At 40.5% G+C, this 66,451-nt stretch overlaps 1 protein-coding gene across 1 annotated transcript; it reads left to right on the top strand.

The window, feature by feature from the left end:
• Nucleotides 1-6,231: 6,231 nt before the first annotated feature.
• COL4A5 (collagen type IV alpha 5 chain) lies at nucleotides 6,232-60,508 on the top strand (the record flags this gene model as incomplete). Its single annotated transcript, XM_082289746.1, has 51 exons — nucleotides 6,232-6,252; nucleotides 7,322-7,381; nucleotides 14,280-14,369; nucleotides 15,662-15,706; nucleotides 16,452-16,496; nucleotides 16,603-16,665; nucleotides 17,442-17,495; nucleotides 18,192-18,218; nucleotides 19,411-19,491; nucleotides 20,530-20,592; nucleotides 21,115-21,150; nucleotides 21,249-21,290; nucleotides 21,398-21,490; nucleotides 23,635-23,688; nucleotides 23,793-23,849; nucleotides 26,037-26,081; nucleotides 26,182-26,235; nucleotides 26,414-26,455; nucleotides 26,921-27,053; nucleotides 27,660-27,833; nucleotides 29,028-29,111; nucleotides 30,325-30,417; nucleotides 30,985-31,055; nucleotides 31,284-31,475; nucleotides 31,917-32,085; nucleotides 32,748-32,840; nucleotides 32,926-33,030; nucleotides 33,601-33,698; nucleotides 33,996-34,146; nucleotides 34,794-34,907; nucleotides 38,139-38,306; nucleotides 39,180-39,269; nucleotides 40,069-40,218; nucleotides 41,412-41,510; nucleotides 42,504-42,593; nucleotides 42,919-43,058; nucleotides 43,944-44,070; nucleotides 45,345-45,425; nucleotides 45,972-46,070; nucleotides 46,630-46,680; nucleotides 47,199-47,384; nucleotides 53,648-53,781; nucleotides 54,132-54,204; nucleotides 54,354-54,425; nucleotides 54,796-54,924; nucleotides 55,243-55,341; nucleotides 56,603-56,815; nucleotides 57,158-57,335; nucleotides 57,919-58,033; nucleotides 58,332-58,504; nucleotides 59,990-60,508. The coding sequence occupies 51 exons, from the start codon at nucleotides 6,232-6,234 to the stop codon at nucleotides 60,069-60,071; spliced, it is 4,998 nt and encodes a 1,665-aa protein (XP_082145872.1). The 3' UTR covers nucleotides 60,072-60,508.
• Nucleotides 60,509-66,451: the final 5,943 nt, after the last annotated feature.

The raw sequence follows: 66,451 nt of genomic DNA, 5'->3' as shown, positions 1-66,451 counted from the left end.
CATGGATGTGAAATCATAATTAGAACTCATAATAGCAGCTTTAACTCTGCTTGTCAAATCCCCACAAAACCTTTTGTTTGTTGGTTGTACTTCTGTCCAGGCAAGTGAAGGGAAACTCAGCTTGCTGAAGATAAATGATGAAATCTTTGACCTGGATGAGTAGTAAATCCTTAGCTAGAAAACTGCACAGGTGTTTTGTTCACAGATCTTGGCAAGCTAATGAATATGAGGATACTCTTCAGGACCACCACCAAAATAAAGCTTAGTCTTTGTCTGCTTGGAACTGAAAGGCTGAATTTATTTGCATTATAAATAGAGGTATGAATAATAGAGTTTGACTTTTGCATGGTTGCAGCAGAAAGATTACTTAAGCCATCCTCCTAGAGCAAAGGCATTTGTAACTGGTGCTTTGCTCTATGTTGAATTTGTTGATTTTAATCAGAGTGAATTTCTAACAACAGAGTCAGTTTTTATAATTGATAGAATTGTCCAATATTTATGCTGCTTTTTTTTCTGCTGTTGAATTTATGCTGATAACTGGTAAGCTGTCATATATGAATGCAGAGGGTGATGTTAGTAGCCTTTAGGGAACTCCTGTAACATCAGGATAACTATGAGAGGTGCAGGATTTGTTCACTGTGTATAAACTATTCTAGGAATATCTTTCACAGTTGTCTAACAGGTAATTGCAGTCCCTACTGTGAAAATTCTCTTCTGCCAACCTTAAATCATGAACAAGAGCAGCTTGAAAATCTGCAATTTCCACAGTGAGCTTTCATGAGCTACAAAACACTGTTAAACTGTTTCTCAGCAGTAAAGTTGTGTGTATTTGAGTTAATTTAGATACTGTAAGAATTCCAAGATATAAGTTTATTTTATGAAATATGTGGTCTAGAGTCAGACTTGGTGAATTGGGAAGTCCTGTTTCATTGTTTTCTGGACTAGAAGACTTCAAAACTATGGATTTTAGCCTAATTAACACTTCCATTGTTTCTTACCCCTCTCACCCTTCTCCTTTGGCAGTACAAACCTGCTGGGGCTGATGCATGCTGTGCTAGAAGAAGGGTTTGATGTACCTGCAGTTCTTTTGACATTGCTTTGTGGCTTGATGTGATTCTATCTGAATGTACAACTCTGTGTTTCATTCAGCTTTCTTTTTAGTACTCAGGTAACTTCATTACCTGATTAACTAGCTAAGAAGAATATCTGGTTATATGTTGCTCATAAATACACAAGGGAGAGACCCGAGGTGCTTGATGATCTATAACTAATAGGACCAAGTGCTCTTTCTATTAGCTTTTTAAAACACTGGGAAGGAAAGGATAATATAAAACTACTATGTGTCCATTTTCAAGTTGAGACTGTATCTTTGAATCACAGCAATTCATTTCCTGAGTGGCAGTGCAGTCAGACCTGCTGCAGGTAGTGGAAGGACTCATAACCACATCAGCGTTGCAGAAGTCCTTCTGTTACTTTTATCTGTGAAAAACCTGAGTTGCAAGTCTCAGGTTTAAGAGCTGTTAGGGGAAACAGACTGTGCTGTATGGAAGCCCTCAGAGATTAATTGCTTTTGAATGGATTTTATGGATGGTTCTTCCTTTGACTATTCTAGTGAATGGAAGGCTTAGTAAAACCAAATGATCAAAGGGCTTCATTATATGTATGCAAATAAATCCTAAGGAAATCATTAGGAAAAAGTTATGGGAAAATACACAAACAGTAATTGCTACACAGTGTGACTTGAGTGTATATTAATATTTTTTTTCTGGCCTTTACTGCTTGCTCTCTGCTTATCACTCACATTGTTCCACAGTTCAGTTAAGCTCCTGTCATCAGTGTCTGTTGCAGTTTTCAATTTGTTTTAAAAGTCTGGCAAACTGCTTGGGCAGACTTTTTCAGTGATTTCAGTGCATCTTTTTCCTGCCGGAGGGAACCATCCTCACCTGGTGAGGCAGCTGACAATGTTGTGGTGTCACGTAACTGTCTGGTTCCCTTCAGGACAATATCTGTTTATGAAGCTAGTGTGTGAAAGTTAAACCTCACTGAAGATTCATCATTTAAATCTCTGAGGAGGTCTTAATGCATTACAGGCGACACCAGCATTTAAAATCAGTGGCTGTCCACAATCAGGTTTTTGATTCTTTCTTGACCTCCTGCTGCCATCAGAATGGAGCTGTCAAGAAAAGCTTGTGGTCTGTTAGTACAAACTGCATCACTGGGTTCGGTAATGTCACTTTGCTCCTCTAGAAATGAGAGGAGTTATCAAACAGGAAATTCTGGATTTGTGCTAAGAGGATGTCAGAATAAAGAAATTGTGCTGTGTTCAAACTATTTCTTTTTTCTTTTTCTTATCCAGTTGTCTGATCCCTGAATTGAGAATTCATTTGTAAGCAACTTGGATCATGTCAGAACACTCATTGAGTCACCTACTGTGCTTCTGTAAGAAGCCTCACCTCCTCCTCTTGATTGGTAATTTGTACGTGTCAAGCTTGTAAATGATTGGCTTCCCTCTGAAATCTTGCCCTTGGAAAGAGTATTAAAATACTGTTAAACTCCTATATGTTTTAACACTAATACATTATTGAAGTACTCTAGTGTACGGGTTTAGGTGCTCCGTTATATCCCTCCCTATATGCACACTGTCAGCTGTTAAGTTTCCCTGCAGCTGTGTGTATGTAGTGGTAAATCACTTCTTTTTCATTTCACAGTTTTGCAAAGTCCCAAGCTGCTGTTTCCTCTCCAGTAACAGCATTCATCTGCTGGTAGTTTTTACAAATATTTTGTCCAATACTGTTGTTTGTGGCAGCTGGGAGGTGGGGTAGGAATGGAATATGCTGGAACTGCCTTGTAACAAACGTCTTTGGGCCTGATGAGAAAGGAGTGGAATGTGCCCTGCATAAGGCAGGCTTCTAACACAACACGTTTTGAGGATGACTTAGGCTATTCATTTCACTGAGCTGACTGTAACAAACCTATGTCCAAGAGTAGGAATGTGTACTTTTTTTCTTCAAACTGAAAAACAACAAACAAACAAAACTGCATTCTGTTGGTGGCATAAAGCAGTTTTCCTCAGTCCGTGTAAGACACAAAAGACCAAGCTTGTTCTGGAAGAATTATCCTTTGACCAGTAAACCAATACCATCCCTCCTTTTATATACTAATGAAAAGAACTTGCTCTCCACACACAGATTCAATGGGGTAGAAGCTGTCAGGAAAATCCAGTGAAAGGATTAGCTAAACTTGAATAGATTAATTAGAGCCTTTTGATTGTGTCTTGCTATGGAAAAGTCACAGCATAGGAAATAGCAGTGATAGTGCGTTCATCTTTACAGGTACGTGAGGGGGTAGGCAACAGGAATACAGTGAGAAGCAAATCTCAGCAGTTTGTCTTGAGTTCTTAAAAGCTGCTTTGATTCCTTATTCATCTTTGTGTACTTGAAAACAGAAAGGTTTTGATAGATATGGAGATTGTGACCAGCTCTTATGATCAAGCTACAGCTCGCTATTATATCAAATATTTTTTACCATCTTCTGTCACCTAAGACAATGTGTCCTACTGGCCAGGGCCAGGAGCTGAACTGCTACTGAAGGCATCTAGCTGCAAAATAATAATACAAGGCAGGAGTCTTGCTTGGTTTTCCAACTGCATTGCGTACTGAGTGTAACTTGGAGTTTCCCTGAGGTTTGGAGTCATTCAGTTTTCCGTATCTGGAAACCCAGAAGGTCACATAATTTTCAGAACCTAGTGATGGTTAACCTGTTACTAAGGGTAAACTACTGATGGTAGCCATCTAAATCTTGCTCTTAATGTAGATTTTTCTACATTTGGAATGTCATCGCATCCATTTTCGTTCTTTGATTGAAGTGTAGATTACTTACTGTTCATATGCAGGAGAAATTCCAAATATTCTATGCATAGTATGGAGCCTAGATTTTCATGGCAATCGTGTGAGATGCACAACTGATTCAGTGACATCAAAAAACTCTAGCCTCTGGCTGCGGAGTGGCTTTCAAACTTGTGCTAACTTGTTATGCAGTATGCAGTCTCCTGTAGTGCAATTTTTGTGCCTGCTTTGCCAAGTTAAAAAAAAAAAAAAAGGCCTTGAGATTACTGAAAAGTCTAAACAAGAAGAAAGCTTTCACTCAGAGTAGGTCATTACGCTTTTTTTGGTTTTTTCTCTGTGCCATCATATTTTACTTTAGGGGTTTTTTTTAAGCTATACAGCAATAAGATCTCTAAGTAGCATGAATTGATCTTGATATAATACAGATTCTCAGGGCTTTTTTTTCTTCAAACTGTTTAATTAAGAATACTTATAATTTGGTGCGGATACAAGTTAATGCAAATAAGAAACACAATCTGCCAAATACAGCTTTTGTACAGGAAGATAAGTGGCTCTGCCGGGGGAATACTTCTTGATAAGCTTGTGGGTGAATAGGTCTTCCCAGGATTTATGCCAAAAACTTATTACCATTTGATTACAGTGGGTATTTGAAGAGTTTTCTGATTACAGACCTTTAGCTTCCCTTTGCTGCTGTCTGGGAAAGACCATGTTTCCTTCCTGCAAGTAATGCATCTGAACTGGATATCCAAACCCATTTGTCAAAAGGCGTTCAGCAAGTACTCCTGACTCTCCAAGACAGGCTGATTATGCAGGTTAAGAGGCTACTCAAAGCATAAGAAATCCAGTCTGAATATATAAATCGCTTTGGAAGATAGTCACAGGTTTAAAAAGAACGCCTACATTGATTAAATGAAAGTACTTTGGTTCAAACAGAATAAGGAAGAGAAGCACATTTTTCAGAAACATTACACATGAAACTTTTAGTGGATACAAGTTGCAACATAAGGAATTCTGGTGAGAGATTTTGTGGAGGAACAGCTTCAATGTGAAGGCAAGCAGACGCCAAATCCAGGGCCTAAAGCAGCTGTGGGATCTCCACCACTGTAGTTATTCAACGTGCAACTGGACAAGGACCTGTGCAAACTGCCTAAGTTGCCCTGCTTTGAGTGGTTCCTTCCATACCAAATTATTTCATGATTTCATTTGTTTTATGAATTGGATCTATTTCATGTGGTCTTGATGCTGACCCTCTGTTAAAGATGTGTAAGTGCTAACAAAGTAGTCTTCTGCATTTTTCCTGTGTAGTTACAGTAGCAAAGGGCAGAGACTCCTGAGCTTAACTGTCTGAAAACTCACCTTCACAATATTGTGCACCTCTAACTTGTTTTGTGAAGGAGCAGTGTAATCTCGTACCATCTTTTTCCCTCCCAACTTCACTTGCTCCCTGTTCACCCCAACAGTTCCCTTGTACCTGAAAAATGAGAAAATTTCTATTAGAAACATTCTTTGGAAGCTGTAAGGAAGACTAAATGAGTCTCTTCTGTTCCATGGGCTGAATAAATCCTCCTCTGTGTAGGATCTTGATCATGCTCTTCATGTGTGTGTGTTATTTTAGCCCGTGTATGTTCTACCACAGTTTTTGGTGGGTTTTGATGAGTAGTGATGTAGTTTATTTTTTTCCCCCACCTCTTGGAGGCAGCAGATGTTTTCCATGTTTTGCTCCATGTTTTGCTCTCACTGTTCTATCCTTGTAATACAGAATCAGCACTGTGGCACAGTGAGCCAGGTTTGTACTGTGAGGGAAGGGAATATTGCATGTAACTACGGTTAATCCCTTTGAAACGAAGCTTTGTTAAAGAGATTAATCTTGAAACTGGTTCACAAGGAATTTGCTTTTTTAAAACTCGTTTTTAAAAGTGAAAGAGATCAGATACCAAATTCCTAGGATAACTGGGATTGAAGGGGGACATCAGAAGGACATCTAGCCAAACACCCTGTTCCAAACAAGGACAGCCATGAGGTCAGGGCAGGTTATTCAGGCCTTTGTCTAGCCTGATCTTTGAAAGCCTGGCTAGGAAGGTTCCATTTCATTTTAGGAAATGGTTCAGTAAATCCCTCTTAACTAAGAATTTTGAGTTTTCATATACATAAAATCAAGAAACTGGTTACAAAAGCCACATGGAAGATCGGGAGAGACACCCTAGTCATGTCATGTAACACTACTGCTGGACTTAAAGCTCTGCCTCTTGCTGCAAGATGCTTTAATTGATCCTGGGATTTTGTAGCTCCAGGTGAATTAAGCCACTTCTGTGTTTTCAGTCTGATGCTTGGTAGTATGTTTAGGCTAAGAGCCAGGACATTCCTAAAGCCAGGTAGGGGATGGGTCATGTCTCTAAATGCTTCTGTGGTAATGAAGACTAGAATTCAAGTGTGGGTGTATTTCAGATCTGACATAGCGACTGGTTTCTTGCTCGATTGAAACTTTGTACATAATGTTCTCTGACGATTACTGAAGGGGAGTACCTCAGATGCTCAGCTTTTCAAACTTTTAAAGCGTATGCTTTGTGTTTTTAATACAATGCCGCACCTGTTCTCAGAGCAAGTTGAACCCTGAAGTATTTCAGGTAGTCTATCTTCTAATATGGCTCATAGTTTTTAACTATAAAGAGGTCTGAAAGATGTATTATGTAGAAACCTTCTACCAAGAAATATTTCTTCTAGAAATCTCACTTCTGTAACCCTGAGATCAACACAGGGCTGTAATGAATATGCTGTGTTAGAATGGGGGTGGAAGAATACAAACTAAGCAAATGTGGTATGGAAGGGTTACTTAACTTGGATCTTCTCTGTAAACCAACCTTCTATATCTCTCTCCTCTGAACCCTTTGAAATCCAACTGTCATTCAGTTACCTGACTGTTACCTTATGCTAGAGGCTGTTATAGCTGGTTTGTCGTGCTTTGCACTGGTGTGTGGATGCAGCTACATGAAATCTAGAGTTTTTAAAATGGTTTTCTCAGTAACTGAGCTGTGGGGGGAAAAATTAATCAGGTAGTATTTGTCTAATAACTATCACAGATATGCTCAGAAGCTTCAGGCTTGTTTAAACTCTTGTGTAAAACCTGACATCTACTGGTGGGAAGCATAACTGGGCTGTTCTCAGCGGGAGATGTGCTGAAGAGCCTGTTTGATAAAGTGCTGGTGCTTTTGGCTATAGATGTTGCATTGTACTCCTTAAGCATAAATTTGGAAGTCTAAAACTAACTGTAAAATACTTACAAACAAACATAAGTATTATCAAAGGTGATTGAACTCCCAGTTAATTGTGTCTGCTTTGAACACTTGTATAATGGTTCGAGGACGAACTTTGTAGGTTTATATTGTAGACCAATTTTTAAACTTTTTGTGACAATATTAAAGCTTTTGTATAGTCTTCTGCCAATTAAAAACATTTATTTTTCCCTTATGTCTTTAAAGGCTTGCCATGGATGTACATCTTTATCCAAATGTGATTGCAGTGGAGTAAAAGGTGAAAAGGTAAATAATCCTTTTTTTTTTTTTTACCTGTCAGACCAGTGCACAAACCACTGAGTCGTATGTCAGCTAAAGATAACTGAAGCTTATGGATGATAGTTCTTTGCTTCTTGCTCATATCTCTTTTTCTTTGATGGTAGTGTGGGCATCAGAGCTGTATTAACAGTCTCAGATATTGAGTCAGACTGACTGGTCCATCTGACAGTGTAAGATTTTCATATCATTATTTTCTCAAGAATGTGGGGAATTAATGCACAGATTTTTTCCATCTATCTGACAATTTTAAAAAATGCAAAAAAACAGAGAAGAGACAAATCCTAGTAAAATAAAAAGAATTCCTAATTACAGCCAAGGCCTGCCTACACTACCTACTTAGTGTTAACAAGCTAAGGTGTGGAATGTATAATAATAGTTATGCTAGTAATGCTTCAGTGGGATTTTAAAATTGAGTGTGGGTTGTTTTCCCTCTTTTCTTGCACTGCCAGTTCATAAGTAGTTGATGCTCACTAAGGTGTTCTGAACTTGTACTGCTTTTCACCTCGTAACTTGCACAGTTGGATGCAAAGATGATGGTTGCTATTACTAGATGTGAGCTGGAGCATGGAAGTGACAAAATTCAGATACAGCTTTCCCAACACAGTTAGCTGCTACCCAAGTAAGCAGCTAGTTAATGGCCAAACATGTATTCTTGGATCAAACAGAGTAAAAACCATCCCCCCTCCAAAAAGCATCTCTGTGTCCCTCATTCAGGTGCAACAAGTTGTTTTGGTCTGCCCAGCTGGTGTCCTAAGGCCAAGAGATGCATGTTGACATCTTGGAGCTTTCCTGCTTCCTTGCAGCTTTGACTTCCAGTCTCACTGCCTGTTCTCAGTGTATCTGTACAGTACTTCACGTTTGTCACCATTATTTCTTATTGTTTTACAATATTTTTCTTCGAGGATACAGCAGGTGCTCAGCATTTATTTTAGTTACAGTGCACTGTAGATACACAGCTCAGTACTTGCCTGAATGAAGCCTTTTCTCAAGTGTGAGGAGCCTGGTTATAAGTGAATTGTGGTTAAATAGTTCCCATGTCACTGCTGTTGTCACAGGGAATGAATGGGATGTGATCACTGCAAGGGGCAGAGGCTGCCAGAAATGCTTCCACTCTCAGTCTTGTAAACAGTTTGCTTGAGATACAGTGGAGTCATCTTAAAGATGTGAACTGATAACAGTTTGATAAGCATGTCTTATCAAACCACTTACCCTATCTTAGCAAGGTTCTAGGAGGGCTTCAGTGCTCTAGATTAATTTCTGACACATTTCAAGGGTGGTTTTTGAGTTGCATAAACAAATGTAACCTTAAATGAACAAAAGTAATGCAAAACAATCAGTCACTGCACTGGCACTATAATGTGCTGGTGCAGAGTTTTACTATTGGCTCAGGTTAAACAAGGCAGCTGTCCAAAACTCAAGGTAATGCTTGATGCCACACCTGCCATCCAGATAGCTCCAGACAGGTGAGGTCATTCCTTGGCATTTGCTTGCTTTTAGTTCATTGAGTATATTCCCAATTTACATACCTAGTGAAGAACGGTATTCCCTTGATGGCAAGATTTCCAAGTTAGATTTGGTTATCCAAACATGAACCTGGTTAATGTTCCTAGGGGATCTTCAGATGGAGGTGCCCAAACCAGATGCATCGTAACACTGGTCACAAGTTATTTCTGGTTCAGTTTGAAGGCTCTTAAACATCAGACTTCTATGCCCAATGCATAGAAGGTATTATTGCAGGTACAGCTTTGGAGAACCTTTCTATAATTCTAAGCTGGCTTTTTTCTGGGCTTGTCACAGCTATTTTGTGAATTTACTGAGCAAGCAGCTGTTGTCTGGTTAGTGTGGATATAATGCAATCTGTCCTTAGAATGGACATGAAATTCGGAAACTGTGATTCATTTCCACTGCAGCCAAGGTAAACACAGCATAATCCTGAGGCATGCCAGAGGGTTTTTAAACAGCCCTTCTGAAGCTTGCAGACCCATCATGTACCTTATGTAAAGGAAGGATGAAAAGAAAGCCCATATTCCTAGGTATGATGTGTTGCAAGTGGAACTTGTTTGAGCATACATGCACACACCTCATGTTAGTTGCCCTGTAATTACAAAGCCCTCAGTATTTGTTACATTGCTGGAGTCAGCAGTTCAGCTCTGGGGAACCCCAAGATCTGTCCCTGAAATCCTAATGCTTTATCTTATAAATTCTTTGTTTTGGTTTGTTTAGGTTTTGAATTGTTTGTTTGAATCTTCCTAGATTCTTATATTACTACAAGACATCAAGGCCTGTCTTAAGATGATTAGCTTGAACCCTCACAGTGTATCACTGTGATCTCTACATTTGATCTAAGTTTCCAAATCCAATACTGCTTCCTTCTGCAGTGACCTCTGAACCAGGAGTCACACTCTACAGCTCCTTGCCTAATGGGTGTGGGAAGAGCACTAGACAAAGAGCTGTTTATATAATCTCCCCTCTTCGATTCTCCCACTAGGAGTGTGACAATGTATTTGAAGATGTTCTGGAAGTCAGGTGTATGGAACCTGGTTCTTTACTGGGAAGAGAGGAGGAGCCTTGTTTAATGCACTCTGCTGAGCCCTGCCTTTTTTTCTACTGGGCTTCACTTCTGGCCCTAAACCGGCATCTGCATCCAAGTCGCCGCTCACTTGCATTGTCAGCTAAGAAGTGCTGCTTTGTTCAGCTTAGCAGAGCCTAATGCATTCCTTCTGAGACTCACAAGTAGTCTTCTTCCTAAGCATCATAGCATTCCCTTTAGGGTATCCCAATTTTAACAGGTCAGGTACAGGAATACAAATTGAACTGTAACAAATAGGAAGACTATTTTCTTGTCTTGCTTAGGGGAGCCACAGCTCTAATTTAATTGCTCCCATGCTGCCAGTGATTCTTCTTTAACTCAGCCTCTGCCATGTGCCCATGTAGCATAAGTAGCACATTATCTCTAGAAGAATCAAAGCACAGTGAGCTTTTTTAAAACCCACAGTACAACAGCTGACAAAAATCAGTGCACTTTTGTTTTCTTTGTCTTCTCAAACCCACCTTACTAAACCTGAATGTAAAATGAGTAAAGTCCAAGCATGCCTAAAATGAAATAATGAAGAAAAGAGAACTCAGTAAAAATCGATTGCAGCTGGGAGCCAGTTCGCTTTTACCCAAAGTAAGCAGCTCAAAAATGAACTGGATTTGGCAAAGGTATTAAAGTTGAAATGAATGATTAAAATGTTACATACAGGTGATTATAGGAATTGCTCTTACTCTTCAACTATAGGAAGTGTATACTTTTCACTGAGGCAACTGGGTTTTAAATATTGCTCTGCGCTTTTGAGATGAATCTGCTTTGATGCTTAAAAGCTTGTTCCTGAGTAGCTAGCTAAAGAAATAGGGCAGATGCTGCACACAGAGCAATTTCTAAAACAAACCAGTAAGACTTGTAGATTATTGGGCTGCTTTTACCTCTTCTGAAAAGAAGATCCAAAGTTGCTGATAAGATCAACTTGCTAAAGACTGGGGTAGAAGAGGAGGGGGTGGTACTGAGTCTCAGCTGCTCCAGCTGATAAAGCCTGAGAGCCCAGGGCTGAGGGCACTTAGCCCAGGACTACTTTGGGTTTTGCGTAAGTGCTGCTGCTGAAATGGTTTTCATACCTTCCCCTAGCCAGGTATTCCTAATTTCCTGTGGGGCTTGGGAGGCCCTGCTCAGAGCAGTTGGTGAGCTGATCTCACTGAAAAGAAGTTTCCTTGTAAATTTTACCAGTTTTCAGCCTAATCAATTCCTTCACACAGTTTATGTTGCAGCACAATGCTGTGGCTGTGATAGAAACGCCTAGCTTAAGGTGGGACTCTTGTTTTCCACAGAACCTAAGATGCCAGTTTCCCCTCAAAATAGCTGCTAATTATGCTATTTTTGACAAATATGGGGGACAGTTGATCTGATTTGATCACCTCAAGGTGAGGCCACATATTCTGTGGTATCATACTATTGGTCTCATTGGATGTGTATTCCTGGAAATTCTGAGTCTCAGAAGAAAATTATCCATATTTGTCCTCAAGATGCCTATTTCCTTCTGCCTTTATCATGATAAAATTTAGTCCAGTTGTGATCCAAGCTCAGCTTTTCTTTTCACTGTTGTATACAAATTCCTAAGAAGGAGTTAAAACTCTGATTTTAATCACTTTGTCAAGAATAATTCCATGGTAGGTGTCTGTGCTTCGTAACTGTTGACCTGAACTGTACGAATGTGGCCCTGCAAACTGAAATGTTTACAATCCTGATAAGTGACCACTGAGCATTAATCCTCAACCGTTTCATCTTACAAAAGAAGCCACAGATGACATCCTGAAGAAATTTGATATGTTTTGAAGCATGCAAGTCCTGTCAGAGGGGGTTTCTTTGCTGCATTAAGCTGTCACTTCTAACACTGTGTTTGTTTTGCATATGTCTTCATTAGATACTGTAGTTTGAAATGTGTTAAATTAGTGCTCTTCAAGTTGAGAAGAATTTGTTGGCTAGCATCATCATCTGAGACAGCTGTTATTTTCACCCTACTGTTTAGAAAGGTGGAGAATAATATGGGTGGCTATGGCATGACTTCTTCCATGCTGTGTATCTTAATATTACTGTGGGCATTTGTACATTAATTTAGTTTTGAGCAGCCACCCATAGTTAAGTGTTGTAGACTCTAAAGTTCACTATTTTCATAGCAAGGACAGGAAGCCAGTATGTGCCCCTCTTGTGAAATGGTACAGCCCTGTTCTTGCATGTGTTTAGGCATTAAAATGGGCTGTTCAACTACTGCTTTTCTGATTTCTTTTTCTTTTTTTTTTTGCTCCAATTTTCGTGGGGTTGTTTTTTTTTTTTTTTTTTGCCGTAAGTATACCACATCAATGTAAGTAATTTTTCTGGTTTCTCTCCCCATAGTGTCTATTTATAAATACATAATTTTGGAGAATAAATTCTAGAAATGTGAATGACTTCTGCATGCTTTAAAACTGCATCTATCCCTGCTTGTGTCCTATTATTAGAGTACATGGAACTCTGCCAAATTTTTCTGTATCCCTGTTTAATTGGCTGTATCTTGCTGTGGCAAAGCATAATTTTAGGGTGTTTCCCAACTATATTTTTTTCTTTCTGTCCCCCAAGCAACAGTCATGTTCAAGCTTGTGAGCTGGCAGTTTTGCTGTATTGGTGTAGCTGATTGAGGGCAATTAAGATCAGAATCTGACTCCTCACCCATTCCCTAAGTGAATGGTGGTTCTATAGCTGCTGCATCTTTATTTTGCTATGGAAACAATCTTGTATTTTCAGGATTGGAAGAGGAGATCTGAGTTGACCTAAACCTTTGCTATTTATATTTTAGTTTAGTAGGTTCCAGTCTGAAACAAGAAGTATCCAAACTTCCTCAGTTCTTTCTGTGTAAGCAGAACTGGCTAGTGAGTTTTTGCATTTATAAGAAAATTCATTGCACACTAACCAGGAACTTCAATCTCATTGTGTCTCCAACGATATAATGTCTTTTTTGGCATTGACTTTTTTTTGGAAGACTTGGTATGTTTCTTTTCAGTTTCAGTATGTTTCTGCAGTGAGCAGGCAGTTTTTTCTGCCAAATTTGTAGCATACAAATCTTCATGAAAATCAGTATGGTGTGGGCAATAAGAAAAATCTGGGGGCAGAAGCAACATCTGAAAACTGTTGTCACTTATGGTATCATCTATGGGCTGTTTAAATAGAAAACAATAAAAATAAACCCACTCAGAACTGGATCAGCATGGTTTCTCTTCCCACCCAATTTGCCACATTTCTTTAACCAATTTTTATCAAAAATAGGTATTGTAGTGCAGCTATTTCCACTGTAATTATTTTGAACTTTGATGTAAGTTCCCGTAGAACATGTCTGAGGTACTCCCTCAGCTGTCCCCAAGCACCGTCCTTCAAACAATCTGTTTGCTTTTGGGGGTAATTTGCTGGTAAACTCCACAGGAGTTGCCCTGGCAACAGTTTCCTCATGCAAGGCTCTCATTGTTGCTGCTCACTTTCGAAGTGGGCTTGGAAAATACTCATTTCAGTTTCAATACTACATACAGTTCACTAGCATCTGTTGGTGCCTCTTCTGTTTCTCTTAGCTGTTTGGCTTCATGTTCCCCTTTCTTTCAAGGCCTTGGCTTCCCCATTCCATGATTGTTTAGAGTGGAGACCTTGGCATAGTTGCATTTTAGAGAACAGTTCTTCAGCCTTAGATGACACACAAGGCCAACCCTCTGCTAAAAATCTGTTCTAGCAACCATTTGTAGATGCTACTTTCTCTAACAAAAATGTGAAGAAGAGTGACCAGGTTGAGATTACTAGGCACTGTGTAGCCTGGCTTGCCCCTCACACATCTGATATGCCTCTTGTACAGAGGTGTGTTTTTTTAGTGTGCAAACACAGTTCATGCCAGAGCTTGCTCCAAAATCTGGTTTTGCCTAATGTTTTCCTTATCTGGCACTCCCGAATTCCTCATTCTCTCTCCTTCAGGGACACACTAACCCTTTCATATCCTGGCCTGAGATAGTAACACTCCTCCACAGTCTTGCTTTTCAGATGAGGTAGCAGACCAACTGTATAGCTCCATGCAGAAGTACTTGTATTGGGCTTGCATGGGATAAACACTCTGTGAAATCGGTTTAAGTGCTGTAATTAAAGGTAATGCATGTCTGTGTTCAGGAATTTCTGTAGTTAAGCAGGTGAGATGTTTAGTCACAGTGTTAGTTTGTCGGTGTGATGACTTCCTACAGAAAAGCAGAAAGATAAAATGTGTGTTTTATCACATATTTTGCTTCTGTCATATTTCACCTCCACTACCACCTATTCTTTTTGTAGGGGGAAAGGGGATTCCCAGGCTTGGAAGGACAACCAGGTTTGCCTGGATTCCCAGGACCAGAAGGACCACCTGGTCCAAGAGGCTCAAAGGTATGTCCAATTCACTTGAATGGCGTGAAAGTTCTGGGCAGCATTTGCTTAATTGTAGTGCTGATCCTAAGCAATTCCAGAACTCCTGATTATCATTCATTTCATAGTAAAAATCTTCAGATGTTGGGGTATAACATAGGTTTTTTTGGTTGATTAGTTTGACTAGTCAGCCAGTGGAAAAATATTGCTCTGAGTTTCCTATCCAGTTCTTCTATCTACACAAACACTTGCCAGCACTATCTGTGCACTTGTATCCTTTCACTAGGTGCTGCACATTAGGATCAAAGAACAGGTTTGGCAAGGTGCTGTGATGTAGCTTTGTTAGTCCTTGCACTAAGGAGATCCTAGCTTAGCCTAGTTCACTGATAAGAGCAGAGTTCTGCTCTCAGCTGCCCTGAGGACTCCTACCAGGTAGGTAAACTGTTGTTTGCACCTGGTGGCATTCCTGGGATGGGATTCCTGGGCTGGGTTTGGGTGGGGTGATGCAAATGAGGGCCTCATTGAATCTATGTGCAGAGAGCTGAGGAATGCTCCTGGCTTTCCCTGGAGTGGTTCCATTTATTTCTATTCACTACTGAATTGCATCATTACACTCAGATGGTGTAATTCAGCAGTAAAATTCCTCTGAATGTATTTGCCTTTAACACACATAAGGATATTCAGGATCAGCCATTTCTTTTATAAATGCTCACAGTATAAACCTAACAGAAGCACATCAAAAAGAAGCAAAGAAAAAAATAGGCAGGTGATAAGAAAAACATGAAGGAAGTCTGCACTAAAAGAGAAGATTAATTGTATATAACAAGAGTGAAACAGCACAGGAGTTTTAGACTAGAAACTCTTGTTACACTTTTATTCTATGAATGCATTTTCTGAAGATTTTGATAGATAGTTCTGCATTGTGATTCTGTGGTGATCATAATGCAAAGTAACCCTGGTGCAGTCTGATCCGTGTTGAATCGTGGCTCCCCTGCTCTGCCCACAAGAGGCCGCTGGAGGATATTGCATGGGAGGCCTGACCCTGTGATTGTCAGCGACCTGAGAGCACCGTGGCCTTTAGGAAAATTTTCCTCTAAATCATGGTTAATCAGCTGGAAAAAATGCTTTTCAGCTCAGAGTCCAACGCCAAAAGTTAAAATAATTTTGAACCCTATAATGCAGAAGTAACAACTACTATAACTTTTAGTCCACTTACTGTGAACATGTAGGACAGTTTATGCTTACTGTTTAATTTGATAGAAAGACAAACTGCAGCTTGAGTGTGAGTTCTTGTTTGTTTTGTTGTTTTTTAGGGTGATGATGGTCTTCCAGGGCCTATTGGACCCAAAGGAATCAGAGTAAGTATTGATGCAGTTTTAGGGTGATATGTTGGAATAATGAATAAAGACTGACAGGCATTGAGTGGGTCCTAACAGAAGTGGTGACTGACAAGAAAAAAAACTGACTCAAATCTGAAGAGTAGTCTACCTACCAGCTAGAAGAGATTGTACTACTTTTTATAATTAATACAAGATTGTATAAGCAATACAATCTTACGTATTGTTTGTATTTCATAAACTCATTAGGGAGAGCAGCCCCAATACTTACTTGATTTGTTTTGCAATACAGGACCTAAACAAGTGCTAGTATCTTTGTTTCAATGTATTCTGAAGTAGAGGCAGTATGTCTAAGGTCCATACAGGAGAGGTGGGCTTGTCTGGAAGTCCTTTAGGTTGTGCCTGTGCTTTTTCTGTTGGACACCTCAACTGGTGATAATTGATACATCTTTGACTTCACTGGCCACATGCATTTTCCATGTGTGTTTATTTATTTTCTCTATATATCTATAATCTATTACTTCAGTAGCCCTGCATTGTCTTTTCTATGTTTTTGGGACTATTTCCCTGAAAGATTGGTAAGAACCTTGAATGCCATGTCAGCATGGCATTCTTTTTTTTACAGGTGATTCAGATGTCTCTTTCTGTCTTGACTTAAATTTGCACAAATAAGTTACATTTAGTGAAATCTAGGTAAATCCTTTTGCACACCCATTCCTACCGTACTGTTTCAAACACGTGGTTAATGTGGTTAATTTCCTTCCAGGGACCTCCAGGGCTTCCCGGGTTTCCAGGAACACCAGGACTTCCTGTGAGTAGGAATGGGCTGTATAGATAGAAATCTGTTCCCTTTTGTCTTTCAAGCCCAGAAGAGCATCCTGCAATCTAACTCTTCTTTCCTCTTTTCCACTTTAAAGGGATTGCCAGGACAAGATGGGCCACCAGGACCTCAGGGTATCCCAGGATGCAATGGAACAAAGGTGGAATTCCTTTAAGAATCTTAATGCAGCAATAGTATGGTAAAGAGTTCTTGTTCTCCTGGCTGTAAGCCAATAGGTTTAGTCTGTTGAGTGCCACAGTACTTGCTGTTACTGAGTTGTGCAGGTAATTCCAAGATAATTCAGACTTACGCACCTATTTGAGAGAAGGGGTCATTGTCTGGTACTTAAAGCCCAAGTTCTGCCAGAAATTGCCAGCACCAAGACACAACATTGTGTACTCTGTAGCCAATATAGTTAAACTGTGTTCAAATCCTTAAGTGTGTAGCTTACAACTGAGAGGTGTGTCTGATAATGAGCTCAGATGCTGTGTCTCGTCATTGTAGTAGACTCTTGCTACCAAGAAAATCTCATTACTTAGCAGTGAGACTTTTTAATTCTTAATTTTTTAATAATATTATATTGAAAATACTGATTCAGTGTCTTTGTTGGAGGGAGTCTCTTTATTCTGACATGCTACTTAGCTTCACATTATGATTTTCCCAGAAGAAAAGTTGATCTTCTATAACATTCCATGGGTTTTCCATCTCTGTAGTGTAGTACTTTGCCTGGAAGTATGCAGAAACATGTGACTGTGGAAATTTCTGTTTTAATCAGTTGTATAAATTAACTAAGATTTTTCTATAGCTTGTTCCAATACAATTTGCTATTCTGGAGTCATAAGCTAACAATGACACTAGACTTTGAGTGAAAATTTGTTTTTCTGGTTTTGTTATGTTTTGATTTGGTTTTGGCTAATAATTTTCTTCATCCCTAAGGGAGAACGTGGATTCCCAGGCAGTCCAGGTTTTCCTGGTTTACAAGGGCCTCCTGTAAGTAAAAGATTTCCCAATCAACTACCTGTAATCCACAGAAAGACTTCTAGTGTGAAAAATGAGATATCAGCCTCTTTTTGCATTTTTTCATTTAATAAATGGGAAATTTTCTTAATGTTTAATCAGAACATTTTAGATGTCCAACGAACATGAGTTTTCTGCTGTATGCTGTGGTAAATCTCAAAAACCCCTTTGAATTTTCACACGCTGAGATGCTTTACCACCTGCAGAAAAATACAAATACGTGCATATGTGTCAGAGAATTAAGATCTTGGTACTGACATCTAGTACATCTAAAGAGGCTTACTGGTGATTAATGGGTCAGAAAAAAGAGACAGTGTAGGGTGTTTTCAGTACAAAACACAAGGATGGACTGTCAGTACTGCAAAGTGACTGTCAGAACCAAAGTACAAACAGAGGCGTAGTAGACAGGATGGATAATAGGAGGCAATATAGAAACAAATTGCTAAGAAAAGGAAATATAAACCTTCTAATGCTCAACATTCACTGTGAAAGTTCTTCTCTAATTTTTCCATTTGATTCTGAAGTTCATAAAGAATTTATTTTCCCTGTTCCATATATTTTATAAGTTTAATGTTTTCCTCATGGTGTAGATCTGATTAGTGGTTTGCAAATAACATACCAGTGATTTCTTTCTATTGATCTTTCTTTTTTTGTTTCTTTTAAACAAAGGGACCTCCTGGTCTGCCAGGTATGAAGGTAAGTGTGCTGTACTCTCACATCCAGGTACTTACCAGACATGGGTGTGCAGTGTGATCTGCCATGAGTAACCTGCTTGTTTCATGCAAGACCATGTGCATCCACTGGAATCTGGAGTGACATTCTTGGTGTTTCTAGTGCAGCTAACTGGAAATTCTGCTGTAGCTTAGTTTGGGTTAGTAGCTTGAGAGGTAGCAGAGTGTTTTCTGAAGCTGTTTCCTTGGGACTGTGAGGGTCAGTGTTGAGGCATCCAGTTTAACAAAATGTCTACAAACACCCAAATGCACCATTAGTCTGCCTGTGCATACTCAGAGCACTCCTAAAGGCTAAACAACAGTGACCTAAAATATCCAGTGACAAGAATAGTACATCTTTTGTTCCTTTTGAAAATGTTTTTTGTACGCCATATTACATAGATGGCCTTTTCTCCTAATGTTGTAAAGAGTCTCATGATCTAATGTTGAACCTTAAGAAGCCCTTTTATTTTTTAAGGGTTTTGTTGTACCTTTGACCAATTTGAGCATGGCCCAAAACATCAGTTTTCATTCAAATCTATTTAAGAGGAAACCTGACCCACAGAGTTACTCCTGAGAGGACAGCATAACACTGGTACTGGAAAATTGTGACTGTTAAGCTGAATTGTTCTTCTTAGCTCCTTTTCTTCCCATTTGTTTTGAAGATATTAAAGGACAATCTCATCAGAGCATATACTTTTAAAACAAAGATATTCCCTGAAATCAATAAGAAACTGCTTCAGTATAGAGCACGAAGCATAACTGTTGTAACAGCACACTCAGCACTAATCTCATGAGCTGGGACATTGGAAAAAGCTGAATGAGCCTTTTTTCTGTTGTGTCCTATCCACTGCTTTCACATGAAGCTGGAATGTTTATTTTGTGAAGAGTTTGTGTTTCAATCCCCTAATCTTTTGGAATTTAAATCAATGCTGATTTTATCTTTGTATAAAACAAATGTTTTAAGGATTGTTAGTTTAGCCATTTAGAATCTTCATCTCTCCTGAAAAGAGCTATTCTTGGAGAAGCTCGTGCTTATGTTAAAGTGTACTGCTAGGGTGTAGCATATTTCAGGGTCTCTTAGAGTCTTAGAAGCCACTATGTGCCCTTTGGAGTCAAAATGGTGATAAGGTATTGTAAGACATGTTGTTAATTAAAGTCAACTGTATTTCTTCTAGGGTGAAGCAGGTGAAATAATTACATCCTTGCAGCCAGGACAGAAGGGTGACCCAGGATTTCCAGGTCTTCCAGGGATACCTGTAAGTTGCATAAAGTACTATTAGGCTGTGTTCTGCCAAAAAGATAACATGAAAAGTATTTTCGTTACAGCACAATTGGCAGCTTTGGTGCTAGGGGATCCATATGTTTTCTTGGAGATGCAGGACTCACATTTAATGTACTTCTGATTTATGGCTTGAGGGAAAGTGCGTGATTCCATATTGCTCTTAATAGGGCGACCCACAGAACGCAGAAAGGTCCCCTGGTCAGGAAGGTGCTATCCAGCAGACAGCAGTACTCACAGTTACTGACTTGCTTCTCTGCTTTCCCTGCCTTTTTCCCTTCCTAGACATTCTTTGTATCAGTTCTGGAGTTCTCTTCCCTTCTTCTCTCTGAGTCAAAGTCACATCTGGCTTTCTGGCTGTAGCTGCTGTTTTGGATGGTGGGAAGGAGAGGGTAATGCCTCAGCTGTTCTCCTCATGTTGCACCTCCTGAACAGTGTTTCTGCTCTCCCAGCAGTGCTCTGTGAAAACAGCTAGTGATTCCAGGCCCTGTGCTCCCCCACTGAGCCATTCATTGCTTTAGTGGAAGAACAAGGGGAGCCGAAAATGAATCTATCAGTCTGAACTGGCCAGAAGCCAGACTCCCATTTCCTGGTACAGAGAGGCAAGCCCCACGCTATTCTGTGACCAGACTGAGCCTGTTAGCATTTCTGCTCCTCTGATCTGTGCTTTCCTATTGTCTGTTACTGGCTGGGAAGAATCACAAATACAAAGTGTTTTGTTGTTCTCTCTCAGTGCATGAAGAGAAAGAAAGCACAAAAGTAGTTCAAAACAAACAAAAAAGCATTCCCTTATCTGAGCCAAAGAGATGCACTGATGTTAAGAGCAGAACTGTCCTAACATGATGTACACCCCTTTAGGCCTTTCCACAAGCACAGATTGTAGGTTATTGGTCAGCTACATTGATTTGACATGTGTGGGATGCCAGCTGTTCGGGTTATTTGAGCTTACAGCTCTCACTGGGTTTTTTTTTTCATAAAAAGGTGCCTCTCATGGCCTCCTCCCCTTCCTCAACAGGGCCCACCCGGCTCCATGGGAATACCAGGTCCAGTTGGCCCCCCAGGGCCCCCAGGTTTGACGGTAAGTTTCTTTAACCTGTTGCTCATAAAGCCTTAAATGGGACAGTTACTACTTGGTTTGTGTTCTCAGAGGCAGGTCAGTGAATTGCAGAGATCATGGTAGTCAGCACTTGGTATGAAGACAGCAGCAACCATGCATTCAGTTCAGCCTGGAGCTGTTACTGTGCACGTGTAAATAAGATACTTTTGAAACAACCTGTTCCCCAACATCTTTTTGCTTTAAGTGGTGCTGAATCGTTGTGCAGGCTTCTCACTTGTGTGAAACATGGGGTAAGATTTAGCTTATTTAGACTAGGACGTTTAATGCCTGACTGTTTAATTTCATTTTACTCTCTCACTTAAGGGAAGAACTAGTTTCTTACGTATTTGTGAAGTAAAATAGCATGAGTTTTCAAAGGAAGGTGCCTTGTCAGCATGGAGATAATTCACAGGAATTAAAGCTGCAACATTGTGTGGGTTTTTCTCTACAGGGGTTTGTAAAGTGCTTTTATGTGACTTGTTTTTTGGTTTCCTTTTTCAATAGGGACCTCCTGGTCCACCAGGGCTGCCAGGACCCAAGGTATTGTCTTTCTCATATTGATGGTGGTGGTGGACTCTTTTCTTTCTCTTTCTGTTTATTTATGACTTCCAAGGGCTGATGAGTTATACTTTTTGCAGGGTAATATGGGTTTGAATTTCCAAGGACCCAAAGGTGAAAAAGTGAGTAGGTGATCATAATGATATTTTTGCTTATTACTTTCAAAATACTTATGCTTGCCATTTTTGCTTGTATTTCCTGTAACAAACTGCATCTTCCTACACATTAGGGTGAACAAGGTCTTCAGGGACCTCCAGGGCCACCAGGACAAATTGGAGAACAGAAAAGACCAAATGACATTGAGTTTCAGAAAGGAGATCAGGTGAGTGGGACACTACACTCCTCTGCAGTGAGCATGTGATCAAGCTGCAGCCTCGGTTGGTTTGGCTCATATATGCTCACATCCTTCTTACTGCAGAGGTTCTATTTTTTTTTTTCTCAGAGTACTGAATATTCCAGGCCTGAGTACTTTTCGTTTAATAGAAAGCATGCCAGTCACATTAGTTGTTGCTTCCCTTAGTAAAATAACTATTCCAAAGAAACTCTCTTAAAGGCAGTTCACAGTAACATTAAAAGCGGTTAAAATACTCCCATTCCTTGGAACACCCAGAATTGCAACTTTCAAAGCAGCCTGGGGTTTCAGATTCCCACTAATTAACCATCTGTGTCATCTATTGTGAAGAAGTCTTTCAAAAATTTTAATTCAATTTCTTCTTTTTTTGCTATTAGTGATGCCCCAAGATCTTTATTCCTTGTGGTCTGAATAAAATGCTTTCCCTGTTTCTGGCATCTCAAAAGTAAATATCAGTCATACTGTTAAAAGTAAGCTCAAAATACTGGTTTGATTTGTATGGATCCCTCCCCACACATGAATGCCAGAAGGTCATTGGGAGAGTTAGCATTTTTAAAGTTATTACATTTTTTTCTCTTTCTTTTTCACTGGGGGACATTCTGCAGTACTGTGTAATTCTGGGTGCCATAGACAGTCTGAGCAAAACCAGCAGGATCATGGGTGCCTGGATGTCACATTTTCCTTGAAGGTTTTGTGATATTCTCAAATACCACCCTGAGTAATACAAGAGTTGAAGTAGATATTTTGAGGAAAAAGTGTTGAGTGATCCTTTTTGTGCTCTGATTATTTTGCAAACATCACTGTAGTAACTGAACTTTAAACTATTTGTTTCCTCCATCGATATTTGGATCAGTTTCTTCCTTTCCATTGTCTTATCTTGGGAAACGTGTCAGAGAAGAAAGCTTTAGGACACACCAGTATTTTATTTTAGTGGGGTGTAGGGCAATTCTGCCCTTCATCTTAATCAAAACCATTTGTTACCCTTGCACCACTAAGGCATTAACTAGAACTATGTGCTGGTGTACACTTGCAGTGCACAGTCATCCTAGAAAGGTCTCTGGTTTTGTCTGTAACTGGGTAATAGGACAGAAAGAGCAGCACTGTGTGTCTTTATAATTCAGAGAAAATACAAGGTGACATTTTGACCACACTGTCGCTGAAGCAAAAATTCATCTGATTTTATTGGGGTCAGAGTAATTTGCTTCTGTCATCAGGGATTCCTGAAGGACTAATTATACTTGCACTAATTTATGTAAGTGTACAAAGTGAAAGCATTCTACCTACAATCCTTTTAAAGCACTAAGAATTATAAACATTCTGAGTGCATTGCCTTTGACCAACATTTATAATGATTTCTAAGTTTGCAAATTTGTTTTTATTTTCAGTTAAGTTTATACTCGGTAGTACGCAATTGGTAAAAAATGTCAATGTTACACTTACTTTTTGGTGAAATGCACATAGAGTTCTGGTGTGTGCCTCCACCTATGATCTCTCACTAAAATCAAGCATATAGATGGGCTTGTAAAAGTCTGGGGTGACTCCAAGAAAATAATGGCAACTGCACAGAAACTTTTGGCAGATTCAGTAGCCTGTAACTTTTCTTTATGTTAATGGTCAAAAGATGTAATAACTTGTACAAAGGTGTAACAAGACCAAATAGAACAAGAACTTTTTAACACAATGATCCTGTGACAGTTTTCTGACAAATGCTTTGATCCTGATGGCCTCTCAATTTCAGCAATTACCAGTAACCTAATGACTGTTGCTCATGTAATTTCAGCAGGATCTGGCATTTGTTTGTTCTTTCTTCCTTTTTTTCTTTCTTCTCTTTATTATTGGATAGCAGCTGCAGGCCACCAAACCAGTTGCTGCAGTGCACTCAGGAGGCAGTTGTGTTTTTAGTGGAGTGAATCATCTAAATAAACAGGATGAGCAGTAAATAAAATTTATAGATGCACTTGAAATTCCACACAAGAGAAGAATAAATATGGTCGTTTATAACTTGGAATGTAAATGACAGCAAAAAAAAAATTCTATTTAAGAAAAAAAATCAACTGAGCTTCTAGGGAGTGATGGAGGCTTTAATCCTCTTTTTCTTTGCTCATGCATGACAGGGTATTCCAGGTGATCCAGGCCCACCAGGACTTCCTGGGCCACCAGGCCCTCCTGTGAGTAGAACTCTTAGTTCTATTTTGTTGCATCTGTATCAGAACTGTAACTTCATTCTACTTTGGCTTGTGGGCCCAGTTTAAGATGACATTTGTGTGTCCAGGGTCTTCCCGGTGGCATAAAAGGTGAAAAAGGTGAGCAAGGAGAACCAGGCAAAAGAGTAAGTAGTCTGTTTAACCAAACACTTATCTTTCCATTCAGTGTTATTGTTGACAATTAAGCAAATGTTGAATTCAGTTGGGGCCATCAGCCTCTGGGTAAGAGACTGCTTTTTTTTCTCCTTGTAACCTGGCAAACTCATAGATGATGCACAGGGGTCATGACTGTGCTTCTAGCTATGGCTCTCTCAGTGATTTCTCATAGAATTATCTACATGTAGATCTTTGTTTGGGGGGCAGGAGAAAATAGTTTGGATTATGTTATCAGGTTAACATGTGAAGACCTTCAAAGTTTATGGACTGCTTGTCTGAAGCAGCAGCTTTCTGTTTCCTTTTAGTAAGGGTCTTCATTCAGTTTGCTATGTACTGGGTTGCCAAGCAGCCTGAGATCGGTGTATATAATAATTGGTGTATATAACCTGGTATATGTAAATTCATTCTCAGTGGGTTTGCTGAGGTGAGTCACAAAACCAAGTCTCTGAACACTGTTAAAACTGAAAGTCCATTTGTCACCTCCCAAGAGACTGCCTTTATGTGCTATCTGGGGAGGGCACGAGTTGGGATAGCTTTATCAAGGGATAGCAGGAGTCTCTGTTCCTGACCAGACTTAAATCAATCCTGGAATTTAAACATACTTGGATATCACAGCTCAGAAAAGCTGAGAAAGATCATAGAAGTGCTAAGAAATAGGATAAAAATAACATGGGCTGGACCAGCAAAGAAAAGAGGAGCTGTAACCAGCTCAAAACATTCTGTATCTTCACTTCCACAACTTCTGAATGCATAGTTTCATCAACAAAATGGACCCCTTTTAAGTCCTGCTCAGGTTAATTGGACAATGTATAAACACTGTTTAGAAACATGCTGGTGATAGGTTTTCCAATTTCCATAGGAAATAAATACAGTGGAAACAAATGTTTGGTACTCAAGATAAAATCCTTTTTAGTTGCTGAGATTTATAGAAGGGCTTTGATTTGTCTCTTTTAAAGAACATAACAAGCAGATTTACCAAGCCAAAAGTCTCATTATATTTTGAGTGGGTTTTGAATTGTTGCTTCTCTCTACAAAAGTAAATGGGAACCACATAAATTTGCAAAGATCTAAAAGGAGAAAAGTCCTGAAGGGATATGTCAGATGCCTTTTGCCAAAAGTTTGTTTACTAATATTTTTGTTTGGTTTTATTACTTTGAATCTGGGCATGTTGCATACTTGGAAGTGCAGTTTAGCTATTAAGTTACTTTAAAGTTGCATTTTAGTGCTCCATAGGATTCTGTGCGGCTCAAAGCCATTTCAGATATACTCTTTTAAAATGTCAGTGTATGTATTCAAACAGATAGCTCTGCATGTTCACAGGAAATCTTAAAACCTCAGTTTTGAGAGTTAGAACTCATCACTAGTAAATACAAACTTCACAAATCACATTATTCTCTGATTCACTAAATCTGTGAGGTCTTATTATCAACTTCTCAGTGACTGAGAGCTGATCTTGGCACTGAGGAAGATTCACTAGGTGAAGCTCAATCACCTGCTCTAGTTCTGTTCCAGCAGGCACCCCCAGACACAGCTTCTGTAACTCTGACAATAAAGTGCCATTTGTCTGCCCAGTGAATGGTCAAAGTGGAACAAAGTGGAGCTTGCCCTGCTTTCATTGCAGCAACGACAAATCTGTTCAGCAATAATAACGTTTTTTAGAAGTGACTTCTTTGAGCAGAACTTCATCTTGTATTTTCATTGATACTAAGGAGAAAATTTTGTAGATTTAAAGGAAAGTTAAAATTCAAACATGAAGTTTTTATTTAGTTTCACTAGTCACACTGATTTCCTAATTAAGTACAGTGTTCTAGTATTTAGGGAGTTAGGATCTGTTTTCCAAATAAAGGATTTCTCTAATGTAAAAATAGGAGTAGTAAACACAATGAATCAGCAGTAGTTAACTGGAGATCATCTTGTGCTGTATTCACCCAGCATTTCTCTGAGACTTGTCATGGTTTTGTGCTCAGGTTTTCAAAATTATAACTTCAGTTTAGGTAATTCTATTGGTTATGGTTGATGTCTTTGATGAGTTTGTCCCAAGGACTGCATTCTAGATACAGTTGGGTCTATTGAAAAATAGGAAACAAGTAACATAATTTCCACAAGAATTCTTTACCACTGAAGCATTTTATTTCAATGCATATTTGTCTTTGAAGGGAAAGCCTGGCAAAGATGGAGAACCTGGTCAACCTGGTAGGGATGTGAGTAATTCATACATTTTTAGTCTAAGCAAGCTCTTTATAAGCTTTTCTTCTGATATGGAAAAGATGAGAGTGTGATTATATCTCCCTTTTCTTGAAGGGTTTACCTGGTGGGCCTGGAATAAATGGTGCTCCAGGAAGAGATGGTGAAAAGGTATGCCAGGATTTTTGTCATTATTGCTGTAATAGATTGAAAATTTGCCATTACTGAGTTCAGTTCTGCCTGAGTAGTAATTGCATTGCCTCTGCTATTACAGTGTTGAGGAATATTTGCAATAACTTGTTTATGTACTGCTGCATAGTATCAAAAATGCTCTTAATTTCATTGCTAGGGTGAAAAAGGTGACATGGGTCCCCCTGGTCCTCCTGGAATTGTAAGTTGCCGATCCTTTATTTTTTTCTGCATTTGGTTTATGGTGTTGTTTCATTGTAGATCTTGGCTGACTGAGTGTCCTATCTCCAGGTACAACACCAACAGCACCAGTAAAATTTTTATATATACACTGACAGAAACAATGGTTTCCTTCTTTCAAGATCAGTTCTGTGCTCTGGGATTTGCTAGGTCACAAACACAGGCTAGACTATAACCTCAGACTAGCAGGACTGAGTCAGCCTCACTGAAGCCTGTTGTAACTGTGTTGGCTTGGCAGGCAAACAGCTTCCTATTGGGGAGTGCTCTTTACTGGAATTTTCCCTGGTAATTCAGTGGAGTGGGGAAAGCATCCTGTCATTGGCATAAGGTTCAAAGTATGTTGAACTTCTCCTTCCTCACATGTCTTTACGGTTCCAATGACTCTTTTCTTGGCAAGTAGTTTCACATGAGCATGAAACATTTACAGGTTGTTCCAAGACCAGGCATTGATGCAACAGTGGGACCAAAAGGTAGCAAAGGATTGCCAGGACTTCCAGGAGCCAAAGGGGAGCGTGGATTCTCTGGTAGGCCAGGCCCACCTGGCTTGCCAGGATCTCCAGGTAGGAGTGCAAGTTTTAAATTGTATGCTCAAATGTCTGACTGGCTTCACAGTCTTTACACACTCCTTCTAACAGAAGGCAGAATATTTAGAGCCACCTTTGAGCTTGAAGGGAGGTCTTGAACTTATGGGGATAATGAGAGGAATTATGAACATTCATTGCCCTTGCTGTGGTGAACTGAGGATGCTAATCAGATACTCTCTTAATGCCCCTGGGGGCAATTTATGTCATATCACATACCTATAAGATACATTATCCTTTGCATTGCACAGAGAAAGTTTTGTGTACGACAAGTCTGGTGGGAGCTGATCTGAGTCTACAGTGGGAGTGAACTGTGACACCTGTATGTGCCTTATATAAGCACATAGAGGAACATTATCATTCTAATGTTACAGCTTGTATATGTTCTTTTGTCTCATCAATACTTCCTTTCATTAGTGCTGTGGGTTTGGTTTTTTTTTTTCCATCATAAACTTAGTTGTTGAGTATTGAGTCAATTTTTCAAACAAACATCTCTAAAAATGTAAAATGTGAATCATTGTTATCCTTGCAAAAATGTGATGTAAACCTTTAAGCTAGCAAGGAACTAAGTCCTTCCCATCTTAGGGATCACTACTGTTGGACCTCCTGGCCCACCTGGCTTACCTGGTGAGAGAGGACAGAAGGGAGATCCAGGTTTACCTGGGGTTTCTATACCTGGGCAACCGGGAGTTGAGGGACCACGAGGACCTCCAGGACCACCAGGTCCCCCAGGACCACCTGCACCATCTGTTGCTCCTGGTAAGTGATGATCACATAGGCAGCAAGTAGAAGAGACTAAACAGCTTTGACATTTGTTTTGGTTTGGGTTTCTGTGGTTTGTTTGTTTGGGTTTTTTTAATTCCACCTCCAAAGATGTAGTTTATCAGCAGCTGAAGTCCATGCGATTCTGTTTGTATACATTCTCCAGGTTGCTCCCATTGCAAATCAAGACATCTGTAGGAGAACTTAAGGCTTAAGGACAGTTACAGAATTTGGGAATTCAGTAGTGTGAGTTGCAGTCTGGCTTTATCATGCCTCTTTCCTACTTCAAGTGAGCCCTGCTGTGAACTTGTGTGAGATTCAGCTAGACCAGAAGACAAGAATCTTTTCAGACCTGAGGGACCTTTGTGCTAACTCACACAATAATGACATTTCTCCAGGGTCTAGCACGTTTGGCAGGGATGTACAAAATTAAGTGTATTTCCATTTTATGTTACATCCTATTTAATTCAACTAATGACAGTTATATTAAAATTTGGGCATAAAGCAGGAGGTAACCACTTGGACACTGGCTTGAGTAAATTCAGCTTTCATGATATGATCTAATAAATGCTTGGAAAGACTGTTTCCGTCTAAGAGTTGTGATAGCAGGAGAGTCAAAGGTGTAATTTTTCACAGAATTCCAGTTTCATAAGTATTCTGGTGTGTAGACCACATGAAGTTACCTTGGGAGTGGACACTTTGGATGAAAGCTCTTAGCTCCTTTTTTGGTGTAAGGGGAGTGTAGGGAATGGCAGATGGAATGTAAGAATGGAAAGTTCTAGTGGACAGGGGCTAACATGGTTCAGGGAGGAATTTAGTGTCTAGATGGCATTGGCATCTGAAGTGCCCTTGCCCTGATGATGATTCATAGGCATGTTTTTATGATATGAGGCTGAATATCAGAATGTAATGTGGAGATGGAAGTGTGTAGGCTGTGGGAAGCAGTGGGAGATGGTTGGGGCTGTGAAGAGTTGATGATTGTTGTGTAATATTACTGTTTCCTTTTGAGATTGAATTACATGTGTGGGTTTTCGCCAGCAGTCCTGTCTGAATTGCCAAAACATTTGGTCTGTGATTATGCGAGTGTATTAGAATATCCACACAAATATATTTTTGTACTGAATACATGTATTTGGTGCTGCTGTCAGTCTAACACAAATAGCTCATTAAACCTCTCCTGATTTTGCTTAGGGGAAGGGTTATGTGAGCAGGGGCCACCAGGTCCTCCAGGAATTCCAGGACAACAAGGTTTTACGGGGGAGCGAGGCCAAAAAGGTACAGTGTCATGGCTATATTTTCTATTTTTCTCCTTTTTTTTTGAAGCTTGTTAAAAAATGCAAAGCCTGCATTAAATAAGGATTAACAGTGCCCCTTCCCAGTAGGGTTGAGTGCAGATATTTTATGTCTCTGAGTAAAAAAGCTGTTTTCTTTGGGTGTAGGATACTCCTTCATGTGATATTAAAGCACAGGAGTCTGAGTGATTAAAGATACAACCAATGCCTAGCATGGATCTTGAATAAAGTAAAATGGAACTTGAGGTTTATGAGTATTTCCCAGACAGATAGAAACTGGGTGCTTTGTAACAGCACTGGCCAAGTCTGTGTGAAAATGTTTTACAGTTCATTAATGAATTTGACATTTTTTTATCGAAAGCAGCATTGAAATTATAAATACAAGACTCCTAATTTGAGTTGGTCAATCTGCAGTGAGTTTGTTTGTTTGCTAAGCAAAAGAAAGTTATATTTAATATATATCCTTGTTTCCAAAAAGACAACCTCGCAATGAGGATGCTGATATGGGTAAGTGAGAATCTTTTCCTAGCTCAACCATGGACATCATAAATGACTTTAGGCATCTCACTTAATTTTGCATTCACTTCAAAGAGAAATGTTTTTTCTCATGGAGATTGTAAGGATTAATTCATTAACCTAAATAAAGTGCTCAAATATCACACTGATGAATGTCAGATAAGTCTGTATGTGAAGGAAATTCCTAAGCTTCTTGAAACCAATCTTTTTTTTTAAAGAAATACATTTAGGCTATTGTCAAATCAATGAAACATTCCCAGTTTTTTTTCTGCACTCTGGGAGTTTAATTAAGTTTGGGATTTTGATATCTGTGGTTTAGAGTTGTAGTTAGAAGTGTCAAGTACCTACTTTAAAAGAGGACACTTTGCTGAGGAAAAAAAGGTCCATGGTTTTATTTTCTATTATTGAAAGCATTTTTTTTGTTTTAGTTATTTTGCACTGTCATAAATACATTCTAATCATATCTGATATTGGTTGTCTGACTCCTAGCCACCAAAAAGCTTCAGTTTAACTTGCAGGGGGGACGCTTCTAATATTTAAGCAATAGTTACTTGAAGTAGTCGCTTTGGACCTGGTATTATAGACCAATAGCAAGAAAACAGTTGCTGTTGTGCTGAATTCTTTTGATATTTTCTAAAACCTGATGCTCAAGTGTGCTTTTTGAATGCAAATCTTTTTAGGTGATCGAGGAGACACGTGCTTCAACTGCATAGGAACTGGGGTAACTGGGCCTCCTGGGGAGAGAGGACCACCAGGACCTCCAGGTAGTCCAGGTAGGGCTGGAGTCTTCACTGGTTTGCTTAATATATTCCATAAAGTCACTTTTCTGTCGGGGTACTGTGTACAATGGTAACAATATATCTGTGTACTGTGTACAAGTTCAAATGTGCAGTTGTCAGCTCCAGTGCAGAGTTGGTACATGTTGTATTTTGCACGGTGGGAAAGAAAAAAGCTGGGCATGTGTAAAACAAACACTCATTCTTTGAAAATCTAGTCTTTGAAAAATATTTCTCTGTTCAAAGACAGCCTTGCAAGCATTCTGCATATTGAAGCTTTAGGGTCTGCTGTAGATTTAACTGAGAGAGAAAAATTAACTTCTACTACTGCTATTCCTGGAATAATGGAGGAGCTTTTTAAAAGCATGATGTTTTTTGACACTACTGGTTCAACTTAGAGTTGCAAATTTTTTTCTGCTCAAATAAAATGAAGCTCTCAAAAAAAAAACCCAGAGTAAACTTTGTCTGGCTTTAAAACAACTGAGTTATCAATGAAACAGCATGCTCGATATTGTAGCCTCTCCAGATTTATGTTTTTCTTTTATGTTTTTCTGCACTACTCAGGTTCTCCTGGTTTTCCTGGACCAAAAGGTGAAAAGGGGCTTCCTGGATTAACTGGCCTTGTAGGGCCACCAGTAAGTGGTGGTGTTATGTTCTGGTGGGAAAAGAGTATCTCATTTGTCTTGCATGATTGGTAGATCTGTAAACAATAGCTTTAGTTTTTTCATCTAATATGTATTTTTTGTCCATAACTACCTTGAATGCATGATTCTTATATTGTTCCAAACTCAGAGAGGAAGTGAAAGAAAAACTAAAATACCTTTTTTCTTTTCTTTTTTTTTTTTTTTTTTTTTACCCCTCAGGGCTTCCCAGGCACCCCAGGTGCTCCTGGCAGACCTGGTCCTAAAGGAGACCCAGGGGATGTCCTGACTTCTCCAAGAATGAAAGGTGACAAAGGAGACCCTGGCTTCCCAGGACCTCCAGGTCTCCCTGGCATAGATGGCACTCCTGGACGAGATGGACTGCCAGGTTTGCCTGGCCCTAAGGGGGAACCTGTGAGTTCCATTTTAGGCTGTCTTTGACTGGATAGATGTTTTGGGAAGTCCTGCATGCATTTGACATAGTGCAGATAAGAGAACTGGCAAATACACTTTCTCTGTATGTGATAAGGCAGGATTTCTCTTTGGTAGATGCCAATCTAGTGATGATACACTGAGGTACCTCCTGAGTCTGTCAGTGTTCTAGAAATAAGCTGAGGCTTCTCTTGGGCAGTGTCAGAGGGTCCCTTCTGCTATTGTCTACATTTCACCTATGTACTGGGAGGAACTAAAGTAGCCAGGTTTGGGTCTGCTCTCTACCATGTTAGCAAGATGTAGGCAGCTAATGAGAGCTGGCAGGATGGAAACTGCCAGACTTTCAAAGCAGAAGCAATGAAACAGTTTATTTTTTTGATAGTAAATACATGATCTTTCCCATCCTGCTCTTTCTATTTTCAGGGCAGTGTTGCATTCAAAGGAGAAATGGGTATTCCAGGTGATCCAGGAATACCAGGTCTTCCTGGAGAAAAAGGGCTTCCTGGACCTCCTGGTTTTGGTCCACAAGGCTCACCTGGTGAAAAGGGCATCCAAGGTGTATCCGGCCGTCCAGGGCCTCCTGGTGTTCCAGGTGAGTTGGTCTTTGTGTGCTATTGAGCAAATGCTGCAAAATCAAGCTTTGCCCCTTTTGCTCCCAGGTAGTTCTCAGAACACAATGCTGCTTTTAAGCTTTTCCTAGAGGAATCTGGTATTTGTGAGCTCCCTTACTGAGCATCCTCGCAGAACGACAGGGAGAGCAGCATTTGTGCCATGTCACTTTAGGCACATGCCTCACCTTCTGCTCTGACCTCCAGGGAAGCTTTTCCTTCCTCACTGACTCCAGTGGAAATGCACTGTAACTACCATTGTGTGCTTGCCCATACTGCAGCTACAACAGGTTTGGGAAAAAAGGGGTTGCTTTGAACAAGTTAGCTTTTGTTACTTTCTTGTCAACTACACAGATCCTAATCAAGTTGTGCTGGGGTCAGCTATGGAAAATCCTATTCACATGAGGGTACCTAGGATGAAGCTATTAAAAAATAACAGTTCAGAAAAACTGTCTGAACATTGAACAGGGCTTCTGAGCCTCTCAGTGCTGTGTGGGGCTTGGGACTGGAGAACCTATTGAATAAAGTGTTGTTGGTGTCTGAGTTCTTTGTAAGCTGGGGATGGGACTGGCAACTTTTTCTGCTGAAAGAAAAACAGAAAAGCAACTCCTACCGAGTGATTCATATTTCTACTTTTTGGTTTTAGGTCCAAAAGGTGACCCTGGCCAGACTATTACAGAACCAGGAGTTCCTGGTCCCCCTGGTCCTCCAGGAAGAAATGGTGATCCAGGTCTTCCAGGTAAAGCAGCAGCTAGATACCCAGGGAATTCCAAGAGCTTTTTATTCTGATTCTGGATAACTATTTGATGTTCTCCTTTTTATAGGAGATCCTGGTCAGCCAGGTCAGCGTGGTTTACCCGGCATCCCAGGTGCAAAGGGAGAGCCAGGTATTCCTGGCATTGGACTTCCAGGTCCACCAGGCCCAAAGGGTATGTTTACTGCCATGTTACTGTGTTGTACTGGCTGGAAGAGGAGACATAAGGGGTGGTGTCTCTTCACTTTTTACTAGTGAGTTGATTTCTGTCTCTAGAATCCTTTAAAAAATGTTTGTCTTAAATCTATACACCTTTAAAACAGTTTCAGAAATATCAGAAGAAAAAACTGAGGAGCTCTTATTACTCTATTCACTGTCCTGCTCCTTCTCAGTAGTTTACATTCTTCAGTAAACCAACAACACAAAAGTGGGTAAAACTTCGGGAAATGAGCTTGGATCAATAAAGGATCTCCAAATGCTGCCTCAAGATGTTAATGTTTCTGATGTGAACTGCTTGTGATTTTTGTAAAAGCTCATGGCATGGGGAGTGCTCCCTCTCAGAGTCCCAGAGACCCTTTGTGGCAAAGATTGACTGCTCAGAAGTTCTCTCAGCTGAATGGGTACCCCTCAAGTATGCTTAAGCTAGCACAGAACTTCTTTTCATGGGCCTTAGGCATGTCTGGAGGAGTTGTTCTAATGCTTTCTGGTGTCTTTTCTGCTGCCCTAATCTTTATGTTGTGTGTAGGTTTCCCAGGGACTCCAGGCCCACCTGGAGCTCCAGGAACTCCAGGTCGCCCTGGTCTGGATGGACCTCCTGGACCACCTGGTTTCCCAGGACAGAAGGTCTGTGCTTGTGTTTACTATAAAACTTCCCTTTCTTAGAGGTTTTTCTGTGTCACTGGGAAGATGGTGAGCAGGATTTCACCTCTTGTTCTTAGCTTTTGATGGTGGGGAAGTAAAATATTCTCCTTGACATTTTGAGTGAGTGTAGTAAAATAGAAATTGAACTTCAAGATGGTGGACATTTTTAATTTGTTACTTTTAACATTTTTAGGCGAGGCTAAACTTAGTAAAATCCCCTTTTAATTTTTTTTTTTTTTTTTTTTTTTTTTTTTTTTTTTTTTTTTTTTTTTGTTATAGGGAGATCGTGGATTTGGAGTTCCAGGACCACCCGGGCCCCCAGGACCCCCAGGCATAAAAGGAGTTCAAGGACCTAAAGGTGATCCTGGCTTCCCAGGAAGCCCTGGTCTCCCAGGCCGGGCAGGCTTTGATGGAACTCCAGGGCCCAAAGGTATTGAGAACTCTCCCCTGTTTTGTTCCCTTCTGAACTTTTAAAAATGTAGCTGTGCTGGGAGGCATATGGCAGTTAAATACAAGCAGTGCTGAATTTAGAGCAATTACTTCAGGATCAATTTTTCCAAAGCAGACACACCTGTGTAAATGGAATATTGTGTTCTCAAAAGGCAGGCAAGGGAGTAAATCCCAGTCTGTGGGTCAGTATCTGAAGGTCTGTGTTCTAAAGGCAAATAATGTTTATATGGGGGTAAAACTTTATCAATAGAATAATTGTCATTTAGATGCACTGTGCTTCCACATGCTCAGAGTTAGCAATTAATTTACCCTTGCTCTTGACCATGCTCTGTACTGACCTGCCCAGCATGCCTGCTTTGCAGGAGAGCATCTTTTGAATTTGATGTGGGTGTAGCTACATATGTGCGTGTAGCCTAGAAACATAAACTTCATGCAGTCCACAATGAGTGAGGACAAATCCCTGGCTTTCAGAAATAGCCTCTGGAGTGTGAGTTTTTTCTTCTGTCAGATCAATGTTTGTTTGCATGCAAGAATGAGATTTCAAGTACAATGTGCAGGCACTCTGCTCTGAAAGCAAGTGTCTCTGAACTGAGTTCAGTATTTAACTAAACAAGAGTGTTCTTTTAGGTGACCCTGGACCAAGTGGACCACCAGGACTTCCAGGCCCACCAGGCATCCCTGGCATTGGTGGTCAAGGACCTCCTGGATCTCCAGGACCTCCAGGTCCTGTTGGGCCCCCAGGTAAAACCTGCATGAATGGTACCCACAGGTTATTTCTGGCATATACAAGCAGGTACACAAGATGCTGAAGGTCCAACTAGACAGATAGATAGACTGTGATAATTAGGTATATGTCTCTGAAGGGAGTTTGGTTGCCTTTGTCTAAAACGACTGATTGATGAAGATATGAACTTGTTCCATCTCTGCACAGAAGGGTACATGTGCATGCATGCACATCATTCTATTCATAAAGTTTGTTCAGGGAAATTCCTTTTCCCTTTCATTCAGTGAATGGGCTTGCTGTGCACCAACTCTTGATGTTGCAAATATGTGGCAGTCACCACAATAAGAACACTTTCTGTGGTCTTGAGCATGCTTTGTACCAAAGCCCTTCCAAACCCATCCAGTTCCTGCCATGCCTGTAGAATGTTTGCGTTGCATGTTTGTGAGCTACACTATTTGAATGTGTGTGCCAGCACTGGGCTTGGCATTGTTTGCAATGCATGCTGACAAATCATGGCCAGCTCTAAGACCATGGGTCATGGATTGGTTGGTCATACTCAGATCTTTATGAACTGTGAGCTGAGATTCAGCAAAGTGCTGAACGTGAAGGTAGGCAAGCACTTGAGTAAGTAGACCCATGGAGCTCGAGTTGTGCTCACATGCATAGTGTGGGTCATGTTTAAATCTGTTCTTCCTGAGTGGGGCAAGGAACATGTGGTCAGGGCACCAGTAAGGCTGGAATGTGCCCAGTGTTGGGAGCTAGGGACAGAAGGGATTGGGACAGGGCACACAGGGGTTCCCTGGGGTAGCAGTGGGTCCTGTGCCTGGCTCGGTGTGCTGACTGTGGAGTCCTGAGCTGCACTGGAGGATAAACTGAAACAGAAGGGCAATACAGGCCTGGTTTTGGGGTGAGGGAGGTTTGTAGTAGTGTGGGTTTGAATGTTTCATCCAATGCATGTTCTTTTGTCTTCCTGTAACATCTCCTCTGGTGCTGGCCAGGGTTTGATTTCATGTGACCACCGATTTATTCTGCAAAATACCAATGTTGACAAATGCACAATGATTACTGGAGTGGATGGATTTGAAATGCCTCTATTTTCACTCTTCATTTCTGTACTGATTAATCAGTGTGGCTACTAACAGCATGGGGCTCTGAAATCTGGTGCATGCTGGAAGGTGCTGCTTGAGAAATCCTTATTTCCCTTGGCACTGCTCTGTCTCTGTTTTGTGCAGAATGCCTTACATTCCCTTCTCCCATCCCTCATGTGTTTTACTAGGCTGTTTTGATTCTGTTCCTTATGCAGCATTAGGATACAGTTTCTGGGACTCTGTTTTTCAGGTAATTTGGAAAATTCTTGGAAGGAAGTCCCTGTCAAAATTTGCTTTCTTTTCCACCACCATTTATTCAAATAGTTTGCAGAAGCTCAACATTTTTCCTTTTTTGAATATGTAACAAATTACTTTAGAATTTACTGTGTTGTCTATATTGTTCTAATTATGATGTGATTACATTTTCAAGACCAGAAATTAGAATAGAATTAATTTCTATTTGAAAAAATATCTTTACCATTCTAGTTATGGAGTTTGTCCTATATATTATGTTCTCATTTTTTTTCTACTTGCTGATAGAAAGCTCTTGAACACAGAACATGTGTATCCCCTATCCATCATCTAGTACTGGTTTTTTTTCTCTGCAAAAAAAGCCATTTCAGGCACATGACACCACAGTTTAAAGCAGTGATAAGCTGCTGCCAGAGAGGAACATGCTTAGTATTAAATAAGTGGAAGTCTACAGCTTACTCCATCAAGAAAATTCAATCTGCCTTTTCAGTGTGCAAAGAACATGTGATGACATCACATGCAGCTGTGAGTGGGGTGACCATTACAGAGTTGGAATACTGCTGCCTTGGAGTTATTTATGAGGTTTTGGCATGGTGGTGTCAATTATCTCAGACTATGCCAGGGCATGCAACACGCAATATACCATCTGTGGGTGTAACAATGTACATTTACATAATAGCACTAAAAGAATGGGGGGAAATATGGAAAGGTTTTTTGTGTAATAAGGAAGGAACGTCTTTTGAAAATCGCTGTTTGAAGGGATTTAACAGAATGTGGGGCCAATCAATGAGAAGCTGATTGGTAGGGTGTACTCTGGTGCTCAGAAGGGGTCCAAGCCAGTATCTAGAAATGAGTTTTATAAGAAACATATCAGAAAAAGTTTGTTCCCCACTTTTGTGGAAAATACTAGACAAGGAGAGAAGGAAAAATAATTTTATTTTTAAACTGTACCATCAATATTTGAAAATATCTCAATGTTTGTTTTTTCTGAATACAGTGGTGGCTGCACTTTGAAAAAGATCTCCAAGTTTCCTTGCAGTCTGGTTTCTCTCAGCTGCATTAGCATTGAATTCTTTGTATTTAGATCTGTTTTCAGTAACTTTAGATAGATTTTTGTCTTTGTTCTAACCTATATGTGCTTTATTTTGTTTCCTAACTTAACGACTATTACAACTCCTTATTGCTACCTGTCTCAACTTCCTGATGAGCTCTAACTCGTTGGCTTTTGAACCTCAGGTCCCCCAGGTACTGTGGTTTCTTTACCAAAGCCTTTTCTTAAGCTGAGATTTATGAATACTGCTTTTTGGTCAGCTACTTCTCCAGAGTGAGCATCTTCACTGACACCATGCACTGGAGGGAAACGAGCTGCCTGCTTGCTTCCGCAGCGCCTCTCGAGCTCAGTGTCAGCATGGAACAATCTTAAGCATCTTTTGACAATTATTATTTTTCATTCAGGGAAAATACAATGCAGTGCAGAATTTTGCTATCCTTCAAAAATATTCAGCTAATGTTATCTTAGAATGTAGGAAAATGGAAAAATTAATGGAAATATGTGAATCTGAATACCTAATTATAAAATACAAACTAGTCTAATAAATTTGGCTTTTTCTTTTAATAATCAGACTTGAAGGGTTGTTGAAGAGATTTGTTTTCCTTTTGACATTCATTTGAATTGCATTTGTTACATCTTAGTAAAATTTTAGTAATGTTTCTCTTCAAGAGAATATAGCCTTGTAACACTTGGAAGTCATTCAAAAAAAAAAAAGGATTTAGAAGAATTGCGGGGTTTTCAGCCGTGGTAGGAATGGATTGCAACTAAAACTATTTCTACAGTACTATAGCCCGACAAACAGATCTCAGCCTTGCCTGACTTTTTGCTAAAAGGTTGTGTCTTAAAACATTGTCTAGGGTTGCAAGGCATTCCAGGGGAGAAAGGGGATCCAGGTCCTCCAGGCTTCGACGTTCCTGGTCCTCCAGGTGACCAAGGAGCTCCAGGATATCCAGGACCCCCTGGACTCCCAGGGCCTCAGGGTTCACCTGGGCCACCTGGCAGGGATGGAATACCTGGATTTCCAGGTAAGTTCATTTATTTTACCTGTGGACAAAGACCAAACTGCAGTTATGGGTGGTAGCTCGTTATGCTTGCCCATGCCAGCTTAAAGCACTTGGGTGTTTATCCTACCTATTTAAAGTTGGATATATGTAACCATTACATCTCATACTTTTAAAAAACATTGTCATAAAATATGTTGCTTTAAAATTCTTGTTACCTTTTCACTCTTCCCTATAACTTGATTTAAATTTTTTATACATTATTCTTTTTCATAACTTTCATACATGGCTTTGATCATCATTGTTATGATACTTCTCTAATTTATTTTGCGATTTTTTTTTTCTAGTCACTGCTATAATTTAGAACAAAATTTGTTTAAAAAGAATAATCATAAATGCTACTTGGTTTTAAGTATTAATTTCCTTATTCTAAGTGTTAGACTATTCAGTTAAGCTAGTCTGTTTTGCCCTTTGAAATAGCAATATTAAAAATGAACTTTGAGAATGTCTCTTGGATAGAGGGAGCAATACAAAAGATTCTAGAAATAGTGTATACTTAATTGTCTTCTTGCCTTTCCCTAAATTCAAGTTTGTTCAAGCTAGGATTTGTGTTTCAAACTGGGGAACTAAACCTCTTGGAGATATAAACATGCCTTCTACTGTAACAGAGCACTGCAAATTTTCTCAGGACCTAACTGGAAAAATTGCCACAGTTTTCAAGTGTCATTTTATCTGATTTAAATCTATACAACAACTGAGTGCTTTTAATTCCCTTAAAACAGGCTTATATGCATATGCTGGTTACTAAATACCATGGAGATCCGGGGAAACAAATTTAAGGTACCTGATAGGTTTTGAGTTTCTGTTCAAAATGACAATGTAGCTCAATGCTTTTAGGTGCCAAAGGTGAGATGGGTGTCATGGGAGCTCCTGGTCCTCCAGGGCCTCCGGGAACTCCTGGAAGAAATGGCCTGCTTGGCTTGAAAGGTAATGTTTGCTTTATTCACCCCTGAAAGGGATGCAGAATGCTGTTTTCCCTGTCCTGTGTTGAAAGGTTTTGTAATACTAACATCTAGGTTTTCATTTCTGGGACCTGCTCAAGTTATCGTCTTTTGACAGTGCTGATGTTCAGAATTGCTTTGCATTTTTAAGCCATAGCATTCAATCACTCTATTTAGATGATGTCATGAACTGTTAGCTATTTTAGAAACATTTCCTTTGGATTGATGGCATTGAAGTAGGGCAATACTTCTGAAGTGTGTTTTGAAATCTGCTTAAAACAGCAGAAAGAAGAAAATCAGTACCTTAGGGTTATGTAGTCATCCAGAATTAGCTATATAGGTATCACAGAGAATCTCTTCTCTCTACATTTTCCCAACCCCCTTGCTGGAGGTGAATTTTGAAAGAGTTTGGTAGCAAAAAACCTGATTCACCTCCCCAGAACAAGGAGGCTCTGAATCCAAAGCTGCTGTAGCTGTAGCTGTTGTGACCCCTCTGTGCTGGTGGCACAGCACAGTGGGGCTCTGGGAGCTCTGGAAGGCTCAGACAGGCACAGCTGTTTCCTCTGCTGCCCAGAGCTGACAAAACCCCTGTGCACTCCACTCACTCAGCTTTATTCCAGGGCTAAAAATGCTGTGGAGCACTTTCCATAAACTGCCTGATCATTGAGTGAATTCCAACTTCATGGATAAGTCATGGAATCCCTATGTAAGAAAAAGCATTACAAATACATTAGCCTACATTAAGGATTATATTTTTTTCCTTTTGTTGTCTGTACCTCCTGTAGGTAATAGTGGGTTACCTGGTCCGCCAGGGCCTCCTGGACCAGTGGGGCAGAAAGGCATCAAAGGTGAAGCAGGTCTGCCAGGTCCACCCGGAACAGTTGATCCCAAACAGCTGGGAGCAAAAGGAGAAAAAGGCGAGCCAGGTGTTCCAGGTAAAGAACTTTGCATGTGGATATGGGGAGGTGGTTTGTCCTCTCCACATAGTAGTGAGCTGTGACTGAATCCATCACTGTTCATTCTTTTTTACAGAAAAAAGTTAATTTGAAATATAGATGTGGTTTAAGGTTCTTGTATTTAGACTTTTTTTAAAGGGATTTTGTGACTAAGTTCCTCTTTATGGTTAGTTTGCAATGTCCTTGCTCATTTGGCACATGGCAGTTTTGTAATAGCACTAAGGTGCTTTCAGCAGCATTACAATTCAGTCTTCTAGGAGTTATTCCTAAGCATGATGAGAGAGTTGTCATAGCTTCTGTGCTGGCTGCATTCCTGCTGTCTCAAAGGCCCTTGGGTCTTTTCCTTGTAGGATGAAATTGCACAGGTCATCTGCTTGTGCACCACCTCTGAGCTAAATGTTATCTGTGTGTGTGTTTCTACTTGGGAAGTTAGCAGCCTGGAAGTTTTTCTCAAGTCTGTGTTCTCTCTCACTTTTGCTGGCCTCCTTTTCCTCCCCCACCAAGGGTTCTGATGTCTCCTTTGAACACTAATTTAGTCTTGAGAAGAGTAAAAAATATTGTACCCTAGAGAGAGCCAGAATGCTTTTACCTAGTGTTGTCCCAGCCATTACTGTGCTAATTTACCTATTGTGCTAATTTCTTGGAAGCCCAGGTAGGGTCCTAAAACACTATTTTTCCTTTTTCTGTGGAAGGAGATTTAACTGTCAGCAGGGCAACACAAAGTTATTCCATGGAATATCAGCCACATAGAATTTGTAAAAATCTGCTAAAACACCTGTATTAATTTTTATAATGTGTTAGTCCCAAAGTGATTTTGGTGTAGCAATGTAATTAAACTTGTATATCAATAATCTGGGTGAATGCAGAGGTTAGCATGGAGTCTGCTCATCCAGAAGACAGCCCTTTGAATGAAGTATATTGGCATTAGTTATGAAGTTACTTTTTTCTCTACTTACTTCTATTGTTCCTGCTCTGTAGTAATTTTAAAATTTCCAGAACAAATATTTTGTGTTCTGTGATACTTCTCTTTGCTAAACTAGGAGGAATTATATTTACTGAAGAAAAATCCCTATTTGGTTTTTTATTCATCCATAGCTACATCTGATCTCTTCAAGGTAAAAGAAAACATACAGTAGTAGTAATAATAATAAAATGTGACTTTTTCCCTCGAGGTATTCCTGGTTTATCAGGCCAGAAAGGTTATCAAGGTCTCCCAGGTGACCCAGGCCCACCAGGACTTAGTGGCCCACCAGGTGTGCCAGGATTGCCAGGTCAGTAAACAAGGCCTCATCTGGACAGTGTTGACGAATAAAGATTTGCATGTGTTTTTATCACATGGAGTTGGGATGTTAATCCACTTATATCTAAACTAACCTTAGGGATTTGCACTTAAAACTGCAGCACAGTTTTGGGACATTTAACATCATTATCCAAACAATATGCTTGAAGCTTTTTCCTTCAAACAGACCCAACAGCAGATTTAAACTGATCCCATTAAAGATTAAGATGTCTTTTAGGATGACTGGAAAAGTACTTGTTGCTCGAGCAAGCGACGTGACTGCAGGATCTGCCAACAGGACTTGTCATTTCATATATTTATTTTGTATATTGCTAAGCATTATACTTTGCAAATGGCCAAATGGATGTATTACAAAGGCTGTCTGGGTGTCACATATTTGCTTTAAAGAATTGCAAGGACCAAGAAAACAAATTCTGTTTTGCATTGCTACTCCCTACAGCTGTATCAATTTATCTGAGATCTTGAGTCCTTGTGTCTAATGTAGGCCTCACTCTAAATATCTTGTTGGGCTTGGGGAATATTGTTAACCATCCAGGACTCAAACTAGTTTGGCCATTGTAGGTTGCATTAAATTCTGTAATTGAGGCTGCTGAATACGTGTTGCACATAAGAAAGAGGTAATGTGTTCATTCTGCAGAGGAACTCATGAGAGACCAAGTCACACCAGTCCTGAATCCTTTCAGATGGTGACTAAATCATGGACTGGGATTTGACCTATTTCATTAGACTAATCTTCAAAACAAATAAGCAGTGGCCCTGATCAAATCTTGGCTTAGAACAAACTGCAGGTGTTGAATATTTTACTGCAAATGTGTGAAAAAGCATGTAGGAACAGTACGAGGCCTAAAGCAACTCCAAATCCATTGCCTTTGTAATCAGATGACAAGCATGTTCATATGAGAATGCATGGATATCAGAAACCTTTTGTTATTGCCATTAATTAACCCAATCACACCTTTCCTAGGCATCAAGGGAGACATGGGGCTTCCTGGGCAGCCAGGACCAACAGGACCTCCAGGATTAAAAGGAGCTGTAGGAGAGATGGGCCTTCCAGGTTAGTGTCTGTGCTTGAATTTTACTTCATTTGGGCCAGTGTTCTCCTTCTACATACTCCGAAGATGACCCTGTTTGTGTGTAGTATGTAATAATAAATAGCAATAAAGATGAGAATTGCATAAAACCCTACATACATAATTGATATTTTTAGATAATTGTTTTAGTTTGGTTTTAGAAGTACAAAAAAAACATTAGGTGTTCAAGGCCAGCCAGTGAAATTTTCAGGCCTTTCTAGTTTGGTTGCTGTACTTTAAATGATTTCTGTAAATTACTGCAGAAGTTTTATTTGTATTTTTTTAAATTTCATTTTATCTTTTGGACAGGTCCCCCTGGGATTAAAGGCAGCCAAGGAATAGCAGGACGTCCAGGGCAGCCTGGGCCTGCAGGATTTCCTGGACTGAAAGGGGAGAAAGGTGACCCTGGTCTTTCAAGCATTGGTATTCCTGGTCCCCCTGGACCAAAGGTACAAAATTCTTCAATTGAAAATTCCATGACAAAACTAGATTTTGTGTTGATTTTTTCCCCCCAACTATTACTTAATAGATAGTACATATAACTGTAAATATGTATATAAATATATTAGTAACAAGCAAAGTCAACTTTTCAGGTGGGATATAAATTTCTAATTTTAAAGGTGAATTTGTTTATATGTAACTTAATCAAGTTAAAGGAGAAGATTGTTTAACAGACTTTTCAAGTTGGGTTTACTTTGTGGCCTAATCTTCACTTTGGTAGTTGGTAGGGATTTATACAATTATCATTGTCCTGCTGTCTAATTATGTAGTTAATTCCTAAAAAATTAAGATGTGCATTTAAGAACAAATTATTAATAATATAGCATGGTTACTGCGGCTTAAAATTTTAAGGTCTGTATATAGTATTTGAATTAATATTTCCCTATATCATCCTTTCTGCCACCCACAAAAAAGTGACAAAAAGATCTTCAGGATGTCTAGCAGTCTTCACTGATGCCTTGCAATTGATGTTGAGCACAATTAACTTAGCAAAAACATTATATGGTTGAAGCTCCACAGGTTTCTTTTTTTAATTCTGCATTATCATGGGGTAAAAATCTCTGTTCCTCCTGGAAGAAAGGAAGGTACTTTTTTTCTTTAATGTAGGCCAGTTCTGAGGAAAAAATACTGTGCACAAAATTATAGGGGAAAACTGTTGAAGTCTTTACTATTGCTATTTCTGCTTAATTTTGTGTTGAGATGATTCACGTTACTGAGGAGAGGTGTACACAATATAATTGTGACCTTGATGTGATGGCAAGATGGGGAACATACAGTAGGGGCTTCCCCATCTTAAGAAGTCTGGGTTCTTATTTCTGCTTAATGTTTTCTAGGGAGATCTTGGCTTGCCTGGATACCCAGGTGGTCCAGGCTCTAAAGGTATAGCTGGAAATCCTGGTTTGCCTGGATTTCCGGGCAGTCCAGGTGCAAAAGGAGAGCCAGGCCTTCCTGGATTCCCAGGTAATTCTCAACAGTTTTTTTTCACTTCCCCTCTTGCTAATATTGGTATGAACAGCTAAACACAGTGGTTAATTGGGGGAGACTCCAGCTTTTTCAGAGTTTTGGACAATCTGCTGCTTCTAAGCTTTGTGCTGTTGGAATTGTCACAGCAAAAGTGTTGGAATGCATTTTTTATGAGTGCCTTCTGAAATCCTTCATCTGCTCTGAGGGGATGTAGCAGCTATGTTTGTTAATACTCTCCAGTCCCACAGCACGCACTCTTACCTCCTCTGACCCACAAATACTAGGGTTAAAAAAAAAAAAAACCAAGGTGTCCATATTTTTTCTTCATGAATCAATAAAAAAGTGCCATCCTGGAAAACTTAGCACTTTTTTTCATAGCATTCATTGTCTAAAAATGTGTTCTTAAGAGAAATCTCTGAAATATAATTAAAATAGATTTTGCACTGTTCTCTAAAAAATATTAATAGAAGTTGTTCACAGGTATATGTCAGTTTTTTGATGCAAAATTTAAAGAAACAAAGTTTCTACCTCTGCTGTGTTTACAGCACTGAAGGCTGTTTTACAAGTGTGCTTGGGCTGCTTTGATGTAGAAAATTAGGGAACTTACAACTGTGGTCATGACAGCAGGAAGCTTAGAAGAGAACAAAACCTGACCTTGAACCTGACAGTTTTTACCCTCTGTTTCATGTCATGCCTAAAAGACTGAACAGCCACAACGTGCATTGAGACCCTGCCTCAATACCTGATCAGGCTCAGGTGCTGTTCAGAGCAGACACTGCAACAGATCAGGAGTTTTTCCTACCTCCCACTCAGCTCATGCTGTAGGGGTGAGAATCCAGTATAAACTCTAACTAAGACCATTTTTATTAACTTCCTTTTTCAGGAAGTAAAAAGAGGATTGGGGAAGGACTATTCAATCCCAGTTCATAATGCTTTCAATTTGTCATCAAGCAGAAACACCTGTCTCTAAAATAGTAATTTTCTAGCAGACTGCCAAAGTTGCTGTGTGCTTGGCCATGGGCACTCAACAATTAGGAGGAGGCTCGAGAGTAGCAGTAAGGGCAGTTGTACCAGTATGTTTCGTTTCTGTACATTCTTTGCTTTATAATTCATCTCATTGATCAGCTGTAAATCTGCAAAATGAGCATAAATACAGTATCTTGGTAGAATTAGCTCATTTGTTACTCAGGGCATCTCAGACTGTAGCATTTAAAGATCTGCTGAAAAGTCCGTTTTGTTCGTTATTTGATTGAAATGCCTGTGCTTTACAGGAACGCCAGGAATTCCAGGACCAAAAGGTATTGAGGGCCCTCCAGGTAATCCTGGCCTGCCTGGACCACCTGGGCCAGTAGGTGAGCATGGACAGTGCAGCAGAGATCAGCTGCTTCTGTGAAAAACATAACACATTGAAGGCACTTCCTTTCTTCTTTTTAGCATCATGGAAATGCATCTATATGTACATGGGTGCTCAAACACCATTGCACACGCCTAATTCACTGAAATTAAGCAGTAAAGAAAGAAATTTAAACTTTCTTTTGAGGACTTGTATTTGCTGTCAATTCATTATCTATTGAAACAAGAAGTTAACTGTTTCAGTACTTATCAGCCTTATTTATGCTAAGTAATCCTGTGGTCTAACCTGTTTTTATAGGAGCAAAATCCTGATTTTTACTGAAGGGAAGCATTTTATTTTTAGCAAACAGTGACTGCTTGAAAATTCACAGGTCTAAAAGCCTTTTCTAAATTGTCAGGGGAGAGAGAGAAAGGTTTAAGATTACACCCCTGTAAATCTTTTATTGCATTACCACGCCTTTAGATTGAGATGGTGGGGAAGGGGATGCTGGGTTATTTTACTGCAGGTTAGGCAAGTGTGCTAATGTGTTCTGTCCCTGTTTTAGGTGATATTGGTCGTCCTGGCCCTCCTGGTCCTTCAGGGGAAAAGGGACAACCTGGTCGAGATGGTATCCCTGGACCAGCGGGTCAGAAGGGTGAACCAGGTTAGGTGTCCTTCCTGTTTGTTTTCTCCTCTTCACTCTACACTGGCATGTCCTGCTTGCTCTATTCTTTCTTTCCTGTAACTGCCCTTACACCTTCAAAGCTGCTCCTGTGGTTCCTGGCTGCTGGGTGGCTCACAAAGACTGCTGTCAAGCTGCCAGGGAAGCACAGGACAAGAATTCAGTCAGCTCTCCCGGATTTTATTACCTGGCTTTAACACCAGCCCCTGTTCCTGTATTCCATGGTAGCTGCATTGCTTCAGCCCAGTTACACAGTGGATAAACAGTGTAATCCCTGCTCTAAAGATAGATCTTCGAACAAAAATGCAAACATAGTAACTCCCAAAAGCTGAAAGAAGGTGGATTTCGAGGGGATGGAAACACTTAGGAAAGCTACAGATGCATTCAATAGCAAAACCTCCAACTTTAGGGAAGACTGGTGAGTGAATGAGAATACAAGTAATCTCAAGGAATCACATATTTCATTCTTCTAAGCCTCATATTCCCATTCCTGGAGACCTGAAAGCTAAATATTCATTTTTGTCTAAATCTCTTTTTTCAGGTCTACCAGGTTTTGGGCGTCCAGGACCCCCAGGACTCCCAGGATTGTCAGGTAAAGCTTTTCTGTTGCCCTTTGTTAAAAAGGTTCAATGTAAAATATATTTACACACAAAAAACAAGAAGGGTGGGTTGTATTTTCTGCAGCAAATGAATACTATAGCTACAAGTAAAATTTTTTTTTGTCAGCAGGCTTTTTTCAATTAACCACAGCAATGAAGACATTTTATTACTGACCACTGTATTTTGTAAACTAGCAATTATGCAGCCAGAATAAATGCACACAGAGCAATAGCCTACTGCATTGTATGGAACTTTGCTGATTTGTGTCAGTAAATAAAGCATTCATACAACAGATGACAAATGAAGCTGCTTTGAAAGTATAGCTTCTTGATACATTGCTCCGCTCTGGTAGCATTAAAGCTCCTATATTCCTCAGGCTTATTTGAAAATTTTGGAGTTGTGGCCAGACTTGTGCCTTCTGCAAGAGAGAGAAATGGCTTTGCAAGTTGGCTTTTGGACTTTATGGCAATTCGTAACAGTATTCACAAACATGGCTCTTTGGTTTCACAGGGCAAAAAGGAGAACTGGGGTTACCTGGCCCACCGGGACCCCCTGGACTTCCCGGTCTGAAGGGAGAACCAGGTTTCCAGGGATTCCCTGGTCTGCAGGGTCCCCCAGGCCCACCAGGAATACCAGGGCCACCTCTGGAAGGTCCTAAAGGTAGCCCTGGCCCACCAGGTGTTCCAGGAAGGCCAGGTAAGAGCATGATCCATACCTGCGAACATCTGCCAGTACTTTGATATTTTGCTGGTAGGTCATCAGCCTTTAAATTCTCTCAATTTATTTGGATGGATAAGGTCAAGCCTCATGGCATAGGTGTGTGGGCAACCAGAGCATTTTGTTGCCAAAAAGCCCTGGTATCTATAAGTAAACTAGCCTCAGTTTCTCTAAATTTCTGATGCCTGGCAGCAAAAATCGAAGGCGTTCCCGCGCGGGAGGTTCTCCGCATGCTGCCCCAGTAATCACTCGCAAGCACCATCCGACCTCTGAACTTTGAGACCTTTGCAGTGCTGGCACACGATCAGCAAACGTCATCGTGCACAAAAAACCAAAAGTAACAAACCCCATCATTCTAAGAGTCATGAAAATCAAATTCCCACTAGCATCCCAGCATGATCAGATTGGATACTGCTCCTCATCTCCGGGCCATGTAACACAAGTCATTGCTCCATTGTGTCACGTGGCTCCCATGGACTCCATCATGCCGTGTTCATCTTTCCATTCCATGTTTGCATTTTGTTCCTGCACCAACTAATTCTGGGAATGAGAAAACGCTACACTGAGTTAACATTGCTGAGCAACTATCTGGCCTGTGTTAGAAATTGATTTCTATTTTGTTATAGAATGTTTATTTGCATTTAGATACTGCTCTTGAAAAAATACAACTTTAATGAACCTGTCACAGCTCCAGGTCAAGCTTATTGCTGGATCTTGAATCCAGAAGTACTTTGCTGCCTCTAAGATTCATCTCACTTAACAGGCTTGACATTCTCCCTTAAAGAAGACTGCTTTCAAACCAAGCCATTGGTTGATGACACAGATTTTTTCCTTTGCATAGTAATGGTGAAGTAATATTTTTTATTGCCCTCAAATTATTCTTTTATTTAAAGACTTTTCTGAGGAAAGTTAGTTTTGAATTAGTACAATTGAAAAATAGCTGCAACACAGATGTTGTTGAATTTTGGGTATCAAGGGAGAGTTTAGCTTTGCAGTATACACGTGGAAAGATTTTAAGATTTGCTCTTTCCTCACGCTTGCTTCTGACACAAAAGGAGACAGTCACAATGGAAAATGGATTTTTTGAATAGAATTTTATCAAAATATTTTCTCTAGAGCTGAAAATGAATCATATGTTGTTATTATCAATGGCAATATGAGTTTTTTGTGTTGCAGAGTAGGCTATGAACTCATCTATCATAACTGTGCATTTAAAACATGAGTCATTGTAAACATTTGTTTTTAATTTATGACACCTTAAAACTGGGGTGCTATTTGCCAGTGTAATGAGGTTTTCTTTTAGTCCTAGTAAAAATACTTGAATTGTGCTGTATCCTAAACCTGCTTTGTGTGTGACTGGCATGGAACAACAACCCTATGGGTTAATAATCCCCAGCCAGTCACATGGCCTTCCTGGTTTCCTATTTGGTTAGTGGAATGAGGAGTACATGCCTTCTCCCTTTTTGCTGGAGGAACTGACTCCGTGCTGTGCCCCAGGCGCTCTACTCAGCCAGTGGAGCATCACTGCAGCACGTTTGTAGCCCCAGTTTGCTTTTGACTATCTGTAATTTTTCTGTATATAGAGTAGTGCAGCAGTTAAAATTTTGGCCCAGGACAGTGGTTGGTCCATAACAGTATAGGCTTTCATTTTTAAAACATTCTTATACAGAGGATATCTCCAAACTCTAAAGAAATCTTTAAAAGTAAACCAGCCTAAGCAACCTCTGAGGTATAGTGAAAGCACCAGCTGAGATTCTCTGGTCTGCTGTAGCATTGGGTTTTATGGAGCTGCTCATCCTGTTCAGGGTTCCCTGTGTAAATCAAGTGTTTACTGATTCTGATCAGCTGGGGAGGTGGAGCAATGGTGTAATCATTTTGTGCAGGTTTATGAGCAGGGGAAGCAACCAGTGAGGTTCTGCTCAGCCATGTTCTCTCTCTCCTTCTCTTTCTTTCTCTTATTTCCATTTTTGTTGCATGCAATGTATAAAGTGAAGCATTTGTTTTGCTCAGTTATGTGTGAACTAATGTGGATAAACCAAACTATTATTGCAGTTCTGGTACAATCAGCACTCCAGCCTTTTGTTTCTGATGATAACAGAGTATATTGTTAGAATGCTGATTTTGTAACATTTCAACATAAGGCAGTTACTCATAAAAGCAGCTGTGTGGCTGTCCAATTACCTCTTCTAGGGACCAAAATAAAACCAGAAGCTGTCTACTGTTTGTTGTTGACTTCTGGGTAAAATTCTAAGATTAGTAAAAGAGATTAAGTTAAACATGATATAGCTCTCTGATTCCAGTTGAGTTACCCCTAAAATAAATATTGATAGGTGGTGTTGGGATGGATTTATTAATTCATTATAAAATTAAGCCAATTTCCAGGGCAACAGAACATTGCTGTTACTCCACATGTCTATTTTCATTGCTATGAATAATAATAGTTTGGTGTTTTGCATACTGTATGTAAAGGAATATTGAGCTAAATCTAAAAAGAAAGGTTTAGTTGAATATGTTAGTTTGTTTATATTTCTAACAATTTTGATGTTTTTCCCCTTGTTCTAATGATGACCTTGGTGAATTCTGACCCCCTACTCCCAGGTCCCTCAGGTTAGCCCCGTAACTCCAAAATAATAACTTTGCATGAAAATGAATGTATTACTTCTGTAGTGTCTAAATGTAGATATGCAGAGTCATTTTTCAGACACACCTTTTAATTTGTGGTGGGAAAGAAATGCTCAGAGTTGGCTTTCAGCCATCTCCTCCATGTTCTTTTGGGACTGACACTGGAAGGACACTGGCTCTGCCCATGGTGGAAGACCTTGTGGGTCTAGATTTGCAAGGCTTTTATAAAGTGTCCCCAGCTGTGAAACTTGTTTTAGCTTTTCTTTTTTTTTTTTCCCCTCAGCGCAGCTGGAAACAATATATTCTGGTTTTCAGCTTTTTTTAAAAAAGCACATTGCACTGTCCTCCCATGCCTTGCTGTATAATTGTGTGTTGCAGCTTGGGCAAGTGACAGTACTCATTTTTATAGCACCTGCTACTCTCAAGTGACTTAAATAAATTAGATGCTTCTTTTATACCAACAGTATCTGTAGGAAAATTTATACAGACTAACAGTGATGCTTTAGATTCCCAACTTAGAGCCTTTTAAGTTTTCAGTGCAGAGAAATCCTTATTTCCATTGTTTTGCTTCACCAGCCCATTTAGAGGAAATGAGGAAAGTTCTTCCTTTCACAAGTATTTAATGAAAATAAAGCTCACAGCCCTGCCCTCCCTGGCACTAGGGCAGTGGGACAGAATTGGTGAGAACACAGTCGTTTCCAGAAGTTTATTGTAAGTTTTGTGTATCAGCATGGAGCACAAACTGGCACTTGGGAAGATTTTAACATCTGTGTCTAGACTGAAAATGACTTGGTATATCTATTTAATAATAATGATGTCTTTAGGTTTTGCTATGATGACTTTGAGGAAGCAAAGAACTGTCATGAAAATTCAATAAAGGAATACATTTTTGTTTTCAGCCTGCTGTCCTAAGCACCATGAGGTAGCAAATGTGGTAGCCCCTGATGTTTGAATCCTATTTTTATGCAGCCATGTAAAGAAAGGGAATGTGGCTTTACCTTTTAATTTAACTGTGGTCACCCAAGCAGTAACCACACTTCCAAAGAGAGCTGCCATCATGGGGTGCTGAGAGGAACTGAGTGATTGCATCGCATTTTGTTCCACCCTGACTGTGATCAGCCAGAATTCAGTGATGAACACACGTAGGACTGATTTATAAATCATAGCAAAACTTATCTATCAGTGAAATATAGTTTATAAGTACTTAACAGTAACAATGATATGTCCATGTCATTATTTTTAACAAGTGTATTACAGTTAGTATTTAAAATAATTTACCAAATATGTAAGAAATAGTGCTATGAGGTAAACGTGATGTGTATTTATTGTCGTTTTTAGCTGCAAATTGCATGGTGATATATTTAAATCATTTCACTGACATGAAATATGCAAGTGGCACAGGAGCTAAAATAATATATTAACTTAGGAGCATGGTAGGGACAACCAGCTTATCTTTTGAAAGAGGACATTTAAATCATTTTTCTAAGATGTTATCACATGCCGTTCTCCATATAACGTTAAGCAGGTAAATTAGCATCTTGGAATATTTTTTCTCAAGACAAAATAATGCCAACAGTAAAGGCAACAAATTCTAAATTTGCAAGTTCTGCTGTTTTTTTGCTTACAGCATTTGGAGCCCTGTTGATCCATGTCAATTCTGCTTAGTTTTAAAGAGGGTGTAAGCCTACTTTTCAGTCCTGGAATTGTATTCACAGATAGTTGAGGCTCATACGTGATTAGTGGTGATAAGTCCTTCTGCTAGTCACATTTCCCCCCTATCCAAAGCAGAATTTTCCACAAGAGTAAGCTGTAATTCACAATTTACCTATTTGTCAAGCTCCAGGCCCTGTGAGGCTAAATGTTGTCAGTGAAATGGTTACATAGTCCAAACCCTGTTGTGAGCAGGACTAACCAGTTATAGGCCTTAGCTGTAATGTTAAAGCAATAACACATTCTCTAGTGAAGCTTTAAGTTTGCTATTAAATGAAGTGTCAAATTAGTTTCAGTAGAGCCTAGTCACCAGAGTAACTTGTATCTGAAAATACCTGTGTTTGTGTATTCATGTGTGGTTTTATGCATGCGTGTGGATTATACTGTAAATACAAAATATGCTGGTGAAATGGGTTGTTGTGCAGTGTATTTGCTGTCATCTGTACTATTTCTAACTAGTAATCTTGTTTTGTACTGTGTGATGTCTGACCCTTCTAACATCGATCATTGGGCTTTGGTGAACTCTGATCCTTCCAGGTCCTCCAGGTTAGACTCTTAACTCGGGCAATTTGTTTTACTGCATTGCACTTGATGTAAGAGAAACAGATGTTTTCCTGTAATTCTGTGATTGTCTTTTTAAGGGCTGTGGTTACCCTGCAGACCGTATGTGTTTGATTAGCATGCCCCAGATGGTAACCTGGTATTATTATGCATGTATAAAAGAGCAAAATGAATACAAAAAATCCTTGCATGATGGGATGTTTTCTGTAGCTGAAACTGCTACAGGGTATATGTGAAATCTGGTACAAAATTGCTGTTGATTTTAAAAGGGAAGGAATTCTATACTCAAATTTGCATGCAGAAATACAAATCTTCAAATTTATCCATTGAGGATGTCAAAGGAGATGTTAAGTTATTCAAGGTTGCAGGAGAATGAAAATTCAGCACACTGATAAATGTTAGATTTGTACTACAGGAGAGACTGTCATAGCACTGTCCTGAAAAGAAATCCTTTTGTTAATCCAATTACGAGATCTAACTTGTAAAATGTTATTAGCTGTTGCTGCACTTGCTTATGGTTTATTTTGTCACAAATTAATACTGGTTACCTTCCATTTAGATGGTGGGACAAAGGTGGAGGTCTCATCTTTCAGTTCTCCAGATATCAAAGTTTCTTTTATAGCTACTGCTTTGCTTTGGATTAAGGTGGCTATAGCAAAGGCAAAATATTTAAAGACCAGTCCAGTTTTTCTATTAGATTTGCACAGTGTAATTCTACTAAAGATAAAAAAGTCAGTTGGAGGGAGAGTTATTCAACATAAGGAAGGTTCTGCAAATCAGGTTGTTACGTAGGCAAGGCAGAATGATGAGCTTCCTGCTGCCCAGCAGTCAGGAGACAGTACATGTGTGCTCCTTAATAGGTATGTCAAATTGTGACAAAAAAGCAGCAGTGTTTTACAGTCTTGAGGCTAGCTTACAAAAAGAATTCAGGCTGTTAAGAAGCACTTAAGATGTGGGGAATGTAATGCAGGTCAGCAGAGGGGATATTTGTACCATCTAATTTTGGGTTTCTTGGCTCCCAGTAAAGACACTGGGTCTGGTCACCAGTAAGCTGCTGATGCAGGTGAGCTGCACTGCCTTCTGGAAAGACCTGCTTCATCAGCTAGATAAGGAGCCTTGGTTCCTGATTTGGGTAGTGCAAATAATTCCTCTATTTGTTTTCTTTTTCGTTTACTCTGAATTTAGCATTGAAATAGAGCTGGGAAATGAAACCAAAATATCTTTCTTTTTAGTTTCTTTTGTTGGTTTTTTTTTTTTTTTTTTTTTTTTTTTTAAACACTGAAGGCACAAACTTGGTGGAGAATGATTGATACATACTGATATGTGCATATTTGTTCTGCAATGTTAAGGTCCACCAGGCCCAGAAGGTCCACGAGGGCCACCAGGCAGTGGAGGACTTAAAGGGGAAAAAGGGAACCCAGGTCCACCTGGCCCACCTGGCCTGACAGGTCCAAAGGGAGACCGAGGACCACCCGGACGCCAGGTAGGAAAAGAAATGGAGTTTTCCTCTAGTTAATTTTTAAATCCAATAAAAATGGAACATATTTGGGTGGAACCTGCAGTTTAACATAATAAAATAAAAGCCAAAATGTGGTAGCTAACACCCTGCCTCTTCCTTAGTTATCCCCCAGTATCTGGGCAGGATGTCCCTGCTATATTCCCATGGGAGCTGGAGCTGTCAGTTCAGCCTCGTGTTCCCATTCTCACTGACAGCCCCCTGTGGCCTCAGTCCTCCACAGCCCCCAGTGTGCTTGATTGTCCCCAGCCACCTGTTCCATTCTGGTTCTCTGGAATTGCTGAGATGGGGAAATAACATGAGGTTCTTCTCTCCAGGGGGATCCTGGTCGTCCAGGTCTGAATGGAATGAAGGGCGACCCCGGGGTTCCAGGCGTTCCAGGATTCCCAGGTATTTCACGGGGTATTCCCAGGCATTTAACCAGCATTTCAAGTGAAAACCTCCAGACACAGTAACAGCCTGTTTAGGCCGTTCCTGCAGCAGATTTTGTAAAACAGCATGTTCTTTCACTGAGTGACTGTGTGAATTCGATGTTTCAGGTATGAAGGGTCCCACTGGACCTGCAGGACCCGCTGGCCTCACGGGCAGCCAGGGACTGCCAGGCCCACCAGGTAGGAGTCCTGGGTAGTGACACTGTCACTTTTGCTCCCCATCAGTAGAATTTGTTACAGGGATGTAGGACTGAGTTGGTCTCAGCCAGAAGTCAAAGTAAAGTGAGCAAGCTCTTCAACACAATTCCAAGCTGTACTTTTTAGCCCCTACAAGTAATTTTAATATTCTATACTATGTAGCCAGTCTACATAGATTAATTCCTGTGAGAGGGGTCCTTAGAGGGGGTCACCAAGAGCACTTTTTTGTCCTGTATATACATTTATTTTTTTGCAATGATGGAGCTCTTGGCTTCTAATTTTGAAATAAAGAAACTGTTTCTAATGCTGTGTTCCACCTTGGTTTATCTAATACTAATCCTCTTTCTCTCAGGTCCACCAGGTTTACCAGGTACCATTGGACGAAGCATTGTTGTCAAAGGTGATCCTGGTCCCCCTGGTCCTCCAGGACAGCCTGGGTCCAAAGGGCCACCTGGATTGCCAGGGCCACAGGGATTGCCAGGTATGCTCCAAGGTGGCTGCAGAAGAAATGACCAGAAGTGTATCTGAGTGCAGGTGGCAGTGCCAGTGACATGGCACTGGCTGCAAAGATGAGTTACTGAGCTCAGCAAGAGGCAAGAGCGAAATTCAGGTTAATAGATAAATGCAGGCTTAATAGATAATAGAAAAGCACTGGATTCTACCATGTACATCTGGTTTAGTGGGCTGTTCTTGTCTCATGTATCAGAAAGAAGCAACAGCTGAGTCACTGACTACTTAAAAGATTTCTGTAGTGAGATTTCAAGAGCTTTTATTTCAGTTACGCTGTTGTGTGTTCTAGGTCCAATTGGTCTCCCTGGTGACCCAGGGAGAGATGGACTTCCTGGTTTTGATGGTCCAGCAGGACGTAAAGGAGAGAGAGGCCTTCCAGGCCAACCAGGTATGGTGTTTATCCTATGAGGATTCACTGGAAAAAGAGACTCCCATTTCTGTATGGAGGCTAATACTGGGAAGTAAGATCTTTGTTTCATGGGAATAATGATAAAATCATAATTTTAGGATTTTCTTAATGCAAAAATATTACAAACAGCTGAACATACTTTGATTTGGAACATTCTCAGCATTAACACATTGCTGGTCATTGCTGAATAACATTGTTAAGTGCTTTATCTCAAGCTCAATGGCATCCTCTTTGCAGCACAGATGATGCAGAGGAGATAACAAAGATTGTAGGAAACTGAAGAGAGATTAGTAAAATAATTCCTATTTTGCATGGAAATTATGAATGGGGAAAAACAGACTTCATAAAAGAGTTTCACCAAAGTCAGAGATTGGGCTACCACGTAGCTATTGCTTAGAACCGCTGAACTAGGATTTGAGAAATCAGACTGGGCACTGGGACAGTTTTCTAAAGGTGATAGATATTAAGTGCAACTTGTGAGAAAAAGTATTAGAATTTAAACAGTTCAAAAGAAACAAAAATCCACAACACCTCTTTTTCTTTTTTTCTCTGAGCAGCTCTATGAAATGTTAGCATTATCTTAGTGAAAAAATGTAAATAATGACTGCAGAGTAATACAGTCTAAATATCTGTAGTTATATTTCCTGATATTGCTGTTCAAGAACAGCCTTTTCTGATACATTTCTCAGTCATTTGACTCATTTTTGCTCACATTCAAGGCTGTTCTAGCTTATTTCCCCTTTTAGTAACCTATTCCAAAACTGGCAGCAACTTTTCTATTCATTTTGATGGGCTTTGGCTCAGGAGTTACCACAGCATGCCCTGGAGTGAGAATTGTCCCTGTTTCTGGCTCTGCCATTTATTTTGTGATCTTGAGCAAGATGTTTCAACATTATCTTAAGCTGCACATGCAGATATGTTTTGAAAGTGGAAAGCTGACTGAAGTCATTCCAGTGGCTGTCATGTCCTCTGCAGTTATCATAGTGCCTGACAGCTCTGAGAGTATTTAACTTCACAATACCCCTACAACACAGAGAAGTGCCACTGTTACAACCACCTATGACAATCTCCCTGATTCAACCAAGCTTAAATGAAAAAAAAAATTCAGGAAGACAGTGTTAGCAAATTATCAGGTGCCCTAACTCACAAGCACTCCATCACGAGACCAACATGTTGGTCCTAAAAGAGGAAGCAATGGTGTTAATCAATACTGTTTGTTGTGTTTCTCTTGTGTGAACAGGTTCACGAGGAATACAAGGACCTCCTGGTCCTGATGGCTTACAAGGCCCACCTGGTCCTCCTGGAACAGCTTCTGTTGCTCACGGATTCCTTATAACTCGGCACAGCCAGACCAGGGATACACCCCTATGTCCACAGGGAACATCAAGAATATATGATGGATTCTCTCTTCTGTATGTGCAAGGAAATGAGAGAGCACATGGCCAGGATTTGGGTGAGATAGTCTGTGTGCTCTGTCTTTGAGAGGAAACATGTTGTAGCTGCTTCTTCAATGCTTGGGTTCTATGAAGACACAACAGTCTTGGAGATTTCTTAGATGAGGATGGGGATTGCATACTAAGATCTGCTGTCTCCAGAGGATGCACATTGTAATTCAGGATGAAAGAATGTAAACCAAAATAAAGAAGTGACATTTTTCCCCCCCATGTGACAATCTGATATCACTTGCTGTGCACTCACAGGAGGAGAGGAAGGATCCAAAAGTACTGTTCTCAAAGAACTGCTATAAAAAGCAATGAAGTGAAAACTTTGATGTCTTCTATGTCTTACTCTGTAGGTACTGCTGGGAGCTGTCTTAGACGTTTCAGCACCATGCCCTTCATGTTCTGCAACATCAACAATGTTTGTAACTTTGCATCAAGGAATGACTATTCCTACTGGCTGTCGACACCGGAGCCGATGCCGATGAGCATGGAGCCACTGACTGGGCAAAGCATCCAGCCATTCATCAGCCGGTGAGGCACAGCAGGCTGTCAGGTCTCTTAATATCTGGATAAATAGCACAGCTTATCCATGTGTTTCCAACATGCAGGTTGGGTATTAAATGATGAATCTGTCATGTTTTATTCTGGGAGAGACTAGAAAAATAGCTTGTTTAAAAGTATTCAAAATAGCTTGTTTTAAAGTATTCATTGTCTTCAGAGGTTTGTCTCCCTGCAGCAGTGATAACAAGAGGCTGAAACGCTGTGCGAGCTGTCCTCAACCAAGCAAGCTCTGTAGTCACCATGGACAGGAAAAAGAACATGGGAGCCATGGCTTTAGGATTAAGGCGCTCACTTGGGGACTTTAAGCTTCCAGTTTTTGTTTCAGGAACTGCTTCAGTATTTTACCCAATGTACTAAAAATACAGAGAGATTTTGAGTTCCAAAATACTCTTACTGCAGTTACAAAATATGTGAGACGTAGAAGTCTAGATTAATAGGGGAGCCTCTCACAGGCGAGTTTTTGTTCCCTTTCTCAGTGTAAGAATTATTAAGAAAACATACTGCTATTGTATTTTAACATCACATGTTTCTCTGGTACTTCCCCTGTGTCCAGATGTGTTGTGTGTGAAGCTCCTGCTATGGTGATAGCTGTGCACAGTCAGACCATTCAGATCCCTTCATGTCCTGCAGGCTGGGACTCCCTCTGGATTGGTTACTCTTTCATGATGGTAAGAACTGCCTCCTAGTCCAGAAGCAGGTACTGCCTACCTGTGTCCTCAGCTGCTTTAGGACACTGATAAGAACTGCAAGGGTTGTTATTTAAAAGCTTTTTACCTTCAGTCACTAGCCAAGGTAGCCAAGATTGACAGGGTTTTCCAGTACACAGATCCCAGTGTCACTGACGTTTCTGGAGGTGTCTGACACCACACTATCTCTGCCAAGAATGAACTCTTCAGTAGTTGACTACTGTGCTATTCAATTTTTAACACCTAAGATCCGTGTTTGTGTCTTTCTTTCCTCCACTAGCACACCAGTGCTGGAGCAGAAGGCTCTGGACAGGCCTTGGCATCACCTGGATCCTGTCTGGAAGAATTCCGCTCAGCACCATTCATCGAATGCCATGGTCGGGGCACCTGTAATTATTATGCCAATTCATACAGTTTCTGGCTGGCAACTGTAGAGGTGTCAGAAATGTTCAGGTAAGAAAACCTGTTTCTTGTCTATTGCTTTATTCCAGAATGAACTCTTTGGCAACTGAATTTATTCCAAAGATCAAAAGAGATTTGTTTACAGGGAAATAGTTTAGCTTGTTTTCCCCCTCACAACCAGTTTTTCAAGTGTTTCTTTGGTAAGCCTTTAATATTATGTAAAAACTTGCTAGGGCACATTCTGTTTTGCAAGGAGTCAGATTCTTTCTGTGTCGATTTTATTCACATTTTGTTGTAGTACCTCCTCTGAAAGTAGTCCTACTGTGTTTACTATATTCGGAGCACAAAAGAACAATTTTGGGTTTTTTCTTGCCAAACCTTTCAATAAACTCAAATATGTGGAAAGGTAGTTCACAGATATACAAGGGATAGGAGTGAAGGGCAAGATCAACTCTACTTAAACCTTTTAAGGCAGAGGTTCATATAACTTGTTTTTTAAAATCTTGTATGAAGAAGGTTTCCTACCCTCCATGGCCAGCATTTTTTTCCACACTTTGCAGAAGGAAACAGGATGACATTTTGGCTGCAAGGAAGCCAGTGGCCATTCTGTCCTTAGCTTCTCTGCAGTCAGCATTTCAGCTGGAGTCTCTTAACTCCTCCAACTTTTTCCCTTTCAAGTTGAGTACCAAAATAATTTCTTTTTTGAAAAATCATTTCCTTTCATAGAATAAATAGCTACTGCCCTGTTTGTGTGCTGATAAAAAACTTAGTATTCCCACTGCCACCTAATTGAAAAGTGTAGCTTTGTGGCACAGGGCTGGCACTATGCTCTGAGCAGTGTGGCCCCTAAGCTGTTTTTGTGCAACACCTACAATCAGGGTACTTGATGTGATAATTCGTCACTCTTCAGTTTTCTGGGCAGTTGATTATTGGTAATTCACCTGTGAAAACTTCCTATTAGTAACTGCCATGCACCCTTGAGATTTGTCTCTACCATTTTCTCCCTCCCATAAAAATAACTTCCTTCTTCATTCTATTTTTTTAAAGAAACTTTTAAGCATTTGACTTATTTGAGTACACACATATTACACTAATTATATTAATCTCCCATCTTGTTACCCTTTCAAAATAAAAAAGCTACCACTTAAATACAGCTCTGACTGTAGCAGTACTTTTTATGTGTTCTTAAAGTACCGTTCAACTAAGCAACCCAAAGGCCAGAAACAGACCCCAGAAATAGTCTCAAATGTACAAAATTCACCTTCCTCTGTTTGTGTTTGTGTTCCATCACCTGCCAGCCTGAAGCAGGTGCTTAGCATACCTTGGGGACACTGAGACACTGACACAACTGAACATCTGTCACCTGGGGACAGACAGAACCATCACTCTTAAGAAAAACCTCTCCAATTCAGGATTCATTCCCTGCTCACATACTTAAGTGTTACATGAAACTGTGAATTAAACAGAAGTTGAAATGAACTGTAAACAAAGAAAAAGCTAATCCAACCTTTCCTTTGTGTCCTCCTTTCCAACCAGCAAACCTCAGTCAGAGACACTGAAAGCTGGAGACTTGAGGACGCGTATTAGTCGTTGTCAAGTTTGCATGAAGAAGACGTAACGTCTTGGAGAATGTTTTATAAAACAGTTGAAAATTCCTAAGATGCACTGTCTTCCAGCTGCAACAATGGTGCTACTGTGCAGAAAGAAAAGAAAAAACAAATCCAAACTGTTTTAACCATGCAAATTCAAGTGTACCTCACTCATGTGCCAAACTAAGAGTTGTTCAGTACATATTTGACAACAGGACTAAGATGAAAGAATTGACCTCTTGGAAACAGAAAAGAACACTCGAGGTTCACAAAGGATCAGAAGATGAAAAACTTTCATTTCTCTCCCTGTACCAAAATGGCACCTTTTTGATCAACCAAGAGAATAGAGAAGAACACAACACACTGAGTATGTTTAAAATAACAAGACTGCAGTTTCGAAAAACATTTTTCATGGTGCTACTAACCCTACTGTATCCCAGGTTTTTAATATTAAATTTTAAGCTTATTTCTCTTTGTAAGTAATGAAATGTGTATATTATGTAAACACCTTTTTAATCTAAACTTTCAGTCATTTAGAAACAAACCAGACTGATATAAAAATCCTTATGTCTAAAATTAAAAGATAAGACAGTATTTTATTATGAAACTTGGGGTACAAAGAGAATTTACCCCTTTTATGCCAACTTATTCATTTAATTTTCATTTAATTCCTCAGTTGCCAACCTGATCTATTTGGGGAATGCACAGTTATTCTGAAGTAATTTTGATCAGGGTTTTAAATGTTGTACACCATGCTATCAGTGGTTTTATTTGTGCTTAGAAATCCCAATCCACTTGAAAAGGGGTTTTTTATCTTGTGAAAATATGTGAAATTATTAGCCATATTCTATATCCTTCTTTTAAGAATACAAGTCACATTCACATTTTAGTAATCAGTTTGGTTTAACCAAACCTGTCCTTTGGGAATATCCAGATACCAAAGCATTTAGGATGATGCTTACATGAAACTTCAACTCTGAAGTGGTGTCATATGTTTTATCCAAAATAGTATAAATGCTAAGAAACCGGAATAAAATAAAGCATAAGCTGGTGGAAACCTTCCTATTTACAAATTAATCTTTTAATCTTATGTGAATTTATACACATCCACAATGTATTCACAGTATACAGCAACTCTTGTGTATGTATAGTTCACATAAGGCCTTGAAAGATGGTGCATGCAGTCTTTCTGATGTCAGTTTGTAAGAATCCTCCTGTGTATGTCTAAAGAGTGTCACTACTTGTGCAATAGCTGAAAAGTGATCACTTTTGTATGCATGACTGTTCAGCTTCTATGGTCAGAGCGTTTCATTTACCCTTGTGTATAAACAGCTCCCTGACAATGCAGGACTCTGTCAAGTGACAATACTTTAACATTTTTGTTGTATATTGCCACCTCGACTATCAATACAACCTAACTTGTGAATTACCATACTGCTCTATACAGGTGATGTGTATTTGTTTATTGAATACTGTTAAGTAATTTATCTGCTAATGGCTGTTCGTTCTTACCTTCCAGTTATCCCTGTAAACACGGAGCGTCCGACATCTCCTTGTTTTATGCACATTTGACAAAAGACATAGGACTGGTGACTAAGCAGGTGGCAGAGATATACAATGAGATTGGTGCTGATTTCAAAAGCTTTCAACTAAGTATGAAACTGAAGTTCTTTAGTTTAAAGTGCAAAATATTAATAGCTTTGTCTTTTTTCCATTAGCTGCAGTTATATACGTTGGTAGAGAGTGGGCAATTCAGCAACGTGCATCTTTCAGCTCAGTTTAGTTTGGTTTGCTGATGCATATAGTAATAAACTGAACCTGCTGCTACCTCCAAGTCAGGAACTTGTTACCAAAGCAGAAATAAAATAGTAAGTCTCTTCATGTAAACACAAGCCCTTATCTTATTGCTGGCTCTGCAGAAGTCTAAAATGAACATAGCAGCCAATCCGTAGCCCCAAAAAAGCAGAAGAATGGATGCTAAGGCCAAGGAGCTCTCAAAGGAAAGGGCTCTCCCAGCCTTCCCTACCATGACCCCTTCTTGTGTTTACCAGCACGAAGTGTTCAGATGTGGGGACATGGGATAGATTGGACCATGTTTATTCTAGCATTCTTGTAAGATCTGGGCTTCTCTTGCAGCATGTAAAACCAAGACAAGGGATCCCATTCCAGGCTACAGTAGAGAGCACCCAGACCTGCTGGTCTTGTGGCAGCTTCAGGGCCCAAAGCTGTGAGATGACCACAGAAAAGTAAAGTGGAAAGCAGCTGTGCTTTTGAGAGTTCCATTCTGTTCTGGCCCTGACCTGGACAAGAGTCCTGAACCTTAATCAGCTTCAGGCTCAGAATTCCAAAGGAATTTTACTTAGAGAAAAGTTGTCTGGAGAGGAAGGAACATCTTTTAACTTGAGATCTGCAGCAGAGATTCAGGAGATGTTGGGTTAATTCCCACCACACCTTCTGTGCCTTAGAGCAGGTAAATCACTTGACCTGTGTTGGATCGGAGTTACTGATCTATAAAAGAAAATATGGTTATTATTCTCTCCTGCTTCCTGATGCTTAGACTGTAAGCTCCTTGGGGCAGAGACATTGAGGGGGGCTCAAATGTTGGTTGGGGCCTCTAGGTGCTATCCATCACTATATAAACATTAAACTACAGGTAAAAGTTTGTGTTTGCAGCTTTATTATTAAAAAAGGAAAACACTGTGTCCTGGGGTGATGCTGTGAAGCCGCTTTATTCCTTAACCCTCCACTCAGTGCCCGAGGGGCAGTTGAACGGTTCAGCCCAACAGCTCAGGGGGTCTTGGCAGGGCCCAGGAGGGAGTGTGCCGGGAGCACTGTGCTGCTTTTTGGTTTCCTTTGTGTTCCAGCTAGCTGGAAAAAGGTTCTGTTGGGGTTTTTTTCTTGTTCTTTTTTCCCTTTCCTTCCCCTTGTCTCACTGCCTCCCTTCCTTTTGGTCCGGGGAGCCTGTGGGGGCAGCCCCAGTGGGCCCACGGGGTGGCCCCGCCTGGTCCAAGCCTGCGTGTCTGTTCCCTCTCTGGGAATTTGTTGTACTTTGAGGGGTTTTTTTAATCCTGTTCTACCCTATTTTGTTCCTGTGTTAATAAACAGTTTGGTTTCTTTTTCCCACTTTCACTCCCTGTGACCCATTTGTCTCACTGACGGAGGAAAAGGGGAGGAACACTCATTCTGGAGTGTTTCCTCCTGAAGTTTTGTCTCGAAGACCAAGACAAATTCGGCGCCCAATGTGTGGCATGTGAAAGTGGAAAAAAACCAAAACATTTTGGTTTGAATTACTTTTGTATTGAGGTACAGCAGTAAGATCATGCTGTTTGATTTAATAATTTTTCTGTGGAACTTAGCTATGAGTACATGTCCACAGCTATGGGCAGTTAGGTCCCTGGCTTACACTTTTTGTAAGTCAGGAATAAGAATCAGGACTGCCATTTTGATATGCCTGGTGTTGGTGATTTCTCAAAGTTTGATGAAGTAATGGAAACCATTGAGAATGTGTATGTCATACTGTTTTTCCATTCTGACCTTGGTAGTTTCCTTTTGGAATGTATTAGTAATTACACCCAATTTGTTAGGGGAAAAGCAGGGGATGATAATTCACAGCCCTTCATCTCCCTCTTCCCCTTCAGATCTGGCATGTCACCTTTTGAAAGTATCCAGTTTCCCCTGGCTGTCAAAGATGCCACCTTATTATTTTATCTAGCAGGGTTCCTCTATGAAGTCTCTAGCTTGTCTAAAATAAGGGCTGAGATTTCCAGAGGGGTTGCCCAGACACCTGCCCCAGTTGTGGAAAATCCTAAGTGGTGTGGGGTATGGGAGGACATAGGCCAGACCCTGAAGCACTTTTCTGACCCAGTAGCCTGGAACTTTTCCCCTGAACAAATTCAGAATCCAGCTGAGGTGGGGAAGTATCTGAAGGAAAACTGCAATAACAACAGTGATGAAAAGGAAAAAGCTCATTGCCGTGTGCTGGGTCCTGGCTAACACCGCACGCTGCGAGATACTGTAGGGCAGCAGATACAGCCAGAGGGGCAGGAGAATAAGCCAGCAGACACCCCAATCACTCCGGCTGCAGCTAAAGCAGATGGGGAGCCTAAACCAATAACAATTGCCCCTGTCCAGAGAAAGAAACACAAAGCCAAATCCATTCGCCCAGTGGATGATGATGGGCAGCCAGGACCTTCACAGCCAGCAGAGGAATTGGAACCTGAAATCATCACTGAGTCCCTGTCCATAGAGAGCCTTCGTACGCTGAGGAAGGATTACACCCGACGGCCTGATGAAACTATATTGAGTTGGATGGTCTGAATCTGGGATCCTGCCAGTGATGGTACAATTCTGCATGGCACTGAAGCGAGGCATTTGGGGTCTCTGTCAATGTGATTTAAGTATCAACCAAGGGATGACAAGGGGGGCCTGAAGCTCTCAGTCTCTGGACATGGCTCTTAAGAAGTGTGAAGGAAAGATATCTGTGCTGGGAAGATCTCCAGCTGCAGCTAAACCCCTGGAAAACCATGGAAAAAGGGATTCAATGCCTGAGAGAACTGGCAGTGATAGAGATCACATTCTCAGATAAAAGGTACACCAGTGATGTGGCTGAAACTTGCATGACATGCACCACCAGAACACACCCCTGCTTTGGCAATGATGACGTGGAATGACGGGGATGAGACAGTTCTATGGTGAGGAGGCTCCGGGCGTATGCAGACGCAGTGCATGGCCCAACACAAGCAAGAATTGCAGCTGTGGAAAAGAGTCTGTCAGAGACCATACAGAAGATGGAAGGTAGGATGGACAAGAGTCATCAGAAACTCAGGAAGGAGTGGAAAGAGGGCCTTCTCCAAATCACATCCGTGCAGACCAGAGGCCCTGTTACCAGAAGCAGATGTCCCACGGCTAGGGAGAGAGGGTACACCCCAAGAGCTGAACTATGGTTCTTCCTGTGTGACAGTGGGGAAAGACATGAGGAGGTGGGATGGAAAACCAACTTCTGTCCCAGCAGCACCGGTGCGTGAATTGAAGGATGGTAATGCTGAGAGAGGGAGTTCCACCAGAAGGGAAGTAGCAAGAGTTTCGAATGATAACCAGGACTAGAGGGGCCCTGCCTCTAGCCAGGGAGAGACCAGGGAAAATTGCGTCTTTTGGACAGTGTGGGCCCGATGGCCTGGCACATCAGAACCACAAAAATATGAAGCCTTGGTTGACCCGGGCACACAGTGCACCTTGATTCCATCAAGACACGCGGGGACAGAACCAGTTTCTATTTCTGGAGTGACAGGGGCATCGGAGCAGTTGACACTGCTTGAAGCCAATGGGAGCCTAACTGGAAAACAGTGGAAAAAACATCCTATTGTGACTGGTCATGGGGCCCCGTGTATTCTGGGCATAGATTTTCCTCAGAGTGGGTATTTCAAAGACCCAAAGGGACTCAGGTGGGCATTTGGGATTGCTGCTGTGGAGACAGAGGGCATTAGGCAATTGAGCACCCTACCTGGGCTGACTGAGAATCCTTCTGCAGTTGGGCTTCTGAAAGTGGAAGAGCAACGAGTGCCAGTTGCCACCTCGACAGTGCACCGCCGGCAGTATCGGACAAATCGAGATGCTGTGATCCCCATCCACAAGATGATCCACGAGCTGGAGAGCCAAGGGGTGGTCAGCAAGACCCACTCACCCTTCAACAGCCCCATCTGGCCTGTGCGCAAGTCTGATGGGGAATGGAGACTGACTGTGGACTATCGTGCCCTGAATGAAGTGACTCCACCGCTGAGCGCTGCCGTGCCGGACATGTTGGAGCTCCAGTACGAGCTGGAGTCCAAAGCAGCGAAGTGGTACTCCACTATTGACATTGCCAATGCATTCTTCTCTATTCCTCTGGCAGCAGAGTGCAGGCCTCAGTTTGCCTTCACCTGGAGGAGCGTGCAGTACACCTGGAACAAACTGCACTGGCAAAGGGTGAGGCTCCAGAACATCTGCAGTACATTGATGACATCATTGTATGGGGGAACACAGATCGGAGGTGTTTGGGAAAGGAGTGAAGATCATCTGGACTCTCCAGGAAGCCTGATTTGCCCTCAAAAAGAACAAAAGTCAAGGGATCTGCCTGAGAGATCCAATTCCTGGGGGTGAAGTGGCAAGACGGACGACGTCAGATCCCCACCAAGGTCATCAATAAAATCACCGCAATGTCTTCACAAACCAACAAAAAAGAAACACAAGCTTTCCCAGGTGCCATAGGCTTTTGGAGGATGCACATTCCTGAATATAGCCAAATTGTGAGCCCTCTCTATCTGGTTACCTGTAAGGAGAACAATTTCCACTGGGGCCCTGAACAGCAGCAAGCCTTCGCCCAGATCAAACAGGAAATTGCTCACGCCGTAGCCCTTGGCCCAGTCAGGACAGG

This window comes from Coloeus monedula (assembly GCF_965178545.1).
Source record: "Coloeus monedula genome assembly, chromosome: 12".
Taxonomy (NCBI): Eukaryota; Metazoa; Chordata; class Aves; order Passeriformes; family Corvidae; genus Coloeus; species Coloeus monedula.
The sequence above is the reverse complement of the archived record's forward strand: the minus strand, read 5'-3'. Positions and strand labels throughout refer to the sequence as shown.